Source organism: Chionomys nivalis, chromosome 19 (assembly GCF_950005125.1).
Source record: "Chionomys nivalis chromosome 19, mChiNiv1.1, whole genome shotgun sequence".
NCBI classification, from domain to species: domain Eukaryota; kingdom Metazoa; phylum Chordata; class Mammalia; order Rodentia; family Cricetidae; genus Chionomys; species Chionomys nivalis.
This window is the reverse complement of record NC_080104.1, coordinates 56,973,964-57,025,511: the sequence shown is the minus strand read 5'-3', so window position 1 is coordinate 57,025,511 and position 51,548 is coordinate 56,973,964. Positions and strand designations below refer to the sequence as shown.

Below are 51,548 nucleotides of genomic sequence, written 5' to 3'. Positions count from 1 at the left end.
TTGTCATCTGGCAAGAGGTGATTGATGGACACAAAGTCGCCCTGGAACTGCTCCTCAAGTGCGTCCACTCTGAGGTGGTCCGAGCTTACATAGCTGCAGGCACATGGAAACCCAGACCCAAAAGTCACAGTGACTCCGAAATATCAGTCACCCTACACACGCTCACAAGGTTACCAGCATCACACTTGGGAGACCTCACTTGGTTACCCCCAAAACCATCAAAGGCTGCATTTTGCTGAGGAAATACATACACCTTAGCCCAGCATTCCAGGCTGGCTGTGGCCTGAGGGCTAGCTTGCTGTCCCACAGTCCACCAGCCTGGCTGGCCCACCCACCCAGCTCCAGTCACAAAGAAAGACCACTTCCTGCCACGGTTAGGAAGTCCCCACCCACCCCTCTCTGGTGCACTTGGTTTGGCTGGAGTCAAGGCTCAGGGGAGGAAGCTAAATGTCTAACTCCTGGGGACCAGGAGTTAGGGGAGTATGAGAGACTGTTCCACCTTGTCTAGCCCTGTTGTGGAAGGCAGTGACTGGAGGACCCTGGGAGCAAGCAAATGGGCTCAGTGTCAGGAGACAGGCATATACATCCACGGTGCAGAAGAGAAATATGAGGAGACCAGAACAGGGTAGAATAGTTTAGCATATACCCAGAAATAGAAAAGGAAAAAAAAGTAGCATTGGAGGAGTCCCCAAGGAAGGTGGGGAGACAAAGTGTTCTGCAGGTGGCTAACTCCTCACTAACCTGGCAGTTTGTCACACAGGATGCCGTTCAATTGCTATTAAGTGCCTCAGCCACTCGTGTAAGTACAGTGCAATGTTCAGCCAAGCATGGGTTTGAAGAAAACGCTGTCAAGATATTTTCCAGGCAGGGGAGGCTGCAGCAGGCCGCCTTGGTGTAAAGGAGTTGGCTTTTGCTGGGATGTCAGGTGATGGGGAAGGTGGGCAGGGTGATGAGTGGGGTCTCATGAAATGCGGAAGGAGCCTAAGTGTCACAGATGGAGCCCACAGATCGCCTCAGAGCAACAGCCACCCCCACCACAGCCATGATCACTCCTACTCCCTAGTGAACGCTGAGCTTCCTCGGTCTTTTAAGGCTGGTGCTGACACTGTCCATTCTAAGGGAGGAGACCGGGCAAGTTCCGTAACACTGCCCGGAATCTGCAACAATTTTTGAGCCAACTAGCTTGACTGTCTGATTTTGGTTTGGGTTTGGGTTTGTTGGTTTGTTTGTTTTTTGCTTGCCTGCTGCTATTCCAGATATGAGAGATAGATGTAGCAGAGGAGAGGGAGCTGCTAAGGAGAGAGGAGGGAGGAATAAGCAAGAGCGTAGAATCAAGTCGGAGAGGCCGGGGCAAGGGGCTGGTGCTGCTCTCACGGTCTGGGAGAAAGGGTACAGGGACAACTTGTGTCCCTCCCATACTCTCAGGGGAGAAATGGAGGCTAGGGTGGGATTTAGAACCAGGAGCTGTCCGCCCTGTCAAGTGGCTCCCATGTGCCTGAAGACCTGAAGTTCCTATCCAGGGTCCACAAGGGATGCAGAGGACTTGAGCAGGGTGTGCCCAGCATTATGGCAAAGGCCTGGGATTGGGAAGGGGAAATATTCCAGAGAGAAGAAAGGGACTGAGAAAGAGATTGACAGGAAACAGAGATACCTGATGGGAAAACTGGGCTGTTTGGTGTGTGTGTGTGTGTGCGCGCGCGCGCGCACGCGCGCGCGCATGTCTGCATGCATACATGAGTGTGTTTTGTCCTGTTTGAATATCCTCCTTTTATCTAAGGAATAAACCCACATAACTCTCAACATTGTCTCTGAGTGACCCTTGCAACTGTCGTTGGATTTTAGTTGCATCTTGTTTGGGAACCCAGGAAGGCATGGTGTACAGAGGAGGCATGGCTGCAGGACCTCAGCTGTGGGGCACTAGGATCCCACTGGCTTCGATCCTCCACAGATGGTTGTAGTCACGTAGTTTTGAGGACCTCACTTTCTTAGTTACAAACTAGGATGCACTTCCGGGTGCGCCTGTTGGTCTTTGCTCAGTTCCTAGATGCACGTGAAAACTTAGGAACCTGCCTATGGTTAAGCTGGGACCTACAGGACTGAGAAGTTAAGAGGGAATGGAACCCTGAGAAACAAGGTAGGGATCAGGAGGAACAACCATAAAAGAGAGGGAGCCCCCAGTTGAGTAAAAGCGTGTCGTTGCAGTGTGGACAGCCAGTAGCTAACTCCCAACCCTGAAGATGGGAAGACACTGTCTCAGATGGTCCCCTAAGGCTACGGGTGTTTCTAAATAATGGTATCTTAGGGGCTCTTGAGGATGTGTGTGCAGACGTGCATGTGACCAGCGTGACCATGTGCAACAAGGTTCCAACATCTGCTCTTTACGCTGCAAAGCACCGAACCAGAAGTTCTGGGCTTAGAACCTGCTTTCTGTTATTTTTATTTTTTTAAGGTTTGCATGTTTTGTTTGGTTGTTTTTTGTTTGTTTGTTTGTTTGATTGATTGATTCATTCATTCATTGGTTTTGAATCAGAAACTTACTATTCAGCTCAAGCCAGTCCCAAACTCTCCATGTAGCCCAGGCTGTCCTAGAATGCACATTGTTCCTGCCTCTGCCTCCCCAGTGCAGGGATTGCATGTGTGCCACCATGCCTAGTTGTTGCAATGCGGGAACGGAACCCATGGCTTTGTTTATATTAGGCCAGTACTCTACCAGCTGAGCCCAGGCCCGAGGAAGTCAATTGCTTTTGCATCTAAAGTCCTGGCCTAGCCCTGAGAAGTCCCTTTACACACAATGTTCTGTGTGACCCAGAGTCACCTGGCTGCTAGAGGTTTGTCTTGCTCCCTGTGAAGGAAGACAGGGCCAAGTGCCACAAAGTTGCCACAAGAGTGAAGTGTGGCATGTTGAAGCCTCCAGACAGCTCTTGACTGTCCAGTAGCAGTCTGTCCTCATTCTGTCCTCCTTGCCCTTTGGCCTTGACTCACCTGGGAAACCCCAGCTGGGCACATGCAACCTTGGCGTAGTGGCTTTTCCAGTCATCAGAGCACATGGTCCTCCAGGCTGCAGCCGTGAACACCTGCAGCGCGGCTCTCTGGCCACTCACCCGCACTGGGGATTGGGGAGATGGGCAGTGAGGACCAGTGCAGGCTGAGGCTGGGCAGAGACTGACGACAACCCCACTCACTCCACACACCTCCTCTTCCAATCTGACCGGCTCTCCCAGAGCTCCTCCCAGACAAGATGCTGCAGTTCCCACGGCCTGCACCCTGAGACCTCCACAGCCTGTCTAGTCCCCCAGGTGAATGCAAACACACAGAGTAACACTCCCAGGACCTAGCTAGGCACATCCCAGCTGAGGACAGGGCAGGACAATGGCTACGCCTTGGATTCATCTCAGAGACAAGAAGGGAAAGCTGGGCTGTGGTCACTCTCTGTGACTTCCATCAGTGACTGGGCACAACTCACCGCATCGGTACTCATCCTCCCCATCCTTGCAGTCAGAGACCCCGTCGCACCGAGCTGTCAGTTCGATGCACTTGAAAGACGAATGGCACCTGTACTTCCCAGAGCAGTCGAAGTGGACTGAGAAGGGGAGGAAAATGTGACCACTAGCAAGCGGCCCCTTGGGTGTGTGGCACTGATATCTGTGCACCTGCCACATGGCCTTGAACTTCCCCGTCAATAATGAGACCTGCGTTGGAACTGCATCCCTGGCAGCAGCCCTGTTTCCTTCAGCCCTGTTTCTGGCCTGAACTCCAAGGGGTGGGACTGTTGCAGTCATGGTATTACTACTTCCAGGAAGCACAAATCAGGGTGCATTCGGACTCTAAGGGTTCAAAGTCAGGAGCAAAACTGCATGGCGGTGGCCAACACACCATGCCAGCTCAGCAAGAGTCCCAGCTGAGACCTTTCAACCACGCTGCTTCCTTTTACTCTGAGCCTGAAGCCAATCAATTGTGGAACGCACGGCTGAGCAGGAGGCAGTTTGTGCTGCCCTGTGCTGCAGTTACTTCAAGGAGAAAATGAGAAACTAGATACTCGAAGGGAGCACCTTCCTACCTATGACCCACTTTTCCAAAAGCCCCGCATACCTCCTTATAAAAATAGCCAAGGAGTGTGGTATGACTTGAATGGAAGTCTTTGTTCCACCCCATGCTCCCCCTTCCCATCCCAGAGTCCTGTTTCATCAGCTGCCTTTGAGTAATTCTAACTGTGCAGGGACCCTAGTGGCAGAGCCCGGAGCACAGCCAACAGCCCCTGCCAGTCCCCACACTGGCTTGACATTCACGCGGGCAGATGAATCCCATAACCATCAAATCAAAAGGACATCAGCCACCAGTAATTAAGGCCAGGCAACAGCAAGTACAGTCGGGGTGGGGGTGGCGGGACTCATGCAAGTTTAAATGCCAGAGGGGTATTCGAGCACCTACTAAATAATGGACGGTACTCACTGCCCAGGCCGATGGCCAGCGCCAGTATCAAGGCAATGATCCCAATGACGATGACCGGAAAAAACTTCAAGGGCAGCAGGGACAAGATCTGCGCAGCCACCGCGTCTGCATCTGAACCAGAGGAGTTGGGGAGGGTGGGCGCCGAGGAGCACCGACTTTGAGTAGCATAGAACTTAGAGCTAGCCTTGTGTCCCCTCTCCCCTCTGTGCAGAGAAAGTGCCAACCCAAAGACAGCTCTTCATTAGATGAATGGCCATGTTGTCTAAGTCAGCCTCACCCTTCCAGCTACGCCCTAGCTCTCCGTCCCAGCTTAGGAGACATTGTTGTGGGTTGAAAGGTATCCTCCAAAGGAGCCTAATCCCCGACAGCCAAGAATGGGATCTTACTTGGCGGCCACAGAGGGCACAAGTTAAGATGAAGTCCTTAGAACAGGCACTAATCTTGTGCAACTGGTGTCCTCGGGAAGGAGGAAATTCCAACACAAATACGGACGTGCATAGAAGAGAGACGACAAGAAGAGAAGAGAGGAACAGATATCCACGTGAAGATGAAGGCCGAGGAGAGAGTGACATGTCCACTATTCAAGGAGCCCCAAAGGCTGTTGGCCAAAGGTCACTGTCTACACAAGGCCTGGAAGGTCCTGTGTGCATCCATGGGAACAAGGTCTTACTGACATCGGGGGTTTTCGTGCTTCCAGCCCCTACAAAGGAGGCAAGGAGACTCTGTTGACTGAGCCACCTGGCTGTGACATTTTGTCCCAACAACCCTGGAGAATAGTTGAAGTCAGTCCCAGGTCCCAAGGATGTATCCAGAGAGGGTAGTGTGACTTGTAGATTTTACACCATATGCTTGAAGCAAGAAGGGCGCTGGGCTCTCTTAAATTATCCCAAGCTGGTCTTTTCCCGGAAATAAACAAAAAATGGACCTAAATTCATCCTGACATCACAATGACTTTGCTGGTACCTCACCCATGGGTGCTCGCAGTGGAAGGGGCCACGGGCTTCTCACACGGTCCAGGGGTGGGACACATCCACTTCCCAATTAATGAGATGGGAGCTGTATCTACACAGCTTAAAGAAGACGTAGATTTTGACCCAATAATGTCACTTCTGGGGATGTATCCTAAATGCTGCCATGGGTGTACGCAGATGTCTGTCTCTACACACCCCGTGGAGGGTGCCATTCCTGAAACTGGCAAACAGGAAGCAGCCTGAGCAGCCGATGAAAGGCAGCAGGAAACCCGCAGCCTAGCTGTGGTGCCTGTGGGATGGACCTCCTAGGGGTCTTTTCCAATTTCACAAACCCACTCCTCCCTCCCTGACCTTCGTACTCTGTAATCATCCAGATGGCTTAAAAGGAATCCTTAGGGGCTCCTGGATGCCCATTGTTCAGAGCTACAGCTGGAATTGTCCTTCCCTCCCCCTCCCCCATCCCCAGGGGTCATCACCCTCACTGCTCCTGAGCTGGCCTCTCCAGACCAGCAAGCCACAGAAGGCTCTCAGCACAAAGACCCCATAGAAACAGGCATCAGGGGGAAAATGCCTTAACTAGTAGGCATGTGATTTGAGGAACCAATGTCCCTTCTTTTGGTGGCTACAGCACTCATTTTAACCAGGCACTTAAACTTTGGTGACATATAGCTTGCCTGAATTGTCTGCGGGGGCTGTGGCCACTGTTTCTAAGGACTTCCTGGAGGGCTAGAGTTTTCTTAGCCAGCATTTGCCCTCCTTCTGAATGACTCAGAACCAATGTGAAGCTTGGGTCTTTGAAAACCTCCAAGAAGGGATGAAAACAAACAAACAAAACCCCAGTCTCCAGGGACTTAGCAAGCACTGGTAACAAAGGGGCTCCTCCCGAGCGCCCTCCAATTCTTGTGGTTTTGCAAGATAAGGAACCAGAGGTGTTGGGCTCCTAAAGTGAAAATACCCAGGGCAGGTGGGAGACAGCAAAGTCACAGAGTGCTCGGCTAGTGTGTGTAAGACCTGGTTCAACCTCCAGAACATAAGAGAGAGAAGGAAAGGGGAAGAAAAAAAGACAGAGAGGGAGGTGGGAGAGAAAAGAAAGAGTGAGAGAGTGCACAAAGAGATTCCCAGTCTCCCCACTCCCCCTCAACACACACAGGCACGCAGGGACCCTGACCACATACACCCTTCTGCACAAGGCCCGCATCGCCAAGCCACCTACCTGGTGTCACAGGACTTATTTTCAAATCATCCAAGCCGAAGAGCGATCTGAAGGAGAAGGGGGCTTCGGCCGCTGGAGGATCATTCTCCCCCATAGTGACTATCTCAGGGCCTCTGGGGTTGGCTTCCGGCTCCACCTCCACCTGCTTAGCCAGGAGTATGTGAGATTGGTCCCTGCGGGAAGTGTGGGCACCAGGGGTGCCTCTGTCCCATTTGAAATCCTTTCAGTCAGACAGGAAGCCCACTCCCTGGGGCTTTGTCCCAAACACCGGTCTACTGAGAACACAACTTTCCCTGGGCCGCGGTCAATAGCAGAGTGGCTTCTAGAGTTGATAAAAGGGCGGAATTTTGATTCCTCTCCAGTAACAACGATGGCGCCCTCTGCATAGCCAATCTTAAAACCAATCAAGTGACACTTTTAAAGATAAGTCCCTTGGCCAGACAGAAGCCCTCGGTCATTCTTCTTAGAAGACCGTAACTATCCGAGCAATTTTTAAGGTCGTTCGCCTCTGTTTTCTAACATTTTGATTTTTCTTTCTAGCCATAGGATTTACCTGTCATAGACATAAGATGTTCTGTGACTCAATTTGTGTAGGTAACATGAGAGAAAGGGCACGATCGCACTGTTAGTAGCTTCCCACAAACACTATCCTCTCCTGGCTCACGCAAGCATGACCTGATTGAAAACGAAAGTATCCGAGCCCTGGGGACCTGGGCCACCCAGCCAAGCAAGGAGTGGCTGGGAGCCTCTGCCTCAGGCCAAACCCACACAGGGCTCTGGTTCCTACAGTAGAGACATTTCCAGAGAGGGCTGAACAAGCACAGATATGTAGGGTGCTCCCAGGCGAGTCCTCGGCCAGTCCTCCTGAGTGCACAGCCAGGGTGTGTAGGAATCTGCTTCCGTCAAGGCTGAGGTTGACAGAAGCCCTCGGAAGGCTGGGGAGCTCCAATAAGGAACCTGTGTCACCACCTTCCTGGCTACCTGTTGTGTTTGTCCGTATCCCAAATGGAGCTACACAGCATTAAAAACGAACCTTGTTTCTCACAACATTTGTAAACTCTAAGCTTTCTGGAAAATAGGCTCTAGGGATATATCACCCCCCAAGCAGGCCTTGGTTGGCAGGTCCCACATGGGAAAGCTGAGAAGTAGCTCAGAGCACATCCTGGAAATGTCCCCTCCCCTGGGCCCCTCACTTACTATTTCTGGAGCCGCCATCATTTGAAGCAGTAATAATTTCCTTTCTCATTATAAACATGAGCAGGAGGGTAAGCAGCTGGCAGAGGGGAGTCCAGCAGGAAACTATTGCCACCGAGTCACTCAGCCTTGTCGACTCTGTTACCGAGGCCAGCGGCATCACTGTGGCGCCTCTGTAACTCGAGCTGGAGGTGGCGATCAGGTGGCCCTGGTGGTATGGCCACAGAGATGGAGAGAACAGCTTGCAACTGAGCAGAGCCAGAACTACAGGGGTGTCTCAGAAGAACGGAGGACCCAAGGACACTCCTTTTGTTAAGATGACCAAAGGGCCACTCCCAATGCCAAGCAGACAGCCCCATGGAAGGGCAGGTCAGCACTCGGCTGGGCAGTGCCATCCACTCAAGTGACTGAACCTCAGGTTTAGTCCTCAGCTGTTCTGAGGACAAAAGACAGAGATTAAACCATTTACTTGTAAAATTTTGATGTCATTGTTTTTAACAGCTGAGTAGTACTCCACTGTGTAAATGTACCACAATTTCCTTATTCATTTCCAGTTGAGGGACATCTTGGCTGTTTCCAGTTTCTGGCTATTATGAATAAAGCAGCTATGATAACCCATGTTTGGTTTATATCCATGAGAGGCCTGCCTTCCTCTGAATAGAAATGGAGGAGGGGTGGCATAAAGGGGGGGGGCTGAGTGGAGAGGAAGGAGGGGAAACAGTGGTCAGGTTGTAAAATAAATAAATAAATGGATGGATAACTAAAAGACAGGGACTGCCTGATGTGGTTTTTAGTTTCAGCATGCAGGAAGTAGGAACAGGTGGATCTCTGTGAGTTCAAGACCAGCCTGGTTTGCAGAGTGAGTTCCAGGACAGCCAGGGCTACACAGAAAAACCCTGTCTTGAAAAAATCACAAAGGAAAGAAAGAAAGAGAAAGAAAGAAAGAAAGAAAGAAAGAAAGAAAGAAAGAAAGAAAGAAAGAGAGTCAGAGACTAAAGTCTTCCGTGCTTACAGGTCCTTCCTTACCTCTGACTACGTTTCTGATCCCATTTATTGAGATGGTGATAGGAGACTTGGTTCTTCAAGCTTTCTTTTCTTTCTCCTAACTGAGCATCTTAGATGGTTTTCTAGAACGTTCTGTCATAACCCCCGCAATGACCAGGATCATGAGGGGCTGATTGTGAACCTAAATGGTTGGACAGTGCTGAGCAGACCACAGATAATCAAAAGCCAACAGGCGGCAAAGCAGAGGTCAAACAGGTCTCCCAGCATCCTCAGCACCTCTCGCACCGAGCAAGCGAGTTCTCTGTGGCAATTGTTGGAGAACTATCCATCAGGAGGGCTTCCTTCCTCTGTCTGGCCTGAAAGACAACTTGTTAAGGTGTATGAGGAAAGAGTAAACAAGCTAGAGGATTTCCTGGCTGGCAAGAATGAACTTCCTCCTCCCTCTTCTCTCCTTCCTCCCTTTCTTCCTCCCTTCCTCCCTCCCTCCTTCCTTCCTTTGTTTTGTTCTTGTTTGCTTGCTTCCTTTTGTTTTCCAAGTCAAGGTCTCATTGTGTAGCCCAGGCTAGCCTCAAACTCTGCTGCCCCAGCCTCAAATTCTGGGATTACAGAGAAATGAGTAGGAACATTTCACAGCTTGATGTATTATAGATATAAACATATTTGCTCAAAATTATTATTTGGAAAAGAAAAATATCATATTTGAATAGAGCTATTTATCAGACCCCATGTTAACTTTTTTCTCCTCTTAGTAATGTGGAATGAAGCCCCTTGGCGCACACACCACACAAAGCCTCACCTGTGTTGAAGATTTTATAGACTGACTAGAACCTTACAGGGTACAGTGTGTGTGTGTGTGTGTGTGTGTGTGTGTGTGTGTATGTGTGTGTGTGTATGTGTGTTGGAATGTTGCAGGTCAAAACCCAAATTGTCTTGACCTATCTTTAATCCCGTCATGGTCATTTATCACTTGCCTCTTTGTTGGACCTAAAGTTCTTTCAGCTAACAAGTAAAGCCCTTGGGGTGTATTCGCTTAGCAGACCAGACCACTGGCTTCTACCAACCCTAAAGCTAAGAATGCCCTCAGATAGCATCTGAGACATAGGTGAGCGATGTCTCGCTTTCCTGCCTCCCATCTGTCTGATGTCCCTGGCGAGGTGTCTGAAAATGCCTTCCTTTAGACTGCCTTTTGTTCTGTGACTATAAAAGTTTGTGTAACGTTTCCACAGTGAAGCGTTGCCATTCAGGGCAACTAGAACCCATGGACCCACGAGACTCCCCAATAAATCACAATGAACTATCTCTTAATTCCCTTTGGAGCCAGAGATGAGCTCGGCCTTGATGGCAGCAAACTTTGTCTATTTCTAACCCCCAAATTCAAGATAAGGAAATTGATTGAGAAATTCCTCTTGAGTCCCTCAGGGGAAAAGAATGAGTGGAGGCCTGGAGGTCTCTACGGCAAAGAAACAGGACAGGGGAGAAAAAGCCCAAGGCGGGGCCTTCTGTGTGGGATATGCAAAGGAAAGAATGTAGCAGAGAACAAAATGGTGGTTGTGGGGTCAGGGTGGAGTGAGAAGGTGGAGATTTAGACAGGCAGAATGGGCCAGAGTCGGGTGTGATCTCACAGAGACAGTGTCGCACTGTATGCTGGGAAATCGGAAACTCGATTTCGAATGGCACTTGCTGCTCCTGCAGAGGAGGAGTTTGGTCTCCAGCACCCATGCTGGAGGGCTCGTAACTGCCTGTAGCGCCAGCTCCAGGGGATCCCCAACACCTTCTGGTACACTCACACTCATGTGTGCACATACACACATACAAATAAGATTTTTAAATTTTTAAAATTTATTTATATTTTATGTACGAATGCTCTGTATGTACACGGGCGTGCCGAAGAGGGCATCAGATCCTTTTAGAGATGGTTGTGAGCTACCAAGTAGTTGCTGGGAATTGAACTCAGGACCTCTGGAAGAACGTCCAGGGCTCTTAATTGCTGAGCCCTCTCCCAAGCCCCCAAATAAAAAATTTAATTAAAAATAAAGAATGTGACTATTTGAGAAGTCACACATATAATATATATACACATACATACACACATATATATGTCAATATATGTATATATAGAGAAATTTCTAATTAAATAAAAGTTTAAAGATATCATAGAAAAATAGAATAAACTCACTTTTTTGTTTGTTTGTTTATTTGTTTTTTGAGACAGGGTTTCTCTGTAACTTTGTAGCCTGTCCTGGAACTCGCTCTTATAGACCAGGCTGGCCTGGAACTCACAGAGATCCACCTACCTCTGCCTCCCAAGTGCTGGGATTAAAGGCGTGCGCCACCACTGCCCAGCTTAAACTCACATTTTTAAGGAGAAACATTGAAGTCTCTCCTCTACAGCAGGGAGTGCCATGGAGGTGTTATCACATAGATTTAGCATCTTGTTTGGGGTTTGACATAGTATAGTGTGGGTAGAGAGACAGAAGAAAGAAGAAGATTGGAAGGGAAAGGGGATAGATGAGATAAAAGGAAGGAAATAAAAAAGAAACCTTGTAAGAACCAGTGAGCAATAAGGACACGAAGCTGAGTGTGGCGGCACACGCCTTTAATCCCAGTGCTCAGGAGGCAGAGACAAAAGGAACACCATGAGTTCGAGGCCAGCCTGAACTACATGGTGAGACCATATCTCAAAATAAAATAAGAATAATAGTTTTAAAATAATAAAATAAAATGTCATAATCACTCCCAGATGATATCTAGAATTCTAAAGATAAATTATTAGAATCAATAAATAAATTTAGAAGACTTTTGGATATAAAGCCCGTAGGAAACAGAACAAATGTGGTAGCAATTTACCTTCAACAAAGCATGGCCAGGGATATCTTTAAAAGATATCATTTATAGGGGCACCAAGGTTTGCCCATTACCTAAGGATAGTGCAATATATATCGCATACCTCTACCCAGAAACACTTGCAGCAAAGTAGAAAGAGATAAAGACTAGCAAGCCTGTGTCAGGAAAGTTATTAAATTAAAGTTATCAAAATTTTATTGAGAAAAAATTAACAAAATAGGTTATATAAATTAATCCATACATTAAAAATTGCCAACAAAGAAACTTCTAGGCCCAAGACACTAATGAATCTGTACATTATTTTTTTAAGATTTATTTATTATGTATGCAGTGTCCTGCCTGCATGTCTACCTGCAGGCCAGAAGAGGGCACCAAATCTTATTACAGATGGTTGTGAGCGACCATGCAGTTGCTGGGAATTGAATTCTGGTGCTCTTAACACCTGAGCCATTTTTTCCCTCCCCCCCAAATATCTTTTTAAAAGAAATTATATAGTGATTATAAAAAAAAATCAGATAACTGAGAGGAAGGGGGTACCTCTTAGCGGGTTCTTTATGCTGCGCCGAAGACTTCAGGGGGCGCCCAGCCCTGATCTGCAGGGGTGCAGACTTTCAAAACTTACAAAGTTCAGAGGTAGATCACCTGACGCAGAGACACTATGAGGAAAGTAAGCCAGATGCTGGTGGCGCATGCCTTTAATCCCAGCACTCAGGAGACAAAGACAGTAGATGTTGTGAGTTGGAGGCCGACCTGGTCAACAGAGTGAGTTCCAGGACAGTCAAAACTGTCACAAAGAGAAACCCTGGTCTGGTTCCAGGCCTGTGGTCTCTACTATGCCGTCAATACTGGGCCCTCACTGAGACTCTTTTTGGATACCTTGCTGTTACCCTGTGCTGTGAGACCCTGCAGCTTGGGGTCTTTGCAACAATCACAGGCAAGTAAAGGGATTTACTGCATGACTTACTGGGTCACGCAGCAACTTCCATGACAAGATTTTTTATTTTTTTTCCTTTTTTCCTCTTAAATTTTGTTTTATTTGAGGGGTGGTTGCTGGTAGCAGGGGCAGCAGGTGGATGTGAAGGGACAGAGAAATGAACGGGACCAAGATGCATGCTGTGAAAGACACATTGACTAAATAAAAAGAAGGGGGGAAAAAACAAAGAGAACCCCTGCCTTAGAAAAAAAAAGTAGCCAGTCAAGCCAGTTCACAAACACTGAAACAGAGTCCCTTAATCGAGTGTTAGCACTCTGAATCCACCAATAGTAAAATGCATAAATGCACACGTGTATATAGTATCTATGTTTATAGAAAAGTGTGTTAAGACTTGAAGATGAACCTTAGGAAAGAAGATTGACTTAGCACTGAGAAGCCCACTTTTGCCTTCACTGGAAATAATATGTCAGATTAAAGTATAGTATAATCATAACAGCCCAAATATTAGGACAATTTGGAAGGAAGAGGAAAGCTGCTGGTATTTGGAGATCAGGTCATATTATGTTCATAGAAAATGCAGAAGGATCTCTGGAGTTCAAGGAGCGATAAGTAAACTCAGCAAGATCTTTGAATGTGGGTTCCTCATACAAAAACCGGTAGAGGGAGAAGGATGAGGAGTTCAAGGTCACGCTTAATTACACGTTAAACTGTGTAATGAGTTTAACGCCAACCAGAGCTATATAAAAGCCTGTATCAAATATACACCTATATAGGCTATATCGAGAAATAATTTATAATAGCATCAAAAACATAAATGATCTCAGGCCAGGAGATGACTTGGTGGGTAAAATACTTGTCACGTGACCCTTATAACCTGAGTCTGATCTCCAGAACGTACACAAAGATGGAGAGGAAGAAGCAACTCTACCACATGGTCGTCTGGCCTCCACACAAAGCCATGGCATGCGCGCATTCACAGGTAGACCACAGACATGTCCACACAAAAAAAAATCATAAAATATTTTTAATTATGAAAAGAAACTGAAAATTATGAACACTACTGGGAGAAATTAAGTAGAGAGATATACTCTATTCAGGGAATCAGAGACATAATGTTATGGAAATGTCAGTTCTCTCTCAAATAACCTGCAGATTCAATCTAACCTCACAGATTGTTTCTGGCAAGAAAAAAATAATGCATTTGTTTTTGTTGTCTTCAGCATTCCTTTTACTTCTTTATTTTTCTTAAAATCAGTTTTATTGAAATATACCCATTCTAAATACTCAATTTGGTAGTCCTGAAAAAAACGACACTGTACTGCTCAGTCAGGTCTCTCAGGCCATAACTCACCCCCACCCTACCTCAGGCAACCACTGATCTGCTCTCTAAAACTGTAGCTATCGTATCTCGCCTAAAATGGCATTTAAATAGACCCAGGCAACCAGTGTGATGGTGCCTGCCCCTGGCACTCAGCAGGATGGGCTCTCGTCTGTTCCGTCATGATGCAGGAAGCAGGGCTGTGGTTCTTCCTGTGGATGAGCACCGCTCCCTGAACTCACACCTCCGCACGCACGTCTGTTCGCGGATGGATCTCGCTTAGACTATTTGGATCGTTTCCCGTTAGGGACTATGATGAATAAAGCCACCAAGGACGTTTAAAGATGGGTTTTTGTGTGGACACACATTTTCACTTTTCCCTGGTAAAATCTCAGATGAGAAAAGGTTGTGTAGTCAATGTAACCTGGCTGACTTTTATAAGACGCTGTGTCAACGTGTTTTCCAAAGGGGTTGGACAAATCACTGCCTCAGTAACCGGCTGTTTTAAGAGTTCCCTCGCTTTGCTGAAGGTTGACCTTGTCGGTCCTTTTGATTTGAGCTCCAAATCTAGCTGGTGCTGGGGAAATGTGCTGCGGTCTTTATTTTCATCTTTCGGTTGTGAATGCGGCTGGATCCCTCTCACAACGGCTCCCATGTCTTCACCAGGCGTCATTTAGATAGTTTCCCAATTTTAAACTTGCTTATTGGTGCTCTCGTTAGCTGTCAGAACGCACACTTCACACACACACACACACACACACACACACACACTGTATATTCTGGGTCTCAGACCAAGAGTGTAGGTGGGGAACATTTTCTCCCATGCTGTGGCTTACCTTTTCTTTCGTTTTCTTTATCATACTTTTCAAACAGTAGACGTTTATGACTTTGATGAAGTGGAACAAGAAAAGATCATGGATTAAGCTTGTTATGCCCTCAGAAAGTTCTATAACTTAAAACACAACATACATTTTTCTTCTAGGCTTTCTTGGGGTGGGGGTGGGGTGAAGTTTCGGGTTTTACACTTAAGCCCGTCCTCCATTTTGAATTAGCTCTATACAAGCTGTGCAGTCCCGGGACATTGCTAGAGAAAGGACAGCCCTTCCCAGGGAATCACGGTGCCCAATTAGTGACAGTTGGCTGACGTAAATGAGAGGCATCTGCACCCTCCGTGATACACCTGCAGCCTGCTCTCTGAATTTATATTTAAAAAGCTAAGAATGAAGAACAGTCTCACAGACACAAAACCAGAGCCCTCCAACACCATAGCGACTAAAGGAGGAACACAGAAATGAATAAATCAGTCAAGAGAACACGTCAGAGCCAGAAGCAAACTACATCTGTCAGTCAGTCATGTGGCAGCAATCTGCTGCCGTGTCCTGGTCTTGTCAACGGGAAAACAGAGACCCTCCAGTCCTCACACCATACACAAAATGGTTTCTAACCGACACCGAGCTAAACAGGAATGGCAGCCCCAGCAAACCTTCTAGGACAGAGAGGAAGACAGCGTGTTCACTGATGCAGAAAAACAACGGTTTCTGAAATGGGGCGAAGAAGATGCCAACCAGACTTTCCACAGAGTGATAAAAAAAAAAAAAAAAAAAAAAAAAAAAAAAAAAAAAAAAAAAAGCAAAACTGACAACCCAAGGAGGAAAATTAGCAGAGAGATCCAAGTAGACTCCCCGGAGAGGCCAATCCATGGCCAGCTGGTCTGTAAAGCAGCACTGGTGTCATGGGCCTTCGATGAAATGCAAATTACAACCACGGTGCACAGTGAGATGCCTGCTTCTGTACCCAGAGCACAGGGCTAAAAGGGCCAGGCCGCCCATCCTCTGCTGGCCGGAGGGCAGCCAGTCGCCTCTGCCTGTGTGTGCATCAGCAAAGATATAGACGGAAGAAGAAGATCACGTTTGGTGGGATGCTACTCGGCAATGGCAATGCGCAAACTACAGAGCGTGTGAGAGCATGGATACGTCCCAGAGACATGATTTGGAACAAGGAATCAGGACGTGAAGAGCTTAGGAGAGCATTTGCCTACCATGGATAGGACCCTGAGTCCAATCTCTGACACCACAAAGAGAGAGAGTGAGACAGAGAGAGAAACATGAACAAAAGAAAGGAAGGAAAAGAAAGAAGGAAAGAAGGCAAGAACTCATCATACCATGACATAGCATGAGTTTCAGTGTTCTAGTAGCATGAGACTTGAGGTTAAAGTAATGGCGATTTGTGGGGGAGGGGGAGACCCACCAGAAGAGGCGGAGTGGGGCGGATCCTCTAAGAGAACGGAAAGTTCTGGAACAGGGTTTCGTAACCTGCATGCTGTACAGACTGCCCCAGGTTCTGTGGCAGCTGTGGTTGAAATCCACTAGCTGCCACCGTGTCCCCAGCCCTCTCAGATTTTTGACAACCACAGATGTCTCCGGACACGGCCAACTGTCCCTTTAGAGAAGGGGGTGCATCACTTAAATGCCCTTGGTCTTCCGTCGTTGTTTCATTGGTCCTGGGGGAGAGAGAATGGGTTCACTCTGTGGAAATTCCTCGTGCTGCATACATAGCGCTGGACTTTAAAAGCTCTTAATTAAAAAAAAAGGGGGAGTTTTCTAAACTTTTTTAGAGCAAGCAGAGACAGTGCATACAGTACACTTCAGTGTCTTGCTGCAGACATTGTTGCTAAGGTCCTGGGTGTTCAGGGTGGGTGCCCAGCGGAATCCATGAAAGAAACCTGTTCCAGACTTCTGCTCCCTCGACCTTCTCAGCTATCCCTTCTCCCAAATGCTTCCCACAGACACAGCAGACCCCAAAGACGAACTTCACAGCCGACCCCGCTGTGGAAAACAGGTGGGTTTGGAAGACGCCGCTGTGGACCTGCAGGGAGAACTCAAGCCCAATCATTGTGCAAACAGGATATTCGCTTGTGTCAGAAAGATCAAAAAAGGCTTGAGGTTTTTCTTCACAGCCTCAGCCTGCCTCCTTCTCTGCTCTCACTTTATCTGGTCCTTGCAGTGAGCAGGCGCCTCTCTTGCCCAGCAAGCAGGAAGACATGGCTGCGGGGGAGACGCAGCTGTATGCCAAGGTCTCCAACAAGCTCAAGGGCCGCAACACCTCCTCACTTCTGGACCCCCTCCTGGCCATGGGCTTTCCCACACATACCGCGTGAGTACCTGCAGCTGCCAAGGCCAGACAGCCTGGCTTCCCTGCCTGGGGTAGACACCTCTGTTCCCCCTGCCATACCATTGGATAAGCAAATGTTGCTGACTTCCTGCTAACGTGGTCACCTTATCGTGTGAGATGGTGGCTCCAAAGTGGGCCCCCTTCCTCCTGTTTATACATGAAATGATCTTGACCCTTGGGAGATTAGCTCCTCCCCCTGACTGATAGAGACCCTGAAACATGTGCACTTTAGAAGCCATGTGGGTCTCTGGTTGCTCCCTTGTGGGGTTTGGAGGAGAGCACGGGCAGATCTAACTCTCCTGCGGTTCACTGACTCCGAAGGAGACAGACAGTTCAAGGAATCTGATATGAGCCTCCATGGCTGGGACCCCTTGAGAGAACTTCCATTTGAGTTTCTAAGCAGCCGAGGGAAAGCCATTTGTCTCTAGGGAAAGTGTCTGGAATGTCCAGTGACCAAAAGAATGAGTGAGCAATTCCAGGGACAGCAGGCTCAGCACCACCTTGCTTGTCCAAGTCCTCAAGCTCAGAGAGGGCAGAGATGCTGCTGACCATGGTCACATCATCCACTGCACACCTGCTTCTTAGCTGTAGTCCTTATCTCCAGGGAGACACACGCAGGAAGTGTGCTTCAGGGAGCCCAGGGCTCAGGGGTGAGCCAAGCGCTCCTTCAATGCGATAAAAAAGACCCTGGCCACTGTGGAGGATGTGGTATTGAAGCTAGTCTCTTCTGCTCCCAATATCAGGAGGGCTTTGTTGCCACTAAATGGGGAACAGAACATGCTCACCATCCCACTGCAGCTGAGAACACCAAGGTCTAAAGAATAGCCTGTGGCCAGCCTAGATCAGGAGCCGGCTCCCAATGCCTCCCAGACCCACTCTGTTTTACTGCTCAAAATCCCTGCTAGCTCAAACAATAGACACCTGTGTCTTAGAGTGCTTAGTCGGGCTCAGAGTAGGGCTCATGGCATGGCCTCTCTGACATGGTCCCTCCGGGCGGCTACATCCTTGCTGCTTTTCACACAAATAGCTGGAGTGCTGGGCAGCACTGCGTTGGGTTCCAGTGGGGACCACTGTGTCAGCCAATGATTGTGGGGTCTGTGGCCCACTCTGGTCTGTTTGGCCCAGCTCAGCCAAATGCAAGTCGACGTATTTACATCCCAGGTCCCAGAATGAATAAGACACATGGAGCCATGAGGAAAGCAGCACTGAGCATTTGAGAGTGGGGGACCCAGGAGAGGGATGTGGACCAGTCTGCCCAGTGGTTGGGTAAGGGATACTTCCTGCTGAGCCATTGGGGTGGGACTGCCTGTGTCCGGGAAGCACAGCCTGTCTCCGCTGACTTAGCAGGCACAAGTAGACAGGATTGGCCTTGTTGCGGAATAGTGGGGTGCAGAGAGAGGACAGAGGTCAGGTTTTGAGTGCTAGGACTCCAAGGGCCCAGGAAGAAGAGGTGAAGCCATGGGAGGAGAGTGAGTGGGGTTGTGGTACGAGTCACGGCGTCTCCTGGGTACCTGTCGGGAAGTTCAGCAGCTTGGCCCTGGTAGGACACAGTGTGGACAAGCAGCCACTGCACTACTGGGACTCACCCCTTCCAAGGGAAAAAAAAAAATTCAACTGGGCCTTGACCATCCTGTGTTCATGATCCGCAGGCTCAAAGCGCTAGCAGCGACAGGGAGGAAGACGGCAGAGGAGGCGGCAGACTGGTGAGTGGAATGGGAGCTGCAGGCCTATGGGGGCTGGGGGAGGTTGGGGTGGTGCCACCTGGACTCTATTGCCTGGGTGGATCCTCTGAGGGCGATGCGGTGTCTGTTGAGGTGAAACAATGATGTCCACTCCCACCCAGCCCACTCTGAGCCCAGGGAGGAAATATAACCCTCCTTAAAACAGGAGGCGAGAACCTAGAGATTTTCTCACGTAAAAGTCAGATTTAGGACTCTAGAAGGATCCTGCCCAGCATGGTTTCCACTCCCTAGTGCAGAAGCATACTCACACACACACACACACACACACACACACATATAAACAAACAAACAAAAAAAGAAACTGATTTAATCCAAATCTGGTTTTTAAAAATTTCTTGTTTATGATACATGTTAAATAAATAGGAAGGTGTCATTTTTGTTGACATAGAATTCACCATGCTCTCAGGCCACTGAAGATGGAGGGAGAATTTAAACAGTTGAGAATCCCCAAGGTATCTCAGGATACACCCAGAAGGGGGGGTAGGGAAACATGACCTTTCTTAACACCCACCCCAGCTACCTGCCATCACCGTCAGCCCCCTGCCTGGGGAATGTGGGGTGAATCCTTGTTCTTAGGAGCTATAACTTGGTGCCATCCTCCCACCCAGCTGGGAAGTCCCTCCTGCTCTTATCTGAAGCAGCCACAATGCCAATCAAAGAGTAAAAAGCAGATCCTGGGCTTAGCTGTGGCTCCGTGCTGAGGGCTTGCCCTGAGAGCGTGCAAGGGGACCTGGGTTCTACCTTAGTCTCCTTTACTGTTGCTGAGATCAAATTCTGACAAAGACCACTTAAAGAAGGAACAGCTAATTTGGGAGTGTTTGGGTGCGCTCCCCACCGTGGTGGGAAAGCCGTGCAAGTGTGAGCCTGAGGCAGCTGCTCTCTTCCTATCCACGGCAAGAAAGCTGAGGGAAATTTGAGTGTTGGTGCACACAGCACGCTCAAAGGTGCCAGCCCCCCACACTGCTGGTGCTCACCTCACTCTCTCCATTTTGCTCAGCTCTGTTCCCCTACCCATGGGGTGGTGCCACTCATTCAGGTTGACCCAGCCTAGAGGTTCCCTCATGGACGAGCCTGGCAGTTGGTCTTTAGGATTTATTCTAGAGTCTAACAAATAAGCAATCAATATTTACCATCCCGGGTTCCATTCCCAGACCTACCAAAACAAAACAAAAGTTCTTCCAGCCCTGGGTAGAAGCCTGTGAATGGGTTTCAGGGTTCTGTGATCTAGGAGAACCTCTTCTTATAAGACCACAGGCCAAGGGTGCACAGGCAGGGGTGCACAGGCAGGGGACACACAGGCAGGGGTGCACCACTGGGGTGAACTCAGGAAAGGGGTCCACAGGGAGTCAAGAGGTGCAGGCCCCATGTCTTTGCACATCACCATCACGGGAATTGGTTTACGCACAAGGTGTGGGCCCAGTGACAACACACACTTCCTAGCCCTAATGTGTCATCACAGGCAAGCGGCAGTCAGCGGGAGTTCTCCAAAGCTGTAATGGCAATGGGTGTGTGTTAAGGAAGCTGACAACTGCTTGGCTATCTATGCCTTACAGAAATTTTTCCATGAAAATCTTGGCCTGTGCTTCTTGCTCTTCCCTGGGGAACAAATGTCTTGGAGTAGAATTATTAAGACACTGAGCGTTTTCCTCTGCACATGCTGGCAGGTTGCTCTAAGTAATGGTTGCACAGCGAAGCCTGTGGTCTTGCTGCACTTTAGACACAATGGAAAAGGCCTTGACCCTCTGAAGTAGATGGCTATGCTAACTTGACCAGTGAGAGAAGCTGTGTCTTTTCCAATTTTACCTGTGCTGTAGTGAACTTGTACTTGGTGCTTGGTGCAGTCTTTTATGTAGAGTGATTTCCTCAGCCAGGTGTGGTGGCTCACACCTGTAACCCCGGCAACGAGGAGGCTGAGGTAAGCAGAATCACCATCAGGCCTCCGTGGTGTGTAGACAGAACTGTCTCAATAAATAATAAATAAACACTTTTTTAATCTAAATAAATAAATATTTAAGTCAAAAGAAAACTGTGGTTTTCACCGAAATTTTTTCTAAACTTTTGTAGTTTCAATTTTTCCATTTAATTTGAAATCGGCAATGAAGATAAAATGTGAAAATTTTAATAGTACAAAAGTACCTTTACCGGGCCTCTCTTGAAGACTGGGGTCTGAGCCCCTCTGTCTTTGACTGCACTGGCAGACTCTAATGGGACTGGAGAGCATGTGCGATTGGTCTAGCCTGCAGCCACACAGCCCACCGCTGGGCACCACTTGCAGGGATGGCCACAGCCCTGCCGTGTTTGTGTGAGATCAGCAGACCCCTAACTTTGGGCTGGCGTCACTGCTGCTGCATGTCCTCCATGGAGACAGCTCCAATTGACATGACAGTGTTTTCTGTTGCAGGCTGCATGGCCACTGCAATGACCCTTCTCTGGATGACCCCATCCCCCAGGAGTACGCTCTCTTCCTCTGCCCCACCGGGCCCTTGCTGGAAGACCTCCAAGAGTTCTGGAGGGAGAGCAAGCGTCAGTGTGCGAAGAACAGGGCTCATGAGGTCTTCCCTCACGTGACACTCTGCGACTTTTTCACGGTGAGTCCACCCAGAGGCCTTACATGCTCACCACTGCAGCTGACAGCAGCTGTCTCTGGTTACTAGGCAACAACAGAAGACAACTGATTTATTTTAATCAAGACACCAGCATGAGCTGGCTCCTTTCTGGGGATCTTTTTCCTCCTCTGGCCAACTTCTATTCATCCTTCAGGACCCAATTCATTTGAGAGTCTTCAACCCCCAGGCAGAAGGAGGTACAACCCCAGGTTCTCTGCATCTTTCTCTCAGTTTCTCTAGGAGCACATTTGGGTGCTGTGAAGGTGATAGGTCCCTCTAGGAAGATAGATGCTGTCCTGGTCCTTGTCTACCCAAAGACTAGCAAAGTCCTCAACAGAACAAGAGCCCTCTGTGTGCTGATGTGGGCTGGACACAATCAGGGTTTTCCCTATGTCAGGGCCTGGCCCTCTGAGAAAACAAACAAACAAAAAAAAACATGGTAAAAATCACCAGCCTCCTCAGTGAGCATTGACAAGGCAAGAGGATGCAGAGATTGTTGGACCAAGAGAAGAAGACCTAAGGCCATAGAGGAGAACCCAAAGCCGTTTCCTCTCTACCTCTGCCTGGTGAGCTAGAAAAGGGCCCACCTGCTCCTGGGACAGCAGGACAGAGCCTTCCCCTGCCACTCCACACTGCTAGAGGAACATAAAGCACAATGTGCAAGAAAGAAGCTTCAGGAAGCTATCCCACAGAAAACAATATCTCCCAAGCATCCACAAAGCACCCCTGTGCACCTGAGACTGAGAGGTCTCTGGGGACAGAACTAAATCGTTGCTTTCTGGAGGTCTGAGCTGGGATCCCATGGGACACCGTGAGCTTCCTCGGAGTTGACTGGAGCTAACCAGAAGGTAACGCATTCAAACTGAGGCAAGCAAGGAACACAAAAGGAAAGAGGACTGCTTTGGGAGGAGACAGGGGACAGTGTCAGGGGAGTTCCAACCAAGAACATAAAGGGGATCATATTGCAGAAAGACTCATACCCAAGATGCCTCAAATAACCGAGCAGAAAATATGGGGGTTGACTCTTCACTCCGTAGCTGTAGGGGCTGCATTGGAAGTGTCCCAGAGCCTTGGATAGAGAACAGCCCATAGGAATTAAGCCTTGATTCTCAACAGGTGAATTAATTCAACAGCTCTGAGGACACGCATTCTCTGCTTCTCTTCCCTTAGTGTGAAGACCAGAAGGTGGAGTATTTGTATGAGGCTCTGAGGCGTGCAGGGAGCAGGATCCTGAACTCCTTCCCTGCCCTGGTTCCTCTTGTTCTCCATTCCTCCATCAGCTACCTCGGCTTCTTCATCAACGACAGCCCTGCTGACGTCATCAGAGAATTCGCCATGGCGTTTGCCTCAGAGGCATCAGTCTTGGCAGGTAGGGGGCCCCAGCTGTGGGCAGACACACTGTACCCTTTGGGTCCCAGCAGAGCCATATCTACGACCTTGATGGATTAGTTCCTGTCCACGGTGACGGCTCTTTAATGTCCATCCTCCGAGGAATAGTTTGGTTTGTGTCTGGAAACAGCGCACCAGTCACTCACAGCCTATGCCCCCAGAGGTTTCTTCTAGGCCTCGCCTTAAAAGGGAGAAGGAAATTCTAGGGGTGTGTCTCAGTTGGTAAGAGTACTTGGCAGGGTATGAGCGCTACGTATCCCAGGCATGAGGTTCATATACGTGTAATCCAGAAAGGGGAGACAAGAGGAGCTGAAGTTCAAGAACACCCTTCACTACATAGCAAGCGAGTCATACTTTTATTACATGAGACTCTATCTCAGAATGGAAGGAAGGAAGAAGGGAGGGAGGAAAAAAGGGAGGGAGGGGGAGGGAGGGAGGGAGGGAGGGAGGAAGGAAGGAACAAGCAAACAAAGGGAAAGAAGGATAAGGAAACTATACTGCCCAGCAGGAATCCTGTCCCGCATCCCTGTGCTAGGTTACACAAGGTCCCCTGCCACCAGGAACTTCAGAACGGGACCTTATTTAACAGTGGGCTCTTTAAAGATGCAATTAGTTGAGATGAGGTCACACTGGAGGAAAGTGACCCCCCCCACAAAAAAAATTTCATTTTCTGAAAACAATACATGGAGATACCAAGGAGGCCACTTGACCACAGAGGCAGAAATGAGCAGGATAGGGCCACAGCCAAGGGCTGCCTGGGGCCACCAGGAGCTGGAGGACCCCAAAGGACCCACCCTGAGAGCCTTCAGAAGGAATGTGGCTCTGCCCACACCTGGATTTTGAACTTTGGCCTAGATTTCTAAGACAATACACTCCTGTTGTTTTATGACATTCAATTTGGCTACCCTGTTGCAGCAGGAAGCTGAGTGCCATGCTCTGCCATGCTCACCCATCCTCGTGGCCTGGAACTGAGCATTCTGCCTCACCGAACACTACCAGGGCTCTGATTGATAGGCCCCACTTCCCGGAGAGCTGGCCCTGACCTCTTATCCATCTCCTGGCCCTGAGCTTGTCCTTCTTGCCTTCCCAGGTCATGCCTCAGGTTGACCTGAGAGGCTACGAGTCCCTCCTGGGATGACAGCTCAGGAGTGTCCCGAGTCCCTTCCTGCCCACTCTAGCCCTCTCGGCAGCGAAAAGAAGCCCAGGTACACAAGGCAACAGAGGAAAAACAAAAGCCTGTTCAGAAGTCAGAATGACTCAGCCCTGGGTCTCTGGGGAAGCCAGACCAGGTCTTTTCCAGACCCTGCTGACTCACAAGGGGAGCCCACCCTCCCCAACTGCTAAAAAGAGTCACAAAAGGAATTTCCCATAACCTACACACACCTTTGTGCCACCTGTCCTGGCTGCCTTCCCAGAAGCTTGGGGCTCAAGGACCTGGCCAGGGTCTAGCTGGTGTTAAAGGTTCCCCGTGTGAAGAATGCTGTGGTTGTACCTAGCGTCATGTTGCCTTCCAGAACTTTCATTGGGGAATAACAAGCCCTCTTTGTTTCCTGTCCTGCATAGAGAGGTGACAAACAGTTTTAGGGTACTGAGAGTCCCCCGTGGACTCCAGAGTCCCAGAACCAGCTCTCTTTGTCCTAAGTCCTAGCTGTTAAAGGAAACTGAGTCAGAGCATGGCACTCAGTCAAGGCCCCTTAGTGACAAGGACAAAAGAGCCTTGAAATCAGATCCCCCACAGCAAAGCCTGTGTCATTTCTATGAAGAAACTGGACTGTCTCCTCAGAGTCTGAAATGCTTTATGGTCCAACTGACACCAGACCTGGCTGTTCCCATGATGCCAAAGGGTCCTCAAGGTCAGAGGCCATCGCAAAGCCCTGGGCCTTAGCACTACCAGGGCCTCCGGGGAGGAAAGTCAAGTGAACATTAGACGTGCTGCGGGTTTTACAGGCCATCACTCAGGAAATTTTCCTCCTGAGACTCTTCTTCAAGCAAAAGGCATTGGTCTGGGGTGAGGTTGTAACTCAGTGGGTAAAGGGTTTGCCTAGCAATGATGAGGCCCTAGGTTCAGTCCCTAGCAACACATAAACCAGGTATGAGAGTGCACACTTATGACCCTGGCACTCAGGAGATAGAGGCAGGAGGATCAGAAGTTCAAGGTCAAAGCAATCTTTAGACACAGGAGATACTGTCTCAAACCAAGACCTAGACCTAGCATGTAGGCCCTGCTGTATGTGCAGCTGAGAATGAAGGGGCCACTGCTGCATTGCTATCATCCAAACTAGCTTGCAGACTAACCTCTGAAGACTTGGAACCACATCTCCATGCCTACCTTTTGTTTTTCTTCAAAAACTCTGCAAGCATCCAACCACATCCTTCCTAACAGGGAGAGCCCAGTCCCTGCCGTGTCAAGAAAGCGCCAACACTGAGGAGCAGGCATGGTAGAACAGAAGCATGACCAGAAAGGGTTTCTTCCTGGTCCAGGCAGGCAGGGCTGATTCAGGAGCAGGTTCTGAGCACCCCCAATCTCACCCGACATCCAGAATGGGTCCCCAACACCCTATGTTCATTTGACATTCAGCATCTTACATTTCCTTGACTCCACAGACTGCACAGTCAAGCCCTGCACCAAGCAACTACACCTGACCTTGGCCCACAAGTTCTACCCTCACCATCAGAGGACCCTGGAACAGCTGGCCAGAGCTATCCAGCCCAGTCACATCTGCCAGTGGACAGCTGCCCTGTACTCCCGGGACATGCGTTTTGTGCACTACCAGGTGAGAGGACCTGGCCTGGCTGGTGGGCTGGCCCAGCCTTCCTTGCTGGAAGGAGGTAAAGAAAGGAACACTCCTTGGCTGTCACCCAGCTCTACACCCCTCCCTGAAGGGAAGAGGGGGCTACCCTCTGCTGGATTCTAGAAAGTAGCATTCCTTTTAGATGAGTCATTTCAAAAGACAATGAAAGCTCTTCCGTGACATTAGAAAGGCCCATTGTCAAGATGGGTCAATCCATGGTTTGCTTATTCATTCACCCTGTGTAATGATTTTGGTGGGTTTCATTCCGAGGTTTCCTTTCCTAAGAGATGATTAGTTGAGGAGGAAAGTATGCCACACAGGGAATAAGTATGAGGGAGTTTCCAAATCCCTTGTCATAAGAGAGATTGTGAATAGCTTCACACCAAGGAAGGTGGATATACACATTTGGTCGCACTGTAAGGTCTTTCCTATAAGAGAAACAGATGTGGGGGGGGGTAAATGATGGACTAGTGGATAGATGGGTAGGTGGGTGGATATGTGAATAAGTGGATGGATGGACGGATGGATGGACGGACAGACGGACGGACAGACGGATGGATGGAAGAATGAATGGGTGGATAGATGTCTGAATGGATGGGTAGATGTATGGATGAAGGAAGAATAGGTGGGTGGGCGGTGAATGAATGAAGGACAGGTGGGTAAGCAGGTAGATGGATGAGTAGACAGATGACTGACTGGAAAGATGAATGAATGGAAAAATGAGCGGCCAGATTGATGGACAGACTGATGAATGGAAACGTGGATGGAGGGATAGATGGATAGGTGGAAATGGGTATGTGAATGGATGGGCAGAGGAATGCATGAGTGGATGGGTGGCGGGTGGGCTAAAGGATGAACAAACATGTCAGCAGGCAGATAAACGAACGGGCAAGTGGGCTGGCAGATGAGTAGGCAGATGGGTGCACGAAAGGATGGGCGGAAGACAGACAATGAACTTTATTGGTATTTGGCACTGTTCTACACTGTTCCATGCTGGTTGCACACTGTGTATCATATACAAAGGCACGATGGGGCTTTGGAGGCATAGGACCCATCAGAGGAACCAGAAGGCTAGGCAGAGGTGATCTGGCTTCCTACTGCTGCTGCTTCCCAGCCAAACCCTCACTAAGATCTGGGTCCACTGCCTCCCTTCTAGACCCTGAAGGTGCTGTTCCAGTACAAACCCCAGAACGCGGATGAGCTAGTCCTCAGTCCTGGTGAATACATCTTCGTGGACCCCACTCAGCAGGAGGAAGCCAGTGAGGGCTGGGCCATCGGGATCTCACATCGGACTGGCTGCCGGGGCTTCCTGCCAGAGAACTACACCGAGCGAGCCAGTGAGGCTGACACCTGGGTTAAGCACAGGTGAGAATTGTCCTCCCTCTGTCAGTTATCACCTGAAACAGTGAGCTTCCAGATGGTTCTGTCCTTAGGAAAACAGTCCCCATACTGGCCACGTTATCCCTCTGCGCACACGGTAGGCGTATGGTCTGTTTATGGTTTCTGCTGATAACTCTCCGGAAATCAGATTGCTTCAATTACTCTCCTAAGATAGCACTGTGAAATACTTCCTTTTTATGAGCACCAGACAGTGCACACAGAGGTCAGAACTGGGCCTCGTAGTGTTCTAAGGAGGGCTAGCAATTTTCTAGTGTTCTTTAACGAAATGACACAGATTTAACTGGGTCCTCTGCTCAGGGTCCTACAAGGCTGTGATCCTGGCATGGCTGGCACTGGGGTCTCAGTTGAGGCTCGGGGTCCTTCCCTGAGCTCATGTGGTTGTTGGTAAAATGTATTTCCCGGAAGCTGGCATACTCTTGATGGTTCGTTTCTTCCAGCTTGGTTGTCCGATCTCTTTATTTCAACATCTAGCACCATCTGTCAAGGCTAAGGATTTTCAAAGTGATCAGAACTAGGGTGGTGGTGGTGTTGGGAATGTATTGGCTCCTCCGCCACAGCACCTGTTTCCTCTCCCATTTTACTATGAGCGAAAGGGAGAAACTTGGTGTTAGCTTTGACCCTGTGCTTAGAGTTAACTTGGGCTACTTAACCAACTCCATTCTTTCCCAGTTCTGTTCCCCGCAAACAATGTTGCTAAGCACTTCTCTGCAACACAGGGATCTTTCCCCAGCTTCCTATGTCTGTGCCTCAGCCCTGTGGGCATCCCTGGGCAGCAGCAGTCGCCTTCACACGCTGTGTGCACTCTGCCAGAATAACCATGGCTTTTTCTTTGCTTTTTCCCTGTGTGTGTTTACAAGCATGCAGTGCCTGTGTGCATTGTGCATGTTTGCTGGACATTGTCTGTGGACAGATTTTCTAGCCCCTCTGTATCCAGGGAGCTCTTTCCTGTCTCTCTTTCTATCAAAGCTGGCTCACGAGGCAAAAATGTGGAAACTCTACAAAAACCATGTTTTATTCATGTCCTATTGGAAGCTGGATACAGAGTGTGGTAAAAGTTCTGGTAGCTAAAACTTCTGTTTAGAATAAGTGAAGAAGCAACGTACTTTGAATATCCGAAGCAAAGATTGATTTTAGTCATTTTTACCAAACCATAGTTTGAAAGTATAGTTGTGACTGGCAGAGGATCATGGGGAAATTGACTAGACTTGGCAAGAAGTTGTTATTTTTTTTAAGTGGAGGTTTTTTAAAGTATTAAGTGAGATCAGATGAGTTCTATGCTACTGTTTCTTCCTGTTAATTAAGCTTACATTTGGGTTGCATAACAAACCAGGGACAATATTTGTGCCCTTAGGCCACCAAATGCAGTTGACAACAGAGTAGGTCCCCCACCATCCCCACCCAGGTAGGATCTCATGTAGCCCAGGCTGCCCTGGGACGCACTATGTTGCTCTATAGCCAAGGATAACCTTGAACTTCATATGCTCCTGCCTCCATCTCCAGTCATGTGCCATCACATGGGTTTCGTGTATGCTAAGCAAATGAGCTAACCACAGACTCTTATATGTGCTTATGAATCTGTTATATACACTGATATAAAATAGCTTTTAAAAGGCATGGATTCAGCCAGTTCTGCAGTGGGCCATTCCATGTCATCTTAGCCTCATATGCTAATTCATAAGAGCTAAGGAGCACAGCTATAAACTTGGGAAGGAAAACTCAGCCATGATTCCAAGGCTTTATATCAATTGTCAGTTCATGAGCCACAGTCACAAAGGCCCAGAGAGAGAGCTGAACACACCCTCCCATGAAAGCTGAGTTCCCAGCTTGGGTAGTGAAGGGGAGATCAATGTCACAAACTCAAGGAAGCTTTTACTTCCTACAGATGCCACGTGATCAATTAGCTGCTTTAGAAACAGCAAAACATAGGACCAGAGATGTTGGCATCAGGCTCCAGGAGGCGGGGGGTCCTTTAGTGCCCCCCTCATCCTTCTCTCCTCGCTAGGGCAGAAAATCTCACTGTGGAGGAGAAACCATCAGGCGAGGAACAGGCTGGATTCTGCAGCTGCTGTGGCTAGCAACAGCTCCACTTCCTTTTCCGTGTGTCACCTCAGAAGGGTCCCACCTTGTAACCCTGACCTTCCTGTGAGACCTGACCTTCTGTAAGGAACCAGTGTATATTCCAAAAAATTGCAAGAAAAAGCAAGTTCTGGCTGAGTGCTGTGGTGTACTCGAAAGGGTCCCCCCTCTTTCTCACAGGATAGCATCAAGGTCCCAAGCTGACTGAGGGGTGACTGTAGGCTGGGTTGGCTATGGTTTCTAAAGCTACTAAACATTCTTTTAAACATTTAAAGAGGTTTAAAATTGGGGCACGGTGATGCTCAGCCTAAATCCCAGTACTTAGGAGGCAGGCAGACTTCCAAGTTCCAAGGCAGCCAGGGCTACACAAAGAGACCCTGTCTCAAGAGAGGTTCGGGCATATCTGAATGAAAATGTTAATCACTGGGGAATGCAGTCAGACAAGTGTGTGCACAGATAGTTGAGCTGTGGGGCAGACAGCTTGTTGTATAGACATTTGACATGTATCTCTCAAGGCACAGGGCTCACACAAGGCTTGCTTGATACAAACAGCAAGAATCACTGGTAAGCCACCGCCCAGGGAAAGATCTGCAAACCACGTGGAAAAAGGCCCCTTCCTGCTCAGAGGACACCTTCCCAGACCTGAAGGTGGCTGTCATGTGAACACCTTGTAACCCACCAGCACCCATGTAACCTCTTCAGGGTGGCTACAGGATTCTGAGGACCCAGGAGTCCTGACCCAGTGCCAACCTATTACTTAGATTACCTGTTACTGGAAGATGGCTGGGGGGGAGGGCACACTCCTGAACTACCTCAGTTTCAGGCATCTTCACAGGGTGTGGATACAGCCTAGCTAGAGATCACTGAGGCAAGAGCTAAGAACTAGAGCCCAGGAGGACCTGAAGCTGTCTTCCGACCACGTGAGGACATTCCATCACAGAAGACATCAAACCCCACGAAACAAGCTGGTGGCGAGAGACCCCTACACAGCAAGAGCACCGTTGCTGAATGAGAGGTAGCCCTCCAAACATACATATGCTGAAGCCCAGGTGGGCTTTTTTTTTTTAAAGAAAGACTTTTAAATCAAGGTAAAAACAAGGTCTTACTATGATCCCTTACCCAATCTTATACTTTGTTCAGATGGGCAATCATTGAGGACACAGGGGGAAGATGCCATCTTATCTTCAAGCCCAGGACAGAGTCCCCAGGATGAATCACAAGCCCCTTGACCTTAGACCTCCCGGTCTCCAGGGCAGTGAGAAAATGAAACCTGTTCCATAATCGAAGCCCCAATCTGTGTGACAGTAACCCTGGGACTTTGTCTTTGAGATGACTCACACCGAGGTGACCCCCTTCTAGGAACAAAGGGAATGGAAATCTGTCAATTTCTACAGCACAAGTTAACCACTAAGTGGTTCTCTTAAGTCCAAGAGAAAAACAAAAACGACAAACATGCCGCATGCCCGCCCTCTCTGCCTTCCCCAGCGACGCTTGCCTTTTTAATGGAAAGACAAGCGGAGACTTCCTCTCTGACTGTAAAGTTCACAGATGTCACTCAGAGATAACGATGGCTTCACCGTCTGAGCCCCGTTACACAGGTGTCTCTGCCTTGCCCTCAGGAAGAAGAAAGCCACCAGCACTTCCTGTGTCGGGATGCGTCCGCTGTACCTGCTCTGTGTGATGTGCTTGTTACAAAGGGGCTGTGTCAGTGGCACTAGTGTGCGTCACTCTCCATCTTCGGGACCCACTCACGCCTGCATTCCAACCCACTGGTGTCTGCAGTGTGCGAATGCATGAAGAAAGTCTTTTGGGCTATGTGCCCAGCCTTTAATGACTGAGCCATCTCTCCAGTCCGAGACCATCTGGAAGTGTCCATAAAAGGTTACAAATCAAGACAGGACAGGACACAATGACAGGCACGGAGGACTATAATATGTAGGTATCCAAAAAATACATGATAAGACTAGATAGATAGCTCAGTGGTTAAGAGCACTGGCTGCCCTTTCAGAGGACCTGAGTTCAATTCTCGGCACCCACTCTGGGGCTCACAGCTGTCTATAACTCCAGGCCCAAGGGATCTGATGCCCTCTTCCAGCCTCCATGGATATCAGGCATATGCATGATGGACAGTGAAATCACCTGGCGCAAGTGAGAAGGAAACACGGAACACACAACAAACCCGCTTAGGAGTTTATTGGGGGGGGGGTGTGCAGACCTGGTGAAGTCGGTGTGCAGAGAGAGAGGGCAGAAGATGGCGTGTCAAGCTTTTAAGGGCTGCCTAGCAAGTGTACACAGGGGGATGACGTGGTTACATCATACGCAGATGACAGAGATCACACATGCCTGCAAGGGCTCACACAGCTGTGCCATACGTAAGTGATGCAACCATGCCACATTTGGGTCACACCTGACGGCTTGTCCGTACATGTGTGGCCCTGGAACCCAGAAGTTTCAGCCATATTGTGGCTGAAATCATAATGTTCCACCCTTTTGTTTATTATTAAAGTTTGGAGAGTTTGGGATCTTTAATGGGTGGGGATGGGGCAAAAATTTGGGGAGTTTAGAGTCTTTAATGGGTGGGAATGGGGGCATCGTAAGGTCTCTAGTGATTGCTTCCTGCTGATTTTGTGGGCATCGGAGAGTTAAGATGCTTGACCACGTCCTGGGGTAGCTGATTTCTTTTGTGTTTTTTCTGGGTTCTGTGGAACTGGCTGTCTGGCCTGGACCTTGCAAGATGCTGGAAAGGCAGAAAATCATGTCTGGAAAAATTTTAGATCCTGGTGATTAAGGGAAGAGAGTCCCAAGATGGAAGATAGAGGGGTTTTTTGGGGATGGAGGAGGGAATTTCTCAGGGGTTCCCAAGACCAGGAATGATAAGGGAAGAATTAATGATACTTATTCTGGACGAGTCTGGTCCATTTAAATAGGTTCAGTTGGCTCCCTGGAGCTTATGAAAAAAATTTGAAAAGAAATAAATTTTAGACATATTAAAAGCTTATAATTACAATAGTAATAGTGTTGGAATGGAAGATGGTGGGGAGGAGGGAGGAAAAGAAGGGGAATTATTAGACCCCTCAATGTTTACCTGAAGCAAATCTTAAGGCGCTTGTTCTCTTTAGCATCATGGTTTTACCTTAATATCCAGGAGACACTGCTGCAGTCAATGATAAACCTGTTAGGTAAAAGTCTGTTTTGTGAGTTTTTGGAGTCTGGGGCTGTGAATGTCCCCAAACTCATTATTGTTTCTTACCACCTGGGCTTTTGGTAATCCTTGTACCTCCGGCTCTATGTTTAATGATGGTCCCTGTAATAACAGCTGAGTGGTTAACTGGAAATTTATGTATGACATTGGAGATATAGAGAAGTTGGTAAAGCAGATAGGAGAAAGAGGAAGAGGGAGAATATGCGGAGTTTTTGGCATAGGAGGGTTGAGTGCGGTGATGAAACTTTTATTTTTCTGGAACTGGAGAAAAAGTGGCTGATCTTGGTGCCCTCTGGAACATAAGGGAACAGGGCACTGTTTGAGTTACCGTATATGAGGGGTTATCTTGAGCTGGAAGAGTGAAAGGTTTAAGGTGAGACAGGTGGATCCAGTGAGAGAGTCCCTCGAGCTTGGCAGCTGTGGGAGTTACAAGAATCACTTTAAAGGGGCCCTGCCATGTAGGGGAATGGGGTGAGGGGCATTGGTCTGGGGGAGAGAATAGAACCTGATCTCCTATTTTAATCAGCAGTGGGCATGAATTGGCACATGGTTGAGGTAATGAGTAGTCAGTAAAGTCCCATAATAGGGAGTGAAGATGGGATATCAGCAGAGTAAGCAGGGGATCAGGAAGGGAAGAGGATTTAGGTGAGAGGCCAGGGGTTAAAACCGGCCGCCCATACGTGAGTTCAAAGGGCGAGATGGAAAGGGGGCTTTTGGGGAGAGCCCTAAGCCTAAGAAGGGTCAGAGGCAAAAGTTTTATTCAGTCAAGGTGAAGCTCCTGTGACATCTTAACAAGAACATTTTTTTAAGGAACGGTTAGTTCGTTCTACCTTCCATGAAGACTGAGGATGGTTTGGGATATGAAAATGCCAGGGAATGTTAAGAGCCATAGATAAAGTTTGAGAGATCTGGGAAGTAAACTCTGGGCCATTATCTGACTGAAGAGAGGTTGGGATTCCAAACCAGGGAATAATTTCTCTGAGAAGAGCATCAGAAACTGTCTCAGCCCTCTTGCTAGTGGTGGGAAACGCTTCAATCCACCATGACATGGTGTCCACAAAACCAGGAGATATTTAACTTGTCTGACTGTGGGCATATGAGTAAAATTAAGCTGTCAGTCAGTTCCTGGAAGGGAGTCCCTGGCCTGGTAGGTAGGAAAAGGGAAGCTACGATATTTGATCTTGGGATCTGACTTTTGACAGATTTTACAAGAGGCAGTGATAGCTTTTAAGAACTCTAAGTCCTTCAGGGGTGAGTTGGAGGTAAGCCCTGACAAAATGAAACAGAACTTTGCTCTTAGGATGAAAGAGCTGATGTGGGTAGGACAGAATTTGCCGGGTGTCAGGAGGTGTCTGTGAGAATGTGGGCTATACTGTATGAACCCCCTGAGGTGATTGAGGTAGGTTTGGGCTCTAGAATGCTGCTGTTCTAGCTGCTCGGTCAGCCCGGTTATTTCCCTTGGAAATAATGGAACTGTTAGTCTGATGAGTCTGACAGTGAATAATTCCTATAGCTTTGGGGAGATGGGAGGCTTTTAACAAGTCCATAATATAACCTGAGTTAGTTATGGATCCTCCTTTCACTGTAAGAAGCCCATGCTCCTTCCAGACAGCTGCGTGGGACAGGAGGCTAGGAAAGGCATATTTAGAGTCTGTGTAAACATTTAAAGAGTGTCCCTTTGTTAACTGGAAGACATGGGTAAGCGCTGTTAATTCAGCTTGCTGATTAGTAGTATGGGCAAGGAGTGCCTGTGCCTCCATCACCCCAGTATCTGACACTATGGCATAGCCTGCTTTATAGGCTCCTTCGCATAAAAAGGAGCTGTCATCTGTGTACCAGGTATAAGTGGCCTGGGACAGTTTGCTCTCCTGTATATGTGAGGGGTGGAGCGGTAGATCCTCTAAGGTTTCTATGCAGGAATAAGTGTTAGGTTGAGGTAGGAGATTTGAGCTATTAAGGGGTGGTCAGAATTGAAAAGTGAATGTGGCATATTCTACTATGGAGGGAAAGAACTCGGGAAGGGGGTAAGGTTTGTAAGCCTTTGTAAGTTAAGAGATGGGACAGATTGTGGTGGGCGACCCAAAGGTTAGTTTTTTTGACTCATGAGTTAGCTCAGCAGCCACTAAAGCACGTATGTAGGGTGCACAGCCCTGAATGGTGAGGTCCAGCTTCGTTGACAGGTATGCTACAGGTGCAAAGGAAGGTCCCAGCTGATGTCCTAGGACCCCAAGGGCATATCCCTGCTTCTCTGTTACATAGAGGGAGAAAGAATGAGTTAAATCTGGGAGATGAAGAGCTGGAGCCTGGATAAGGGCTTGCTGGAGTCTCTGGATGGGATGGAGAAAGGGCTCATGCAGAGAGCCCAGAGCAGGCTCGTATAATGGGCAGGCGAGGAGAGGAGAGACAGGCCCCCAGAATTCCCTCAGTACCGAGTATGTGACTCCATTGTCCAAGAGATGGTTAGGGTTAGGGTTAGGGGTTAGGGTTAGGAGATGGGCCATCCTGATACCATGATGTTTACCCATGGCTCCCTGTTACAGATGACGGTTGTGGTTGGGTCATGGCACCAATGAAATTACCTGGCACAAGTGAGAAGGAAACACAGAACAAGCAACAAACATGCTTAGGAGTTTATGGGGGGGGGGTGTACAGACCTGGTGGGTCGGTGTGCAGAGAGAGAGAGCTAAAGATGGCATGTCCAGCTTTTAAGGGCTGCCTAGTGCATGTGCACAGAGGGATCACATGGTTACTTCATATGCAGATGATGGAGCTCATGCATGCACCCAAGGGCTCACGCAGTTGCATCATATGTAGGTGATGCAACCATGCTGCATGTGGGTCATGCCTGAGGGCTTGTCTGCACATGTGTGGCCATGGAACCCAGAAGTGTCAGCCATACCGTGGCTGAAATCATAATAGACATACATACACACAGGCAAAGCTTCCGTTTACATAAAACAAAATAAAAACATTTAAATGCATGAACTATGTCAAAATTAATAGACTTTCTGTACCTGGATAATAGGTTTCTCCACAACACAGTAAGCTAGATTAAGTCAAATTGAAAAAGTGTAAGAACAGGTTTATTTGAACAAAGCAATTCCTGGATGGGTTCTCCAGTTCCAGAAATGGAGGCTGGAGAAGCCACACACCCAAACTAAACCAGGGAGATTATATATGCTATAGGCTAGGGGTGATGATGTGTCTGCCACCAGCTGGGTTTGCGCCCAGGTATGGTCAAAAGCTGGAATGTTTAGTCAGGGACACGGGCTGTAGACAACAAGGGAGGAAGTTGCAGTAGTCACCAGGAATGGAAAATTGGGTTTTCTGGCACCTTTTCTTTGTTGGAGATTCTCCGAGAGGGTGGGATGGGGCTTTCGAGATCATTCAGGGGCGAGTTGGAGGTTCCAGCTGAACAGAAATACGACAAAGTCACAGACAGCCCAGGACTTGGTCACAGCTGTCAGGCAGACAGCAGCAGCCAAGACGCAGGATGAATGATGCCATATAGCTCTAGACAGGTTTCAGGCTGGAACCATGGGGAGCTGTTGGTTGCCATGTGATAATCTGTTGTAAGAAAAGGGCTAAGAAATGAAAACATACCTCATGGATGGTTGAGGAGAGTCAACCACAGGGGACCTGTCCACTTCAGAGTCACTGCATGCTGCAGACTTGACTTTATTTCGTGGTCTTGATCTTCACTGCAGAGGTTGATGCAGATATTCCCAGGAACATCCATGATCAGATACCATGGTGACGACATGTTATGTCTCTATTCACTGCCGCTCCTCTTCCCCCACAGGACATACACGTTCAGTCTAGCCATGGACCTGAACTCCAGGAAGGACGGTGACGCCAGCAGCAGAAGAAATGGGGAGTTCCACCCTCCATCCATGTCAAGGAACATTAGCAGCATACAGGCTCTGCAGGTAACAGGACCGTGGGTTTTGCTTGTTTGTTTGTTTGTTGTTTTGTTTTGTTTTTGTGAGTAAACTGTGCTTGCTGGTTTAGCACCCTGGAAGACATGACTGCCAGAGTTTGGCTTTTCTCCCAAGTGAGGACGGACCCCCACACATAGGAGCCCCTCCTAAAGAATGATACCCGCTGCTAAGGCCCCTCAGGCTACTCTGCAAAGCACAGGCCTCCCCAAGAGCACAGTAGGCCTGTGCCCTGGACTGTGAGGTGCAAAGGACAACCCAGAAAGGAGGGCATAGAGACTGCCAGGCAAAGAATTCAAACAAAATAAAATATGGCCTCTGTACCCCATTGATTCAACCAAGTAAGGGTGGAAACATTATAGAAGACTGCCCCTTGTCTTCCCCAGCTTCCCAGCGTTGCTACAGAACACCTACAATGGCCAGCTTCACAAAGTGAAAGGTTTGTCTTGGTTTGTTTGTTATGGTCTCAGAGTCTTCAGTCCATCCTCATTGGGCCTTTTTGCTTTGGGCCTCTCATGGTGTAACTTACCATGATAGATGCAGACAGTAGAAGAGACTTGGCTACCTGATAGAGGCCAGAAAGCAAAGAGAGGAAAGGCCTGGGTCCCAATAGCTCTTCAAAGTCTCTAGTCCAGTGCCCTGTTTCTTAAAGGTCCCTGTCTTGGTAATACCATAGGCTGGTAAGCAAGCCTTCTACATGCAAGCCTTTGAGTAACATTCAAGATCCAAACTGACTGTGGTGACATATATCTAATCCCAGTACTTGAGAGGTAGAGGCAGGAGGATAGCTGTGAGTCTGAGACCATCCTGGGGTACATAGAAAGTTCCAGGGCAGCCTGGGCTACGGTGTCAGAACATGTCTCAAAAGAAAAACAAGGAAGAAAGAAAGGAAAGAAGAAAGGAGGGAGGAGGGAAGAAGGAAGGAAGGAAGGAAGGAAGGAAGGAAGGAAGGAAGGAAGGAAGGAAGGAAGACAGTGGCTTCACCAGTACTGAACACATACAGACTTTCCCTGCCATTGTTCTTTAACAATACAGCATAGCTATTGTTCGCATAGCATTAAATGGCATTAGGTGTTTAAGTTGCCTGTAGATGAGTTAGAATACCAGGGGATGTGTCTATGTTCAGTGCAAATATCATGTCATTTTATACAAGGGACTTGAGCATCTGTGAATTTTGGTACCTGCAGGGATCCTCAGCCCACCTCAGGTGCACTTCAGGATGGCTGTCCTACTCACAAAGACCACTTGGGCAAGCAGAGACTGGCCAGCTAGAGGAAGGCGATGAGGAAGAAGAGCAAGGCTTCTTGCCTGGGTGCTCAGAGGCAAAACATACGCCTGGGCACTACGAGAAAGCTGCCCTGGGACAGATTCAAACATGGGTAGTCCTGGAGGGCTCCTCAGAGGAGGAAGAGCAGCAGTAAATGAGGAAACTATCAATAGATTAATATATGAAAGAGAGAGTGGGGAAGAGAGGAAATAGCAAGAAAGAAAGAGGGGAAAGGAAGAGAGGGAGGGAAAGAGGTAGGGAGGGAGAAAAGAAAGAAGGGAGGGAATAATAAAGGAGATAGATAGATAGATAGATAGATAGATAGATAGATAGATAGATAGATAGATAGATAGATAGATACTTGGAAGAGACAAAAAAGTTGAAAAGTACGTATCTGTGACAGAGTGAGTCCTCTTTTCATCTCCTTTATGATGTCATGGTATCCAGGAAATTAAACTTAGGGAGAAACGGAAGCAATCCCCCAGCCTCATCACTGTGGAGGCTGGCAGCCTGACTCTGGTTGCTGAGCACGTTGTGAGAAAGTCTGTCTCTAGGCAACGACTAGTGGATACTGTAGAGGGAGTCTGACTGACTACTCTGTGTCCCATTGTTTCCACCCCAGGCTACCATCATGAGGAGAGGGGTGCTGGTAATACGCCATGGGGAGAGAGTGGACCAGGTCTTTGGGAAGTCGTGGCTACAGCAGTGCACTACCGCCGACGGTAGGTTGAGTCCAGATGACTCTAAACAGACTCTGTGTCCTCGAGGAACCCTAAATCCCAACAGTCTGTCCTATAGAGCCACCGCGGCAAAGCTACTGTTGGGAAATGGCAGTGCCCCAAGGGTTTGGTGTCGCTTGTATGGATATGGAAACCCACCTATATACACATTGGTCATGTGTCTGAGCCAGGCCCTTGGCATCAGTTCAGTGACATGTGACAATTCTGGTTTCCCCTTTTCTCCGGTGAGACAGGTTAAGCCACTTGTTTCTGGTCCCACAGCTCAGAGCTAAAGGTCGGAATTTCCAACAGGTTGACAGATTTTAAAGCCTCACTGTCAAACTCAAAGGGACCAGGGTGTCATGCAGCCCATATTCTGGCCCTGCATTCAAACACCTGACTGAAAAGTTCCCAAGATGGGGCACCTCCAGTCAAGTGTGCACTGTCCTAGCAGCAATACACACCAGAGGCTTCACAATGCACCAGTTAACTGATACCCACTCAGAAGCCTGTCCTGGAGAGGACATTTCCTCCCCTTGTGTTAGTGATAAGCACTGAGAAGACAAAGTGGGCTCCTGGTCCCTGGGCTCAAACCCATGTGCTCTGCATTTGAGAATATGTCACAGGCCTGAGAAGCAATATTTGCTCCGTGAGCTGAGTTCACATCACAGAGAACATTCTAGAAACAACAACACTGGCAAGGCTTAGACGATAACCTTCCCATGTGGATCTCGGTTTGGGGGTCTTGAGAGACAAATGGATCTGACTCAATGATCCCAGGTGTCTTCTACTTGTTTGGACCTTAGGAAAACACTACAGGCCGGATCTGAACTTCCCCCGCAGCCTGCCCAGGAGGAGCAGCGGCATCAAAGACTTCGAGAACGATCCACCCTTATCATCCTGTGGAATTTTCCAGGCCAGACTTGCTGGTATGTTTAAGAGCATTCCTACCAGAGAGTAACAGTGATAACAATGATCTTAGCTGTACACACTGAGCCCCTGCCATGCATCCTTTGACATCAGTACTGGGATCTTCCATACTCTGCCCTTCCGGGGACACAGAGATTGTCTTAGTTACTGTTCTATTGCTATGAAGATATGTGACCAAGGCAATTTATAAAAGGATGCATTTGCTTGAGGACTTGCTTATAGTTTCAGAGGGTTAGTCCACAAACATCATGGCAGGGAGCATGCCGCTAGGCAGGCAGGCATGGACTGGAACGGTAGCCGAGAGCTTACATCTGATCCACAGGCAGGAAGCAGAAGGATCCTGGGCCTGATTTAAGCTTTTTAAACCTCAAAGCCCTCCCCCAGTGACACACCTCCTCCAACAAGGCCGCCCCTCCTAATCTTTCCCAAACAGTTCCACTAACTTGGGACCAAATATTCAAATAGATGAGCCCAGGGTGGGGGCATTCTCATTCAAACCACAGAGATGTCAGATGATTTATCCAGGGTCACACAGTTAGGGACCAAAAGTGCAGCAATCTGATCTAGTAATGGATGGTTGATGATGCAAGCAATAAAATATAGGGAGGGGGCACTGTAGGGAGAGGACAATCAATGAACACTACACACGCCAAGAGTGTCACTTACAAGATTAAAGCTGAGCTGAGGAGATGGCACCGTCAGCCAAGGGTTTGCTGTGCAAGCACAAGTTTGATCCTCAGAACCTACATGAAAAAATTGGGTGTGGTGACACGCCCTCATATTCCCCGTGCTAGAAACACAGAGACAGATTGCTCCCCAGGGTTCGCTGGCCAGCCAGCTCCTAGGCCAGCCATCCTAGCGTACACAGTGAGTTCGAGGACAGTGAGAAACGCTGTCTTAAAGGGTGAAGAGCATTCCTGAGGATGGCTTTGGAGGTTGACCTCCGACCTTCACATACATGCATACACACACTCACACACACTCACACACACACGCACACACACTCACGCGCACACACTCACACGCGCACGCACTCACACACGCGCACGCACTCACACACGCACTCACACACGCACTCACACACACACGCACGCACACACTCACACACACACACACTGTGAAGGCACACTCCTTCACAGGTTATATTGCACTGTCCCTCAGAGTTTGAGTTAAGAATGGGTAGTCACTCCTTCCATGAGATCTAATCTGGGGAGCTGAGGAGATTGCTGAACTTGTCTGGTGCACATCTTATAAATTCGGACAGCCCAGTCTCTGGTTGGCCAACTAAAGGAACCCAGCAGAACCAGCTCTCCTGCTTCTCACCCTGTGTGAGTACACTGTTTCTCTGCCAGCTTTCTCGATGGACATTCTGCATTCATTCTCTGACTGTTTCAGGCTCCCAGTGAGGCGACAGTTGGTTCTGGGGTTGGGACACACAAGCTACACACAGCTGAACAGGATCCCTTCTCTCTTAGGGCAATGTGGCCAATGAACACATGTGCATGCATGTATCGTGTGTGTCTCCAGAAGTCCTGCCTTCATGCCTAAACACTTATGGAAATGTTTGAACAGTTCTCAGTGTGAGTGTCTTGTATGGGTGGTGAGCATCCCGAGCTGCTGTATTAGTGCCAAAGCCTGGGTGGCTTAAACATCATTAGTCACCTGACGATGCTAAGGTTGAAGTCCCCAAGGTCATGGCACCAGCAGATGGCTCCTTCTGAGGCTATAAGGAAGACCTGTCCCTCCCTGTGGCTCCATGGGATCTTTGCCACGTGCCTTCCCATCATCCCTCTGTATCTGTGTCTCTACTCAGCCTTCTCCTTTACAGAAGACACGTTGGTATTGAGTCCAGCCTTATTTTAACTTGTTCTCTATTGCCCCATGGGATGCTGGGGGATAGGTACCAGGATCCTCCATGGGCATGGTCAATGGGTACGCAAATCCTTTATATTAAAAAAAAAAAAAACCATAAATTTTGCATGAAATCTGCATAGTCAGCACAGTCATGTTTTCTGATACTTTTGATCCCTATCAGTCCTTGGGTACAGATCACAGACGAGGAGGGCTGACTAAGGTCCCATCCTCAGGCACCAAGGGCACTACTCCAGGTTGCCTATCACTGACAATCCCCAAGCCTCCTGGCTTTCATGCCAAATCCCTCTTGTGCCATAGAGCTTCCTTTGCCACCAGCTGGGCTTCTGATGTCACAAAAAAACACAATTGGATTACAGCTTGTCATTCCACAAGCCATGACTAGCCTTGAAGTGACCAACTAAAAGACCGCGAATATATAAAGCAATGTTCATGCTAAGCCACAGTGCAGACCTGACTTAAGCAGGGCATGGTGAGTTCTCAGCCCACAGAGTCACTTCTGTCTGGAGCCCAGGCCTCCTTCCAGATTCACCCAGGCCGTGAGCAGAACTCGGGTCCTTAGGGATGCAGCACTGGGACCTTCACTGGCTGCTATTGGCCACACTCTGCTTCTGAGGCCACACCCAATGCCTTGTAACATGGGCCCCTCCATCTTTCAACACAGCCAAGGAATATGGGTCATATGCCAAGTACATTCCCTTTGGTTTCCTCTCATTCCTGTTCTGTAGCCAGCTAGGAGGAACCTCCACTACCCATGGGTTCACTGACCCCGGGTCAACCCCTCCACTATACAATACAATGTAGTCACAAGAACGATTGCTGGTCACAGTTGCAATTTCTCCCCTAGCCTGGTGGGGGATCCCGCAGATGTGGACAGCCATGGGTAGGAGCCTCATTCATCCCTGCCCACCGCCATGGCAAGCCCTCATCATGGGCTGATGCATGAAGGGTGTTTCCTACCTCCTGTTTTCCAGGAGAGGCTCTGCTGGACAGCGGCATCAGAGTCACCGCCGTCTACGCGTCACCTGCCCTGCGCTGTGTGCAGACAGCCAAGCACATCCTGGAAGGTGGGTCGTTGATCTTGAGGCCACTCTCCATGGGGAGAAAGGAGGGGGTGGGGTGAATGAGATGATGGGCAGGGAACAGCCACATCTAAGCCAATAGGCAGTTAGAAACTGCTTTCTAGGGGCTGCTTGAAAGAAATGAGCCACTAACATCCTAGAACGCTAGGGTTGTAGGACCCATGGGAACTGGTGTCACGGGGTCAGTGTCTGTCATCATACTTTGCTCCTCTGGCTCCTTTCCACCAGGTGTCTCAGTACTTAGAAAGGAACACGCACGAACCTAGAGAGCTGGGGCTGCTGTGGACCCTTCTAGATCCAACATGCATGACATCCAAGAGCAGGGTTGATGCTCAAAGGGAGCTGTCCAGCGTCACCTGGCTGTCAGGGACCCGTTAGCGGATCCCCTCAGCCATGCAATGTGATATAATCACGTGGGCAGCTGGGGGTCATATGGGTTCTGTCCATTCTTAGAGGGTCACAAAAGTGTACAAAGCAGGGGATGGAGGCCCTCCCTGTTCACTGTAGAACAACGTTCCCGTCCAAGGTCAGCAGTTAGGAGGCAGGGTCCCTGCCCCCAGTCGGAACCCCTCTCCATTACAGTTTCATCCCTGATGCCTTACTTGATGGGTCTTTCAATCAAGATAGAAAATGCTTGGGGAGGGTGAGCTGTAAGGAATCGGAATGTTCCAGGTGTTTCTCTCCGACTCGTTACCTCTTGCCCACCAGGGCTCCCCGTTACTATCACCGTATCATTCTATCAAGGCTGTGGCATGGGTTGAGTAAGCTGTATCTAGAGTTAGAGTCACACCCTATGGTGGGCCTGCTGCCTATGGTGTCCCCTAGCAAAGCAGTGTAGTCCCTGCCTGGCGGTTTGGGTCTCAGAGACAGCAGTGCTGTGCTTACATCCCAGGATGCCGTTTGCCAGGAAAGAGACACATTTGTGAAGGGTTTCCCTGGGCTCATGTATAGGTTGGTGCCCTAGTCTGTTTTTCCATTACTGTGATAAAACACTAACCAAATCCAATGGGGGGAGGAAGAGGCGTATTTGACTTATGCTTCCATGACACACCCACCAGGCAGAGAAGCTTTGATCAGATCTCAAAGCAGGAACCTGGAGGCAGGAGCTGAAGCCATGGAGGAGCGCTGCTAACTCCTGGCTTGCCCCACCACACCCATGGCTTGCTCAGTCTGCTTTCTTTTTTTTTTAATTTTTAATGATTTATTTAACTTTATTTTATGTGCATTGGTGTGAAGGTGTCAGATCTCATAGAACTGCATTTTTTCAGACAGTTGTGAGCTGCCATGTGGGTGCTGGGAATTGAACCCGGGTCCTCTGGAAGAGCAGTCCAGAGCTCTTAACCGCTGAGCCATCTCTCCAGCCCCTCAGTCTGCTTTCTTATAGCGCCCAGAATTGCCTGTCTAAGCACAGCACCACCCACAGTGCTTTTGGCCCTCCCACACCAGTAATTGATCAAGGAAATAGGCATAGTGGTGCCCACCGTCAGTCTCAGCACTTGGGATACAGAGGCAGCAAGTCTCTGAGTTCAAGGACTCTATGTAGTGAATTTCAGTACAGCTAGGGACTCACCCTGCAGACCGATCTCAAGGAGGCATTTTCTCGATGGCGATTCTCTTCCCAGATGTCTGCCTTGTGTTGAGCTGACAAAACCACTAACTAGCATAGTGGTTCTAGCTATGAAGAAACTTCTTTAGGTGACGCCCATGCTTGTTTTCCACTAACCCCAGAACTCAAACTTGAGAAGAAGCTGAAGATAAGAGTTGAGCCTGGAATCTTTGAATGGATGAAGTGGGAAGCCAGCAAGGCCACTCCAAACTTCCTGACCTTGGAGGAGCTGAAAGAGGCAAACTTCAACATTGACCCTGATTACAGGTAGGTACCTTCCCATTCTCTGCTACTCACGCTTCTCTAGGTCTTCTTAAAGAAAATCTAGCTACTAGGTGGGGCTCTGCCGTGGAGAGTAAGGGAGAATGATCCGTGGATATAGCATGAGCAATGGGGAGGCCATGGGAAATGGCTTGAGGATTTGGTCCTGCTTGGCTAAACCAACAAGACTCCTGGTGAAGGCGGCTACAGCTACACACATCACCTGGAGGCGATGGAGGCTGGGGAACCTGACCATATGTGGGAGATGGGGTGCTCCTGCTAAAACTGGCCCTGTAAGGATGGACACAGATGGACCTCATCCAGAAAGGGGTCCCAGTGAAGGGGAATGCCTTTGTCCTTTTCTGGGCAGACTAGGAGGTACAGTTTTCCTGTTGCTCAGTGAGCATCCATGCTGGGGGTAGCACAGTCCTCTGCTGGTACGGAGCACACCCAGGAGCCCCTGCTGGCCATGCACTCATGAGCCCTGCCTGGCAGGCCATCTGGAGGATCGTGGTCCCTCTTAGCCACTCCAGCACACACACACTTGGTCACCAGAAGGCTCTAGGGCAGCAGCCATATCTCTCTGCATCCTCCTTTCAGGCCTGCCTTCCCCCGCTGCTCCCTCATGCCAGCTGAGAGCTATGACCAGTATGTGGAAAGGTGCACCGTGAGCATGGGACAGATCATCAGCACGTGCCCCCAGGATGGTGAGTGTCCCACTGGTTTGAGGAGGAACACCCTCGGGGTTCTCTGGGATGGGATTGGCTGATTCTGAGCTGTTAATGTCCCCATCCCACCCCCAAGTTCTGGCCAGGATAATATCTCCTCTCCGCCATGGCAGGGAGTAGATGCAGCACACATACCCCTTGTTACTTGGGCCTGCACGCTCTGGTGCTGAGCACTGATGGGCCCTAAAGGACATCAGGATCTTCAGTGACTATCCATGTCCAAAGACTAGATTAATTTGAAGGGGACAACAGAAACCCAGAAGGACAGAAAGATGGAGAAGCCGATGCCTAAGAAAAATGAGGCTAAGTCACAGTTCACCTGCCCTAACTACCAGCCATGGTCCCGGCTCTCCCAGGTTCACCTTGTCCAGCACAAAGACACACAGAGGGGCTGGGTCCCACACCACTCTCCAGCTGTCTGGAACCCATCATGTCACCTGAGGAGGCTCCTGAGCCCATGGACACTGCAAATCCTTATCTATTGCAGGCACCGTCTCAGGCTCCCAGTGATAAGCCAGCTAAAGAGATTGGATTGGTCTGGGTGGCAGCCATCACACACCCCTCCTGTGGTTGACAGGACCTAGGCAGCCAGCCACAAGAGGAGAGTGGCTCAGACCCCCTTTATGCCATCTCTGAAGCTGGCACCCAGGCACTGCACCCTATCCCCAGGCCCCAGGTGGGAGGCGGGGCACTCCAAATCACGGACAAATGTCTGAGTCTTCCCACCCACACTGCTTCCCAGTCCACCACCTCACACAGGCACGGTAGCTGGACCTGCAAGACTCTGAGGAGCCCTCTGTCTTGTAAAGCGCTCTCTGTGCCTGCTCTGACTTTGGGGTGTCTTGTCTACAGTGGGCGTCACCCTCATCGTGAGCCACAGCTCAGCGCTCGACTCTTGCACTAGGCCACTCCTCAGGCTCCCGCCCAGAGAATGTGGAGATTTTGCCCAGCTGGTAAGAAAGGTATGTGTGCCTCTTATGCCTCCTTTACTGCCGAGTAAAGCATGCACAGGGTTGTAACACTCTCTATAGAAAGAAAACAAGCATCCAACTGAACCAGGACTGGCAGCACCATGCGAATGTGCCCACCTGCTCCCATGGAGGGCACGTCTGCAGGAGCCGTGGGACGGGCCCGTCATTCTGTCACTGCATGGCAGTCTCAGATTTCTCCAGCCATCTTGGGATTTTTGCAAATCTTGGCTGACCTAAGAATTCTTAGACACTAAAAAGTGGGTGAGGTGGGGCAGGTAAGGCATGTGGACAGGAAAGCCTACAACACAAGGATCCCCGGGCCAGATCCATTTACAGATGAAGGCATCACTTTGTTCTCTATTCTGTGGTCTGAAACCTCAGTCCTGAGCCTGCAGCGAGGCAGGAATAAGGTACTTTGTAGCTAGCTGGCAGGGTCCCTGCCCTCTTAGGCTTGTGGACCTGGTAATTCTGTAGGAAAAGAGGACTGACCCATGGCTCCCAGAATGCTTAGCAGCCCTACTCCAAGTTATGACCAATCTCACCTTGGTCCCATTATTGGGAGGGCCAATCATCCCCAGATGAAGTAACATGATAGAGGCTGGCATTGGTTCCATGGCGTCCTGACAGCCTGAAACCATCTGGTCCCCTCCATGACGTAGAAGCATTATCAGTGGGCTTAAGAAGCACCCTGATGTTGATTGACATGTAACAGAACACGATAAACATTTTAACCCTCTTCCAGATCCCATCTCTGGGGATGTGTTTCTGTGAAGAAGACAAAGAGGAAGGAAAATGGGAGCTGGTGAACCCGCCTGTGAAGACACTGACCCACGGGGCCAACTCGGCCTTTAACTGGAAGAACTGGATCTCCAGCAACTGAGCCAACCCCAGCTAGTCAGCAAGAGGTGACTGCGCCAAGCCAAGGCATGAGGGCTGTGATTATGATTACAGAGGCATCCTAGCCCCTCGACTGCCGCGACTTGGAGAAGCACAAAATACACTTGATACTCGGGGGTTTTGCCATGGCTCATGCCTTGGTTACTGCCAGCTGTGGATCTGCTGCCCTGCCAGCCTGACTTTGGAAGTCAGAGTGGAGGTCTGGATTAGCACACCACATTGCAACATGCGTGCTGGGCTGAAGAGAACAGAGGAACCGCCTTCCTTCCAGGAACTAAAGACTCCCCACCCCCACACTCGAAGATGCCACCTTCTATTTTGTATGCTCTTAGGAGCCCTCCTTCCTTCTGTGGCCATCACTCCTTAGCCAGGGCCACACCAGTTGAAAGAGGAACGGTAGTCAATAAAAGAAACGGCCTAGAGTTCGAGGCCAGCCTGGCCTACAAGAGCTAGTTCCAGGACAGGCTCCAAAGCTACAGAGAGACCCTGTCTTGAAAAAAAAAAAAAAGAAAAAAAAAGAAAGAAAGAAAGCAAAGAAAAGAAACGGCCCACCAGATCAAAACCAGGACAGCTGCCAGCACCAGCATGTGTGTATCAGCTCCTGCTGGGACAGACACATTGCTGCCAGCATGGTTGTGATCTGTGATTGTAGCAGCACAAAATTCCTAATGCACATGGACTAGTGTGTGGCTCTGGAGGTCAATGTGGGCTGTGTTCCTCCACGGAAGATAGAGAACCCCTCCCCAGCCATCTCCAGAATCCAGAGGCATCTGTACTTCCTGCCATTATATTTATAATGTTCTATTGCAAATCGATCAATCTAGGGAAGCTCTAAGGCATGGTTACACAGCTCCTGCCTCCTCCTCACAAAAGACCCTAGGACGAATTGTGCTCAGTAACCTAGAATCTTCTGCCGTCTCAAGATCCTTGACAACCATGCCTTCAATGTCCCTTAGCCACAGAGGTCACAGAATTAGGACATGCGTGTCTTTGGAAGCTGTTCTCCAACCTGCCTCAGCCTCTGTCCGTCCAAGCACATTGTGGTTATTGCTCAGGGTCTAGACATAAAGATCTGAGCCCAATACGCACACTTTGTGTGGGTCATTTTTGGCTTCTCTCTTCTCCACAAGCAGGGGGGCTTGGGGCTGTATGAGCGGAAGGAGTGTGACCCCTGCCCCTGCCAGCACAGGGAGGATGTCTGTTCCTGAGTGGCTCTGGCTTGGGAAATCTTGGTCCAGTGGTAATTGGGATTCTCTGTGTAGTGTCCTTCGACCTCACACTGCAGAGGCCATCCCGTCCCCAAAGCCCATGCACAAATGTCTTACTTTTTTTTTTCCCATGGGTCTTTCTTCTTCACCAGCCCCTGTTGCAAAATTCTGGTTGCTTTTCACTGTTGCACTCTGGGCTATGGCTGAAGGCAGGAAGGATCTGGAAGGGAGGACATGCGAGAGGAAGAAATGGAGCGAGTAAGAAAGGAGATTTCTTGGTGCTCTTTTCCTTCTTCTCCCAGGGCGGGGCCCTTGATGTTTCTGAGCTCATCTGACCCCTGCTGGCCACATCTGCAAAGGACACCTTCCCCTGGACACTGCGTGGCCCGCCTTCCAATCCACCTTCTTTGACTTTTTCATTTCAGAGCCAACTTGAGTTTTTAAAATAGGACTTCTATTGACATGTGTCATGGGCATAGCTACATTCTTTCCTCCCGAGTTCAGCCAGTAGGCAGTTCTGCAGGGTTCACCCTACCTGTGGGCAGCTCAAAGGCTCAAGACACTCCCCTACTCCTGGGAAAGGCTGGGGGAGCAGCTTGTGGACTGGGCCACCTGAAGAGCTGTGGAGTCTCACTGCTGCTGCAGGCTGACTCGATTATTAGTCACATAGACGTTCTGATCCTGCTGCTGTGTGAGACTGTATTTGGAGACTGTGTGTGTGTGTGTGTGTGTGAGAGAGAGAGAGAGAGAGAGAGAGAGAGAGAGAGAGAGAGAGAGAGAGAGTCATAGAGAGAGTCATGTATGCCCAGGCTACAGGGAATATATGGATGTCAGAGGCAACTTTGTGGAATTTGGTCTCTTTGCCCACCTTTACAGTGTCTTCATTACATTTCTGTTGCTATGACAAAGCACTGTGCCCAAGGCAATTTAGAAAGCATTTAATTGCACTTACAGTTTTTGAGAGTTAGAGTCCAGGATGGCAGAGCAAAGCAGGCACAGCTGAGAGCTCCCATCTTGATCCACAAGCATGATGTGGACAGTGTGCCCACCGGGAGCCGCACAAGGATTTTGAAACCCACCCCCCAGAGACATACCACCTCCAACTTCCTAATCCTTCCCAGATAGTTTCACCAACAGTGGACCAAGTATCCAAAGATGAACTGTGGGAGCCACCCTTATCCAAACCAGTAGACTCTGGGGATTGAAGTCAGGTGGCCAACCTTGAGCAGCAAGCATCTTTACTTCCTCAACCATTTGCTGACCTGGAGACGGAATCTTGAAAAAGACATCTGAGGTGAATGAGGTCATCAGGATGGGCCCAATCCAATCTCACCGTCCTTCTAAGAAAAGGAACTCAAGTTACAAACACAGGCACACTGTGGCAGTTGATAAGAACGGGTCCCATAGGCTCATATGTTTGTGTGCTTAGTTTTCAGGGAGTGCCACAACTTGAGAAGGATTAGGAGTGGCCTCGTTGGAGGACATGTGACACTAGAAGTAGATTTTAGGGTTTCAGAAGCCTGAGCCAGGCCCAGTGGCTTTCTCTCTTCCTGCTGCCTTCAGATCCAGATGTAGAACTCAGTTACAATGTCTGCCTGTGCACCACCTCGCTTCCCGCCGTAATGATGATAGACTAAACCTCTGAAGCTATAAGCCAGCTCAAACCAAATGCTTTTTTTTAAAATAAGAGTTGCCATGGTCATGGTGTCTCTTCGCAGCAATAGAACATTGACTAAGACACACATACAGAAGGGTAAGCCAGTGAAAACACGGTAGGAGACACTTTCTGCAAGCCAAGGAAGGGGCCTCAGGAGGAGGCAGACTGTGACATCCTGGTACTGGATTTCCTTTGGATTAAGCCGTCTAGTCTATGTGCACTGTATGAGAGTCACAAGTAACTACTGCACTGCATGAAGATTATTGCCAAGAGCACCAAAACTGTACCAGCCGGAACTGGACACTGGGCAGGCTATGCATTTATGTGAAGTATATAATAAACAGTGCTATCAACTGGAACTGTCTACAGGGCGTGCGTGTTGCATTAAGCATCGTAAACAGTGTAGAAATGATCTGTATTGTGTGAAGGATGTGTGCTGACTGTGTGCAAAGACAGCCCCTTCCTATATAAAGATCCTGTGCATCCCAGGATTTGGTATCTACAAGGATCCAGGAGCCTAGCCACAGCGAATACCAGGAAGTGACTACAGAAAGCACAGACCAGACCCTGGAGTCGGGGAAACCTGTCCAGCTACTGACTAGAGCAAAGGCTATTCTGAGAACAGGATGTGGTTATATCTGACCACATGGTCTTCCACTGTCCCTAAGAATAGGTATGTCAACATCAGAAAGCTCTGCCCAGAACATGGCCCTCACCTATACTTGTTGACACTCTGTGTTCCACTTCCTCGTCTGTGAAAAGGGCGAACATCAGAAGCTTCTCAGTGGGTTGTTGCAGAGTGGAGATCAGCCAACTGGGAGATGGAACCTTCTTCTCTAGCTGCAGAAACTGCTCTGTTGCTGTTCATGTGGCAGTTGGATTACCCAGTGCCTCTCTGCCCCGTGGACAGGTGCCTCAAGTCTAGTGTGACTAAATGTCAGCAAGCAGCATCAGTTGTGCAGAGGGAGAAGGCTGTACCCCCTGGAGGTTAAGAAAATTGACTAAGCTCCAAAGCCACAGAGAAACCCTGTCTCGAAAAACCAAAAAAAAAAAAAAAAAAAAAAAAGAAAAGAAAGAAAGAAAATTGACTAAGATAGATTTTTCTACATCCTGTTGAAGCCAAAAATTCAGGGTAAGGAAAGGAAAGGGTAAAAAAAATCCAGAAATGGTTGTCAAAAAGAGGAAGACACCAAGAACAGTTTTCACAGACCCTGCTTTCCTCTGGTTTCATACTTTTAACTCCTCGGGAACTGAGAGCAGCGAGCCTCAGTCACACTGCTGGAATGGCTGGTGACAGGGACAGCCTACGCCAAACCTGTCCTAGATGGTGAAAAGAGAAACAGGTCTAATATCCATAGAACAGGACCACAAGAGAGAGACGGGATGATGTGGCTGTGTGTCAAAAGAGAGGAAAGGGAATGGAAGGGAATGGAGGCAGGGGCAGTGCGGGGAGAGGAGTGGGGGAAGTGGAATAAACACAGGTTATTCTTGAAAATGCTGTCATGGAGCCCACTTTTGCATGCCAATTAAAAATATATGAGTTACAGAGGTGGAGAGATGATGCGGTCAGGAGAGCATGTGCCACAGAAGCGTGAAGGCCTGAGTTCCACCCAGAACCCATGCTGCGAGACAAGAGGATCTCAGGTACCTGCTGGCCTCCTTAGAAAATCAGTGAGCTCCAGGTTCAAAATAAAAGGCAGGCAGCAGTTCACGAAGACACCTCTGAAGTCCACATGTACATGCACACACACATACCTACACACACACACGCACAAATGGAAATTTAAAAATAATTTAAATAATATCAATAAGTAAATAACAGTACTGTTAGAAGGAAAAAGAAGTAGGAACTAGTATCAAAAGAGGATGAATGCTCCCAGCAGAGACAAGCGGATCTCTGTGGCTTCGAGGCCAACCTGCTCTACAAGAGCAAGGTCCAGGACAGCCAGGGCTACACAGAGGAATCCTGTCTTGGGAAAAAAAAAAAAAAAAAAAAGGATGAATGACTTGGTGATTGATATAAGCTGTTATCTTAGGAGCAAATCATCCTGAGTAAAATGTACTTTAAACCTGCTGAATACGTGAACGCAAACATGTACATAAGG

The 51,548-nt window shown here is 48.9% G+C and overlaps 2 protein-coding genes across 3 annotated transcripts in view; one reads left to right on the top strand and one right to left on the bottom strand.

The window, feature by feature from the left end:
* Tmprss3 (transmembrane serine protease 3) overlaps positions 1–6,790 on the bottom strand; it is a 16,415-nt gene extending 9,625 nt beyond the window's left edge. Inside the window, exons 1-5 of the mRNA XM_057751496.1 lie at positions 6,634–6,790; positions 4,450–4,560; positions 3,464–3,580; positions 2,983–3,106; positions 1–93 (exon numbers count right to left, since the gene is read on the bottom strand). The exon at positions 1–93 is cut by the window's left edge and continues 33 nt beyond it. Coding sequence (XP_057607479.1) covers positions 1–93; positions 2,983–3,106; positions 3,464–3,580; positions 4,450–4,560; positions 6,634–6,727 — 539 coding nt within the window. The 5' untranslated portion in view covers positions 6,728–6,790. The remainder of the gene's footprint in view (positions 94–2,982; positions 3,107–3,463; positions 3,581–4,449; positions 4,561–6,633) is intronic.
* A 10,178-nt stretch (positions 6,791–16,968) lies between these two features.
* On the top strand, positions 16,969–47,053 carry Ubash3a (ubiquitin associated and SH3 domain containing A). Of its 2 annotated transcripts, XM_057751636.1 has the most exons (14): positions 16,969–17,081; positions 18,749–18,802; positions 21,243–21,429; positions 22,618–22,816; positions 25,441–25,610; positions 26,785–26,993; positions 36,110–36,236; positions 38,135–38,234; positions 39,038–39,160; positions 42,008–42,100; positions 43,844–43,988; positions 44,583–44,689; positions 45,563–45,672; positions 46,424–47,053. In XM_057751636.1, exons 1-14 carry the CDS (start codon positions 16,969–16,971, stop codon positions 46,559–46,561), a joined length of 1,875 nt encoding a protein of 624 aa, XP_057607619.1. In that variant the 3' UTR covers positions 46,562–47,053. The 2 variants fall into 2 exon arrangements, with proteins under 2 accessions (XP_057607619.1, XP_057607620.1); XM_057751637.1 differs by lacking the exons at positions 44,583–44,689; positions 45,563–45,672 and having other exon boundaries at positions 46,424–46,537.
* The last annotated feature ends 4,495 nt before the right edge of the window (positions 47,054–51,548 follow it).

Excerpts from the sequence above, each read along its gene's own strand:
- Ubash3a (XM_057751636.1), top strand. The coding sequence starts at position 16,969 with ATGGCTGCGGGGGAGACGCAGCTGTATGCCAAGGTCTCCAACAAGCTC. Across the intron at positions 43,989-44,582 it reads AACATTGACCCTGATTACAG|GCCTGCCTTCCCCCGCTGCT; the intron begins GTAGGTACCTTC and ends TCCTCCTTTCAG. Across the intron at positions 45,673-46,423 it reads TTGCCCAGCTGGTAAGAAAG|ATCCCATCTCTGGGGATGTG; the intron begins GTATGTGTGCCT and ends ACCCTCTTCCAG.